The sequence below is a fragment of the Podarcis liolepis genome (genome assembly GCF_965112155.1).
Source record: "Podarcis liolepis genome assembly, chromosome: 5".
NCBI lineage: Eukaryota > Metazoa > Chordata > Lepidosauria > Squamata > Lacertidae > Podarcis > Podarcis liolepis.
In genome coordinates this window covers 51,094,504-51,166,592 of record NC_139556.1, presented here as the reverse complement: position 1 = coordinate 51,166,592, position 72,089 = coordinate 51,094,504, and the positions used below count along the sequence as shown (strand labels likewise).

The following is a 72,089-nucleotide window of genomic DNA, read 5'->3' as shown; positions in this document are numbered from 1 at the left end:
GTTCCAACCCAACAGAACACACTGTTCATAAGCCAGGCCTTTCCCTATTGTGTTCAGCATTTCCATCATCATTGCAATGAGGAGATTTCTGAGAAAGGAACAAAATGATATGCCTATTCAGGAAGCCTTGCTTCGAGTAGCCTTCATTTACCTTCATCCTCCTAGTACTAAAGGGTCATCAATGTGGCCGGTACTTCCTTTCTCCCGAGTGACAGCAGCACACAGTCACTCCTGATTGGTTTTGTAGCATCATGAGACCATTAATAAAATCAATATGTTTTTTGTGTTCCTCTTTTTTCATGCATGAAATGCTTTCTGGCTGCTAACACCTTTCTTCAAAGTAATTTCTTTAACTTCAAAAGCTTATTTTAAAGGATGTGTGGAAATACACCATAGCCTTTTTAAAAAATATACTAAGTCCTACACTGTGCTTGGGGTGAGGGTAGGGTGAGACTAGCCCATGTCTAAACCCCTAGCCAGCTTCCTGTGTCTTTACCTTCCTGCTCTGAGGGATGAACTCTAATTTGTTTGCACTGACCCATCACATGCAGAATCTAAGGTTACTGTAATGCACCTCAACCATATGAGAAGCTTACAAGTTTCTCTTTAAGTCTTCTACAATACAACCTTAAGTACTTTTCAGGGCTTGTGCAACAGCGACAACAAAAAGGAATCATGCTTGGAATATGGTTTATCCTAGCAGAAGCAGAGCAGAGATTGACCCTATGCTGGTGTTCTTCTCTAGGTCCTCCTCTGTGTTTTTTACACCCTTCCCCCTACCCATCCAGCACTTCTTATGCGTGCAAAGAACCACTCCCTTTCCTTACAAGCCATGATTTAGTGCTTGTTTCAATAACAGGATTTCTTTTTCAGTGGATGGGCACCATAAATCAAGCTGTGATCCATCAGCAACAGAGCACTAATTTCCTGGTTGCAAGTGAATGCGTTGCATAATATCCTCTTGTCCCTCTGACCTAGGGCTATCCATCCAGTGCTTGGCCAGCTGGATACTCCGCTGTATAAGCAATAAGATGCTGTGAGATTTTACCTGCTTCATGGAACATTCTTCACCCCCTGCCATTCACAGGCTGCTGTCTATTTCCCCCATTACTTCTGCCTTAACCACCTTTGGCCTGGTCACCTAGCTTTTTCCAGACAGCTCATTCTCTCTAGGAAATCAAGTTCTCTACAGGTGCGGGGAAGTAGAAGTTAGGAACACAATATATTATGAACTCTCAGGTGCACCTTTCATTAGAAGACACCCCCCCCCCCAGATCACCACAATCTTCATCTAGATAGACCACCATCTTGTTTCTGCCAGTGGCCAGTAAGTTGCTATTAAGAAGCCCACAGCAAAGTCACGAAGACAATAGCCACCCCTCATCACGCCCCCTATCCCACATCAAGTAGTATTCTGATAGGCTACATCTCAACTTGGAGGCTTTGTTTAGCTACTAAAGGTATTAGATGCTGAGAGACCAATCCTCCAGGAATCAGTCTGATTCCCTGTCTTAGCCAACGACTTTCATGGCAGTGGAAGAAAATGTCTCTATCTGCACACTCCATGTCACACTCCATATCTGCACACTTCAGATTTTATCATGTACACCTTAGATATGTTTCCCTCCCTTCCATTTTTAGCAGAAGACACGACTTAAGAATGTACAGTTCATATCAAGGGCGCAGGCTCCTGGGGACCGAGGCCCTGTGCCTTCTTATTTCTATTTTTATTTTAAAGGAGCCAGGGCCCCTCAATGTTCAGAGGGGTCCCCAAGCATGTCACACAGCATGTCACAAAGTATTGCACATGGGCCCCCTCAATCCTATGGTGAAGAAGGTGCCTCATATATTACAGGGGGTCATGTATATGTACAGAAGATTCATGGCAAACGTGTCTTGTTTTTACGTAGCAGTGGCATCAATGTACCCTCCCTAGTTTTCTGAGATGATACCATAACACCAAAGGTCTTTAACACTACACAGATACCGCCAGTTGCAATCTGGAGTCCCGTGTGTATGGGTCTTCTTTGCTGTCTGTGGGAGAGCAGCCCCTTGTATGAATACTTGTGGGCGCTTCTGTTTCTGTAGCCGGAAGTTGAGAAGCCCCCGTGATATGAGCTAAACCGCTTCACTGAATTGTGGCCAAGATGTTACCCCACAGTAATGGCGCTCTCTCTCTCTCTCTCACACACACACACACATACACACAAACAAACACACCCCGCCAGTTTAAAACAGCAAGGATCAAGATGTGGCTTAAATCAGTTTGTAGCCACAATGTAAATCCTGCATTAGCTATGCATTTCATTTCTCTTCCGTTCCATATTAGTGGCGTTCACACATTGCACAAATAACATGAAAAAGGCTCTAAGGTAGATTTATGTCTCACTTGCGAAAAACCTCCTAGCTTTGAACTAATGAAAAGCATCTACAGCCGCTGTGAATTTCTTCAATAAAAGCAAGGGAGCAATTAACAAGGCTGGATAGGAACTGTGTTTAAAAATCAAATGTAAATGTAAGAAGTTAAAAATGCGCACACGCAGGATTTGTGGCTCTTTAGTAATACTTGCTTACCCCTTACACAGTGCTTTGCATTTTCAAAGGATTGAACAAAAATTAGCTAGCTAATTAGGGCAAAGATGATAAGCTTCCTTTTCAAAATGTACCATGCTGTTCAAAACACACTGCATTGATGCTCAACATTTAAAAATGAAACTGTGTCTCTTTGTTCTAAAATTTCACAAGGTAAGAGGGACACTTCTGACTACACACAGACTTGAAGGTTTCACTGCTCATTTTGCCTCTGGGAGGCTTTCCTGTCTGAAATGGTGTATTCCAAGAGGATGATAAATAGTTCCTCTCACTTCCAAAAGGGCAACTACAACATTATATAGAAGGGCTCTATAATATTTTATATGGGTGCACATAAAATGCATCTATGATACATATAAATACTAAAAAGGCAGCTGTCCTATCTAAATCTTGGACATTGCTGAGCATTTTGATTTGAATGTGATTTTTGTATTGTGAGACTCTTTTGCAAGTCACCTTGGGAGCCTTGATATTGGCCTAATTTATTTATTTTTATCAGCAACTTTGTATTGATGTCACATTTTTTCTATGTGTATTTTTGGAATATTTTTGTTTAAGTTGCCAGTTGTTGCTTCAGTTTTCTGTACACCACCTAGAGATATTTTTTATATATTATGTGGTATAGAAATTAAATTGCCATCACCATCCTCAGCTATAAAATAGGATATGAGTATAATGAATAAAGCTGGATATAAGTTTGATAAATAAAATTCTAATTACTTTTTTCAACTCTAGAAGGAGTGAAAAATAGTGCTTAAGAAAATGCTAATCTAGTGTTTCTTTACTCTCTTGTCAATAGCTGATGGTTCTTTCATGCTTTTATAAGTCTCCATCCAGTGATTGCAAAACCACCATTTTTATTTGCATGTTCAGACCCAGAGACCTCCCTCCTAAATAAAGACACATTTGCCTCAAATTTTAGTTTTGGTTTTTGGCAGAATTTAGGCCACAACTTTATTGATTACAGAAAAGTGAGTGGTTGCATAGGCTATGGTTAGACTAGCTCCCTACACCTTTGCAGGTAGCACTGACCCAGAGCTCTACCATAGGTCAGCCAACGGTGAACACCTGAGGAAGGTGAAAAGCCTGGGAGCAGACTCTATTCACTCCCCAGATGCTCCCCTGGACTCAGGCACGGGCACAACCCCCTTTTTTGGGGTTGGCCAAACCAAGTTGAGTCCCCGGATTCCTTTAACAGAATACGCTTCACATAGGGATGGAGAGACCATTCTCCCATCCCTATTACCTAAACCAGTGCTTATCCGCAACCTTACAAGTTGTGATGAATTGCTACGCGGCAGGCGAAACCCAAATGGCAACAGCCAGTCAGCCAATTGGGAAAATTCCTGCCGTGCCCCTTTCCCAACAACAGACGACACACGACAGCATAGCAAGGTCAATCGCAAAAGGCCCTAAAATTAGGGAGAGGTGGGTGGGTGTTCCGATGCACAAGCCGAAAGAGGAAGCTCTGGGTCATGTGCATGGGTTTATATAGGTCCCTGAATCCGTTTAGACTACAACCCCATTGGCCAGATTGAAACCCAGCATCAAGGGACCTGCCAATCGAGTGTTGTGGCTATCCTGTGGACCCACCCACAACCAAGAGGTCAGTCTCCAGATCTCACCACAACACGTGCCCTCTTTTAGGGAGGACACAATATATCAGTTTCAATATTATATCAGCAGGGCTCTTCCAAAATGGAGATAGCAGATATGGGGATTGCATCTCCTGAAGATTGCACTCCCTGTTAAAAGCTATCCTGGTAAATTATCCAAAACCATTGCATACCCCCATGTAAGCATCTGTCAAAATAAGCAATGCCCCCTCCCATAACTCATAGTCCAAATGTCTGATAATCTCCATATTTTGGATTAGTCCCAGTCTATTTGGGATGGGAGAGCTTGGAACATTTTTATATGCATACTGTTTCACTAACCCAACCTGAGCGCCAAGGATATGCTTGTAAAAAATATGCATATGTGTATTCATAAATGCACATGTGTTGCAAAAAACATTTTCAGTGTTTTTACTTAAATAAAAAGGAGGAAGCAAGACTTCATCTAAACCTTGTGTGATGTTCCAGGGTGAAATATTCATTGTGTTTGCTAGATAGCCTCTGGGCATCCAAACCACTGGAGGATGCCTTCAGGGAAAGGAGGAGTTAATTAAATTATCTTATATTTAGCATTAATCTTTTTTTCCAGGCTTGTCAGGTAGCAAGACAACAAGCCTAGGCTTGACTCTGAGCATCGGCTCTGAGCTGGCGTTATCCGATGGGTAGCTCTAATGTATTATTAATTGAGTTGACATCTCTGTTGAGATCAGTTGCAAATGCAGCGCCAATGTTATTTCAACAGTAGACAGTTGGTGCAATAAAAATAAAGAGGGAGGCAGTTCACTTATTCCAACCGCATTGATTATAAATGTATTGGAACTGTTTATGAGATGTGTATCACATGACTCATTAAGGAAGATGCGCTTGGATATATCCCCATGCAATTAGGACCTTCCCAGGCCATTTGTAAAGAAATCCTCTTTTCTATGGGTACTTCAGCTATTGCTGATTGAATACCAATAGCTCAGGAGTGTCATATGTTGTTGAATTGCAGCTCCCATCAGTTCCAGCCAGCATGGCCCGTGGTCATGGATGATGTGAAGTGGTCATGGATGAGGCCTCCATACATAGGAGGCCTCAGGTTTCCTCCCCCCTGCAATAGCTCTATAAACTGTCCAAAAGGAATGTACAGGCTTCAAGTGACTAAAGAAATAAGAACAACAACAACAAATAGTCCCTTGAGTGGTGGGACACTGCTTTGGAAGGACTACATTGCTAAGCTAATGTTCTAATGTTCTCCACTTTTCGAGTCTAGTGCTGCCACATTTGAGCAGTGCGCAAGGTAATAGCTGGTAACTGAGGAATGAAAACAAAGATCAGGAAAAGAAAAGAGGTCAGCTTCATTGTTGAACCATTGTTTACAACTACTGGATCATGGGTGCAATTGGGAGAAAAGAGTCAGGTGAGCAATATAGTATCCAAGTTAATAGCAGCACTGAGTTTTGTTTTTCCATTCCCTTCCTATATATTTATTTAGACCACTTTTCTACCCCATTCCAAGAGGTTCTTATTGAAAACAAACACAATAAAGCCATTGTTTAACCCTCTGCCCTTTAAAGGAAAATAAGGCAAGTAGCTGAGATCATACAATTTTTGATTTGATTTGTCTGATTTCTACCCAACCCACACCCTCAATTTGGGAGTATCCTCAAGGGAACTTTTATAAAATAATAAAATACAATTACATTGAAGCTATTTCTATGCACTCTGACATTTAGCATTGTTCTGTGGGCATTTCTCCTCCATAAACACTCCCCCCCAAATTTGTGTTAGAATTTATATGAAATATGATAAAACTGACCTTTCTTGTTTGATTAGGGAAGGAAGGGAGCGCCACTCTAAAATCAAAAATTTTACTTAAACTGGATTCACTTCAAATGGAAGTTTTATAACTCGAATGTTGCTGTGGAAGGTTTGATGATATTAAATGAAGCAGCAGTATTCATATGTCAAGACTCATAATTGATTACTACCAGTATGCTATTGAAACTATGTATTAATTAAATATAATTAACTATAAGTTCTTTTTTTTTTTTTTGCTGTGGGGTGTGTGGGGTGTTAGGGACGGAGCAGTATCTTTGGGTGGGAGGCACATTGTTTTCCTCCTGGGGTTGTTTGTCCACATTTGGTCTCCACCCTGTACTCAGCTCTCACCTTTGGCTCATAGAAGCTGCCAGCATGTGACAGCAGTCATACCAGGAACAGCTTCAACTGGCTGGCTAAACCTGGTGGCGGTTCCTCCCAAAGGCGGCCAGCTATACTTAGTCTAGCATATTACGTTGGACTTAATATGCTTGGTCCATGTATGGATTGTTAAGTCCATTTTGTGGACTTAATCCAAAATGGCTTGCGGTGACTGCTAGGTGCTCTATGTGATGGTTTGGTATCTTCATAGAAAGCTGATATATAAACACAGAAATAAATAAGAATAGACAATTCTACTTAGCAGCCACATTGAGCACTTTGAGGAAAGGGCCTTTTGCTCATTTGTAAAGCAACCGTTCTGCATGCAGAAGGTCCCAGGTTCAGTTTTTGGCACCTCCTGCTAGGGCTGGGAAAGACTCCCTGCCTGAAACCTTGGAAAGCCCCTGCCAGTCCAAACTGAGCTGAGTGGACCAATGGTCTGACTCAATATAAGACCTCTTCCTATGTTTCTAGGAGTGAATGAGCCCTTCACATCAAATATATTATCTCAACAGTCCTCATATTTGAGATTGGGGGCTCAGGCTGAGAGAATTGTGGCTTGCTTGAAGCCACCTACAGAATTCAAGGCTGGAGGCCATTTTGCACCCAGGACTTGCCAGTTCCTGCCTCATTTTCTTAGCTGCTCCACTCCTTCTCTTTTTAAATAATGACCTTGTGTCCCCTCATTTTACAGCTCGTGCAAAATCCCCGCCTTTCAGATCAAATCCATCGTAACAACTCCAGTGGCCTCCCACGCCATGTATATCAATAGGATCACACAAAATGTCAAAAGGAATTACCTCAGCTGAGGTATCACACAAGGGAGAACCTGGGAGACGTACTTGGATTTGATACAGCTATTTGCTTTAGGATGACATTGTAGCTGCTTGTTCTGTGCTGAATGCGTGTAAAGAAGCCCGTGACAAGCTTTTGAAGTTTACATCTTCTTTTAAAACTCTGGGGAAGAGAGGGGAGGGTGACACATAACCGATGAAGCACCACAAGCTTAGTCACCAAAATAGGTTTAGACATGGCGTTCTGTGTGTCATCCTGACAAGCAGCTGGTTCTCAGAGGAAACTCAGAGCAGTGTCTCCAAAGAGGCCTTTAACAAATCAAGGCACTGCATTCCTGGCCCCCAAGTATTTCAGAAAGCCCAGCCTCTGCAAGCAGACAACAGCTGGCAGGAGCAGGAATGGCGGTGGGAGGGTGGGATGCCCGTCTGAGTAAATCAAACTGTCAAACTGCAACAACGGATGTTTCAGCAATCAAGCCCGCCTGTAAGCAAATAATTGTGGGCCAACACCTGGTTTTCCTACTGCCTAAGATGCCTGCCACAGGCACTTTAGACACAGAGCCCCATGTTATAAAGCGGAGCAAATATTTATTTTAAAAATATCACTCACACACACCTCAAAATGAATTTTCTTCTCCCCCTCCCACACCTCGTCTCAAGGGTCGGGGAAGCCTGAATGCAGATATTTATTTTGCCAGCATCAAATACTTTGCCACAGGAGAGAATGAGAAAGAGTCAGGTAGTCCCATAAGACCAGAATCCACAAAGCCTCATTTTGGGTAATTAATTGGAGACTGAGAGTATAAAGATGGCTTATAGTCCATCCACAGTATTGGCATGTGGTCTCTCTCTCTCTCTCTCTCTCTCTCTCTCTCTCTCTCTCTCTCTCTCTGTGTGTGTGTGTGTGTGTGAGAGAGAGAGAGAGAGAGAGAGAGAGAGAGAGAGAGAGAGAGAGTGTTACAAGTGCCAGGACCCTGTCATCTGTAGGAAATCTTGTCCCATTTCTATGGAATGAGGAATGCTCAACATTCTAATCTTCTCTAATTGTTGCAAAAGAGTGTTGCATAAGCAGCTGACAAGGGAAAATTTCAAATGAGCATGCTCAGGCTCCTTTGTAAAAGCCCTTTTCTTTTGTGTTTGTAAATTACTCTTTGGGTTTACTGTGTTGACACTGAAGGCCTTTCCAGATTATCTATGTTGTGCAGGAGGGGTAAGATCCAGATTCTGTTTTCAGTAATAAAATTACTGTGGTGGTGGAAGAAGGACCTGCTGAAGAAAACTTCCCGTACATACTATTATTTCACACATTTGGGGATGCATGTGTGAAGGTGGGGTTTGTGTGTCTGTGTGCAGTTAGCGTCTCCCAAATGTGCTGCTGACATGGCTTTCAGGCATTTTTTTATCTCTGCTCAAAAGTGCTTCTTTGCTGCATGGTACCAGCTGATTCAGAATCATATATCAAGCATGATAGCATCATGGTGCCCCACAGCTAGTTGGATTTGATTACATTAGTGATGACAAAGGAAACCACCCTATTGCCCTGACTTTGGATGGGGGAAGCAGTGAGAAAAGGGAATACATCCCTATTGCCCAAGCAATTAAAGCAATGTTCATTGGCACTGTTATTTCATTGCCTACTAAAGCCACAACGATCCTTTAAAATTTGCACTTTTCTTAATTTTAAGAGTTCTCTAGCAAAAAAAATGTGTACACAACTGCATATCTTAGGGGAAAGTGTACATAAACATGTATATTTTGGTGGCGTTGAAAAAAAATTACATTAGTGGGAAATTGCTTGCCAAAATGCCATTAGACAAAATTGCTAAATTACACTGGTGCCAATGAATTTTCGTGCAGACTTTAGAATAATTATAATTACAAACTCAGGCAGAAATGTTGCAAACTGAACTTAAGATTGTCTTTCAGTTTCATATTTTTCTAAACAGGTTGCAAACGATTTTCATAATTGACAGATCTAGCCATCCCTTGCCACAGCCCACACTAAGGAAATGCGTGAAAATCATTTGCAATCTGTCTTTTGTATTATTTAAAACTAATTGATGATAACATATCTTCAACATAGGTAACTTGTGGTCAAGCAATACTAGTTTGACCACTGGGAAAATTTTTAATGACCTTCACGTAATATGAGACAATTGGTACAGAAGTTATCAGATTCCATCTGGATATATTTATATGATCTTTCTTGTTCTTTGTAATGCACAGGTAAAAAACAAATCTGTTTGAGACTCCCCACCCCCTGATATATTCTTCTTGGGACTTAGAAGCAGCATTGCTCTAGTTGGGCAAGTTATCTCTGTGATTCTGTTTTGAATGACGTGCATAATTAGACAGGGAAGATGTACGGTTAATCCATTTAAAGGTGTAAAGAAGTCCATTTAATGAACATTATAGTCCTATTAGACTTAGAAACATCGAACTCTTTTATTGAATAAAAAGTTCAATGAGATTAACTTCTCTTAGTTGGTTTTAAAGAATAATCAAACATGTCCTACTCTGATAGTGTACTACTATTTCTTAGTGCATGAATTCTGCATACCAATGTCTTCAATGCAGGAGCGTAAGAATGAAACTGGGTGACATTATATTTCAGTTAAATAATTACAAATTAAAGAGGATCACTTCTACATTCTATACTTACTATAGTATGATAAGACGCTGAACTCCTTGAACTTGTAATTATATAACCGAAATGTTAATCTCCCGGTTTGGTATTCCATTTGACTGCATTAACTATATTCTAACAATTATCAAGTTTACTCCCTGACACACAGACTCTTCTATGGGGGGACCTATTATTTGATCATATCAGATTCTGACCATAAATACTGTAATGGAATTCTGTTGTCCAATCTTGCACTGCCACATAGTATTTAATGGCGTTTGTCTATTATTCACCATTTGTTAACTGAAGAAGCAGTGTGGGGAAACTGGGTGCAAATTACTGATTTTTTTTTTCAATTTGCAATGCTAAATAAGCTCTCATTATTTCAGCAGCTTTACCCTGTTTGAAAAAGATGGTGGGAAATTATAGCTGTCAATGTTTAAGTTGAGCATTGTCTAAGTCTCTGGGAATTTAATTTTAAATAGATGTGTTTTAGGCAGTTTTCGTCTGAGTAGAAAGTCATTAGCTCCGACCACAAACTCTTAAGCCTATCTTCTTTTTCCAGAACATTATAATATTAGCTCTTGACTTCAGTAAGTTGGAAATACAATGTATGTGTTCTTCTCTTCTTTAAAACATGAGGCTTTTTATGGTTGGCCTCTACAAGTTCCAATAAATTCAAAGTGTGCATAGGATTGGAGCCCCAGTCTCAGGTTAGATGACTTTTCCCAACAATCATTTGGCTATATACAAAGACATGATCCATTCTGCCAAGACACTACCTGCATACTGCAAAAAAAAGGATGTACTGTACCTTAATCTCCAACCCTCCAGCCAGATGGATGGGGATGGGCTTTAACTTGATAAGTAAGAAATAAACAAACCAAGCATTTGACTTGGATTGTGATCATCTACCTCCAAGGGGAAATGTGTTTTGACAGTTTCAGGTAGAGATGCCTTCTTCTCCAGTACTGAAAACCTTCATTCCTGATGATTAAACTCTTTTGCTGTTCAGATGGGGGGGGGCTTTACTACTAATTTCTGTGCTCTGTTCAATATGACTTGCTCAACTTAAACACATCAGACTTTGTCATTTTGTGGTTTGTAAAGCAAGCACTAGAAGATAAAGCATCAGTGGAATCCTGTCTAAGGTACTGCATTACCCAAAGGGATTTAGAACATAACAAGGCTTTGGGCTCATCCACACTTAACTTTGCTCTGTATTTATAGGTCCATGTTGCAGCGCTTCCTACCCTTGGCGTTTTCTCCATGAAAATCTGCTCTTTACTGCTGAATTGGAGCAAACAGCAATCCTCAGAAAGCTTGAATTGCCATTGGTTCTGATCCAGCGTGTGCGCACACTGTATAGCCTTTCAAAATTTAGCTAGAATCTTTGGATAACTAAGTACTGTCATGTGCAGAAGAGTACATTTTCCTTTGCACTTTTTTCATTTGAGGTTGTGAGGACTAAGTTTGGATAATTTGAATGTTTGAGAACTGGGAAAGTTCTGGTCCTCATTTCAAGTATAGGCTAAAGTGTGGTTTTTTTAAAAAGCAAACGGAAAGGACCAGATATTTGTAAATTAAATCAATCCCTTGGAAGGGACAAAAGGCTCCGCTGATAATTCTGAGCATTCATAAATGAATGTACCTAGTGAGTCTACTTAAAAACAACATCCTTCTAATCTCGGCTATCTTGTAAAACACACATTCACACACAACCTGCCATCCTCCTTAAATTTGTAGCAGCACTTGAAGATCAATATATCTTGATTTGGTTTATGGAGCCTGCTTAGATACAGTATCATAAGGGAGCAGATTGGGAAAGGCTGCTTCTTAACCATTAGAGATAAAGCTATGGGGGGAACAGGCTTAAACTCTGTCAGTAGAATATACAGCTGTAAGATTAGGGGGAGATAAATTCTTATTGCTTAAGAGCATACACTGCTCTTGTGCTCCTGGAGGAGGACGGAAAAGTTATTAGATATGAAATTAATTCCGTAGCACCTGGAATTTCACCAGGCTAAGCTAATCACTTTATCTTCACCCCCTAACACATTTATCCACCTACTAATTCTTTACCTAATTAGAGAGAAATTTTGGAGCAATGCTGGTCAGGAAGGTAAGGATTAGGGTTAAGAAAACACTTGTATTTGAAACCCACCGCCTCCCCTGGTCAGTGTGAAAGATCCTTTAAGAAACTCCCACCCTAGCTAATCCATGACCCACAGCAGGGAGGAGTGTTAACAATTTAGTTTAAAACTCGCACTCCCAGACAAATGCATCAAAAACAGCTTTTCTTCTTTGATTTATAGGTATTAGTTGTTTTTCCAAGGCCCATTAAAGACTCTTCATCATGTACTTGCAAGGGGCATTAAGCACAAAAAAGTTGTTCCCAGCTCTATATTATTCAAAGGCAATTTACACTAATTATTGGAATCCATGGTGTTACCCATATTAGCAGAATGAGCCATCCCAGCAGGCTAAGAGTACTTTTAAAATGCTAATTTATTAGGGAGGTACAAAAAAATGGGCTTGGAAGAAAGTGTGATTTCCCCCCCTCCCCCAGTTGAATCCCAAATGTTTGTCACACTGAAATAAAACATGCTTGTTTGAAGAGAGAGTTACATTTATTGATGACAGAGTGTGCCACCTATAAAAAGAGTTAGCAGAAATATAGCAATGTGACCTTCCTATATTAGAAAAAACACTTGTAAAACATGTTTGCAGTAAAATATATACTCTGGATCACTGACTTATAAGTCTGTAGGCAGAGAAACAATAATGGCTCTCTATCCCTCGATTTGCCAAATAGATATATATCTATAAAAATGTGAAGCGGAAGCAGTATTGGAGCTATTCTCCAATAGGGAACAAGGTAGAGAACTGCTTCATGGGTCGAGATTGCAATTTTCCCTGCATGGGCAAGTAACACTACTTGACACAGGAGTTTTTACATATGTTATGGTATAACTTGTTAATAGAAATCAGTGTGTATCAACCTTTCCTACACGGGGGGTTATTCTGTCTTTTTTGCTGACTCTATTCTTTCCAGAAACAACATTGCTCTCAAATGCAAATTGGATTGTTAAAATTGAATGTTAAGAATTTAAATTAAGAAATAGTTTTTTTAGTCTAAATAATGTTTTAGTCACTAAAAAAATCTTTAATAACACAGATGTGAAGTTTTGTAGCTTTGCAAATAACCAGATTAGAACAAAACAAAAAAAAAGTTTTGTATAGATTTTAAAGGTAGGTTGATAATTAGTACCTGTGATCATCAGAATATGTAGATAAATCTTATTCATTCTTGACAATCAACTAAGACTTCTGAGGAGGGTGAGTCAGCAATGTTTGAGTCCCATTTTCGAAACATAACTACTGTATATTGTAAGCAATATGAACAAACAACAATTTTCTGATGCAAGATAATTCAAAATAAGCAACAATAAAAGTGAAACTCATATTTTACTTGATTGTTATGGTTAAGATCAGCCTCTTGCTCTCCTTATGCCTGGTAGCATCTGAGAAATCTCAACAGATGGTGTCATTGCAAACAGCAGTCAATGAAGTAGATCGGGAATATTCTCATTGACATGACATCATGCCACACACTGAGATATGCTAGACCTGAATTACGTCACACCGTGAGGAAAGGGCACAGGTGCTGTAGCAAACTGAATCAAATTTATAAAAGGATATGGGGTAAAATGGTGCCCATTTAGCTAAGAACTAAAAGCCAGAGCCTATGATCCTAAGCAAGGCATTTTTTTCAGCTGGAACTCACCAGGACCCAGTTCTGGCATCTCAGGTGTTTGCCATCGCCATTACAGTCAAACCTCGGTTCCCAAACACCTCTGTTATCATACATTTCGGCTCCTGAACACCAAAAACCCAGAAGTAAATGCTCCAGTTTTTGAGCGTTTTTTGGAACCTGAACATCCAACGCAGCTTCCACTTGAGTGCAAGAAGCTCTTGCAACCAATCGGAAACCACGCCTCGGTTGTCAAACGTTTCAGAAGTCAAACGGTCTTCCGGAATGGATTGCGTTCGACAACTGGAGTTTGACTGTATAAGAGAACAAGGCAGGTGTTCACGGTGATTTCCGGCACCTCTTTTTCTAGAAAAATAGCATGATTCTAGGAGGAATAGTCCTGCATGTTCAACAACCAAGTTTAAACCAATAAATCTCTTTTTGGTTTAGTCCAGGCCCTCTTGCATATTTCAGGTCATCTGACTTTCAGCCCTCATTTTCATTATGTTCATGGTACTCGTGTGTGTGTGTGTGTGTGTGTGTGTGTGTGTGTGTGTCTAGTTCATCTCTGGTAAATCTGGAAGTTTTCCCCATCTCCCAACATCAGATGTCTGAGTGTGGCTTTTAGATTAAAAAAAGTATTGCGGTGACAGTATTTTAGCCGATGAAGCCAGTGGTGCAGCCCAAGACATTTAGCAGCCTATGATGAACACCAGTGATGGAAAAGCATTCTCTGCAGCTCCAAGATTTTCCAAGAACCCTTCCAGACATCCTTTTTACTTTGCAATCATTATGATTTGTGCTATCAGTGTAGGCGCACACAACCCCACTTTCAATACCGTTTGCACCTGCAAACTTTGGGGCCAGTTACACTGTTTCATTTCCATTCAGTGTATATCCCATAACTTTCTGCTGAAATCTAGTAACTTTTTTTTTATCCTGCAAATGTTCTAGTTTATTTATTTGTCTCAGTTTCATTATGCTACAGTCCATCTGGACAGCCCTGGGGGAAGCATTGTGGAACAAACTAAGGTGGAATCAATCTGCCACTAATGCAATATCGTTGTGTCAGGTACATGCTGCAGGATGCACACAAAAAACAACAACAGACTGAAGGGGCCATAAGACCAAGAAGAAAAAATCTATAAAGGATGCAATTTTTACTGGGTGTTAGAGGTTAGGAGTTAGTACAGAAAATGCCCAATGGTCTATGAAGAGACATCATTTTTTACCACATGTTTCCATGCTAAACCTTAGCATTGCAATAGTTTGTAATAACAAGTTAAAATTAAGGCTGCAAACCTATGTATCTGGAAGCCCCATTTTACTTCTGAGTAAACATGCATAGGCTTGGGCTATAATGCAGACTTATAGCAATTTCTCTCTTTCTGCGTCTGTCTCAGAACCTTCAGTAGAAGAAGGGTGGGGGATATAGAAATACACACACACACACACACACACACACACATATCCATCCATCCATCCATCCTTCCTGACCTCTAGGGATGATGAAACAAATTACTCATGTATTGTGCAAATCAGTTTCTGAATCTATTCATCATTTATTTTTATAAAAACATGAAGGGGGAAAAAGAATGAGTGCTGCTGGATTTATCAATGAAAGCTTACGGACCACTATGTGCTACAGCAACACCAAGCCAATCTTTGTATTTGAGCAGAGAGATGGGGGGACGGGGACTTCAGAATATTGTTTTGCTGCCATTGGGATCACACAGCAGCTGTGCATTATGTATGCGATGCTATTGGCACCAGGCTGCTCTCGTTCTAATTAATACAAGTCAGGCTTAATCAGTGGGAGGAGGAAGAAACAGCAAAACACACACACACACACACACACACAATCCCAACCCACCCAATCCTGAATGAGAAAAATCCAGATCTTCTCACAATTGCCTATTGCAATGCACAGTGCCAGCTCATCTGCATAATATTAGAGGTACCAAATATGCAAACAGATGTTTCTCTCATTAAATGGTATATGCAAATAATATGGGTAGGAGTGGTAATGTTGTTTTAGGGTTGAGAGGTCACCGGGGGTAATTAAAGGTTAATCCAGTTTTCAGTTCACAGAATGTAAGACATGAGTGGCTGTGAAGAGAAATTGTCACTTAACCTTCAATTCATTACCAACAGGCACATGGATCTTCGACTGAAATAACATAAACATATATGCATTTATCCATTATCCACTGTCTAGGCAGGGTGCATCTCGCCGGCGATAGCTCAAAATGATTTGTTGTTATGAATCTAGTTAAGTAGGTGCTGGAATGCATTAATTAGGCAAACTGGAATTTGATCAGAAATTCTCAGACCCCAATCTAATGTTGTAATCTCATTAAACATATTTCAATTGCTTTGAGATCTTGTCAAACGTTAATAGAAAACCGTCTGAAGTGGTTGCAGAACCATCCCCTTCCCTAAGATAATTAAAATTCTACCATTTCAGGTGCCGGGCTGTGGCAACCGCCTGAAAGTTGGAGGCAAACGGGAGCCAGCAGGCTGCCAATCAGCACTTCTCCTCTGAGTGCCCTGCCAGGCAGATTGAAAGCAGTAAACATTTTAGCACTTAGAACGAGGTTCAGCTCGCCAGATGAAGTTTTTCCCACTTCTTCCTCCTAGGAGAAAATAAAGTGATAAGTGTTTTGCACGGCAGTCGGCTCCACTTCTGCCTCAGTGCGGGCAGCGAGGGGGAAAAGGTGGGATCAAGAGCACTGTAAACACCATCAGATACAGGTGGGAAGAGTTTCTGCAACACACAGGGGGAAAGGCTGATGACTTTCCTGGAAAACGTATCTATATGTTCCTGTCAGACACCTCCTTAGCACTGTTTGGTCTGCCTGCGAGAGGTCAGAGTCATTTTCTTTGAATCTCAGGTAAGAAGCCAAAAACAGATCCATTCGCCAACACACCGTGCACAACATCTATTTATTCTGTGGCCTATGTGCCAAAATCTAAGCCAGCCTTCACCAAACTGCTGCTCTCCACAAGTTTTAGGCTACAACCCATGACAGCCCCAGCTAGAGTCTTGCTGGAGTTGTCTTCCCAAACATCTGGAGGGCATGAAGTTGGAGAAGGCTAAGCCAAGCTCTAAGAAGCACATGAGATAAATATGAAATGGTTAACATGCCTTAGGCGGGGAAGCGATGATGATTATGCTTTGTCCCCCATGGTTGGAGGCAAGAATGCTTCTGTATACCAGTTGATGGAAGCTGCAGGAGAGGGCTTTTGTTCTCTCGTCCTGCTTGCCGGTTTCCCACAGGTATTTGGTTGGCCACTGTGAAAACAGAATGGTGCGCTACATGGGCCATTGGCTTGATCCAGTAAGCTCTTCTCACATTTTTATGAAGGAATGGACTGCAAATGGTTGTTGTTGTTTAGTCGTGTCCGACTCTTCGTGACCCCATGGACCAGAGCACGCCAGGCACTGCAAATGGTAGGGGTATCTTAATTATTCTTTCCAGTAGCACCTTAAAGACCAACTAAGTTAGTTCTTGGTATGAGCTTTTGTGTGCATGCACACTTCTTCAGATACTTGGTATCTGAAGAAGTGTGCATGCACACGAAAGCTCATACCAAGAACTAACTTAGTTGGTCTTTAAGGTGCTACTGGAAGGAATTTTTTTATTTTGACTATGGCAGACCAACACGGCTACCTATCTGTAACTTAATTATTCTTGTTTTTACTATTTGGCCAAAATCTCAACCAAATCACACCCCTGTATCATGATACCTCTAGTCCTGTTTTCTTTGTTGTATGGTGAAGAATGTACCTTGCAGTCAGTGGAACATTGTTATCTTACCATCTGGGGAGGGGCTTCTATCTTTTTTTATATATATGTATACATGTATATATCTATATATCAACATGGGACATCACCCCGATGAGTGCAGGTTGCATCGGCCATTCCTGGTATGTTCTGGAACATCTTGTAGGGAAAATGGCTGGCGAGAAGACACACAAAGTGTATCGCAGTGGCTAGTTCTTTTAGCTTTTGAGTCTTATTTACAACTTGATTTTTTCAGGTATGGGGATAGGTCTCGCTCCTAAGGGAACAATTGTGAGCTAATATATATAATTCAGGTGCAATTTTTTAAAAAGTCATCTTTAATCTTCAGGCTACCTTGAAGATCTTTGGCTTTCAAATTAACAGTGTTCATGCTACCACATCTAAGGAGAGTGGAACAGGTATAAAAATAATAAGACCTGGAGTTTTGCACATCTAATTGCTGCAATTTATTAGGGAAACAAAACAGAGAAGAGATCTTCCCTGGCTTCAGCCATATCCGAGGGGATTAATTTGTCACTCTTCAAAAACAACTCATTGGAGGAATACCCTCTTTGATTCTTTATTCTCACATTAATTAGGAGTAATAAGAACACTAGATACACTTGGTGCTTAAAAATTAGGAGCAATAAATCTGCCATACATCTCAAGAGGGGGAAAAACAACAAAGATATGAGAGAGAGAGAGAGAGAGAGAGAGAGAGAGAGAGAGAGAGAGATGAACCTGGTAATCTCAAATGTACATGGTTGTTTTAAAAAGTTATAGCATTTATAAAGAGACAGGATGGTTTCAAAATGAATCTCGTGTCCTTAAATTAATATTATTGCCTTAAAACGTTCTAGCGTCAGGAACAAAGAAAGTTGGAGATGGAGCAACTGAGGTTTTAATAGAATGGAAGAGGCAGAAATCTCATATTCCTGGGGCACACATACAAACATTATGGTACTCACTGTGGAGTGCCACCTTGCAGGAACAGTTTTCATTGGCATTCACATGGAAAGTATAACCTATGACTGCAGAGATACACTGAATCATTGTGTATGAGCCCAAGGAAGCCAATAGGAGCATCAGGGCCTTGAATTATTATTGTGGTGTCTTAGGGGGCAAGGTCCACAGTGCAGTGGAAGGGCATCTCTTTGGCATTCAGAAAGGTACCAGGTTCACTCTCCAGCATCTCCAGGTAGGGCTCAGAGAGACCCGTCTGAAATCCTGAAGAGCTACTGCAATACTGAACAAAATGAATTAGTTGTCTGACTCAGTTGCTGTTTTGAAGGGGAGGGTAAACACAATCAGTTCACTTCGTTTGTATGACATCCATTCGCTCCATTCCCACAGGTCACTGGGTCACAATGATTGTGGGGCTCGTTGTTGATTCAAAGCACTGAGTTATGCAACTCAACGGATGGGATGAATCTAACAAGGCAATCCATGGTCAAGATCCTCCATACCTGCCCATTTACCATGCTGGCTGAAGCTGATGAAATTTGGAGTCCAGCAACAAGTGAAGGGCCAGAGGCTCCTCATGTACACTGACTGGAAGCAGCTTTGCAGGCTTTCCGGCTTTCCCAGGCATATGTGGAGATGCTGGCCCCTGAACTTCATGCAGACCAGGTATGTACTCTATCCTTTCTTGATTGCCAGTATAAAACTATCAGCAAACATTGGCCAATAGCAGGAATGTCCATCATCTCCTCATAGCTCAGGTGTCATGGCCACTGGTAAGCTCCAGTTTGGAGGGTCCATTTTGGGGGAATATACTCTGTTCCCACTACTTCCATTGCTTTTGCCGATTGTAGAACGAAGGTGTGACTTGTCCATTTCCCTGCTCCAAAGCACAGTTGTGCATCTTCTACACTACATCAACATCTGAACAAAATCTTATAAGATGTATTTGGAAACTTGTTGGATATTCTGAATGTGGAAAAATAGTAAACGGTTCACAAGAACAGTATTATGCTGACTTAATGGCAACGGCATGAAAGTGGGCATATAGTATTTATTATGTTTTGGACCCCTGCTCCCTCCCATCAGCATGCTACTACACCCGCTAACAGGCACAGACGAGGCATCGGGGTAGCAAGGCTGAGGCTCTTTACTCTCTGTGCAACTGGGACAGCTGGTGAGACTTGCTGATCAACAGCGCCACACAGACAGTGGTGGAAAAGGAGATTGCAGCTTGACAGTCAAGCTGAGTCAGCTGACTTGGAGAGCCAATAATGGCACTGGCTGGCTTTTCATAACATTGTTCCAGGTATAGCTCTGTGGTCAAAGCAGCTCCTCCTGGTGCCTTGCATACTTCCAGAACCAGATCCTTGATGTCTCTTGAATTCCACTACCTACCTCTGACCCCTTTGTATCCCTTTGAACTGACCCCCCGCCTGCCCCACCCCAACTGACTGCTTGCAGCTCTGAAGCCACCAGGCAATTCTTCAGCGTTTGTGTTAGAAGAAGTTCTTCCCCTCCTTGGGTTATTAATACCTTCCTACTTCTCAGTTCTTGGGAATCCCAGTATAACCTAGAGGATTCTAGAGGACAGAACCAAGAAACGTAGTTTGCAGAGCCAGCATCATGCCCATCTTGTGACACTGGTTGGGGAAAGCACTTCCCCACACAGAAGACATTGGCATGGTGAGAGCTCCCCCTTGTGTTTGAAAACATAAATTCTTGTCACACTGGAAGCATATTGTTTCATTCCTGCATTAAGCATAGTGTTACCCAGCCTCTCGTGGCAAGTCTTTGGGTCACACTTCTTGGTGGGGAAACAGGCTTCCTTAAAGAAATGAAAGCAGCCACACATTTCTGTGGTAAAAGCATACGCATGGCAAACACAAGGTTCCAGGTTGAATCCCTGGCATCTCCAGGCAGGCAGTGGAAACCCAGGGAAGCCACTGCCAGCCACATTACTGGGCTAGAGAGACCAACAGTTTTACCTGGGCTGTATTCAGATGTGGTAGTTTTACTGGTTATAATGCTAGAGCTTCTGTCTTGATTCCTAACATTCCTTTTACACCGCAGTGCCCTGTTGCACTATGGAATGGTGGCTCTTACTGATATACTGGCATGTTGTGCTAATTTTTAAACGGCAGGAAAGAACTGTATGCTGTTATACTACCTTGAATTTTGTCAACACAGAACTCCCGTGATTTCCCAGGTTAAGAGGGTTACAAATTGTTGTTGTTGGAAATGGAACCAACCGTCATGTGAATGCAGCACTGGTATAAGGCAGGGTCCTCTCGTTCTATGATAATATATCGCTTGGGTTCACTCAACCTAGAGTTTGTACAGTGAGGAGACCAGAATGCAGCACAGCAGCCTAATCCTCTCTCCCACATCTTGTAGAAATTTTGTTCCTCTATAGGTGACATTAATAGGGTCTGATGTGCGAGAGACCTTGATACTGGATTGGATCATTTTATTTTATCCATTGCATATCCTCAAACGATACCTATTACATATTTTTTCAGGCTTGTTCATTGCTTGATGCATACTCATTGCTTAATTACTGTAATAGGATTTGATGGTTTGTTTGTGTGAATCAGCAGAAGCACAATCTCCCTTCCCCCCAATCACTTTAAACCACCTCAAATGTTCAGTGAGGTCAGTTTAAATATTCAGTTTCTAGTAAGTTAGCATATAGTAAGCAATAGCAGAGAATCGAATTGATGTATGAATCAACCTTTGCAATATGCACAACCAGTGTTTTTTTCCTGGGGATACGCGGGGGTACACATGCCCCTAATATTTTGTGAATCTAAGTTTGGCCTCATTGAGGGGCAGTATTTCAATATGAGTAGGAAAATGAGAGAACCCCTAAACATTTTTAAAGGAAAAAAAACACTGTGCACAACATATTGGAATATGCTCTTTTACTTAATCCTGTAGCTCACTGTGCCACTCCAGCCAGCATTATTTGGGAATTCAGTTTCATAGTTTTGCTAATGTGTTCCAAATTTATGAACATAAGGCGTTTTAAGCAATATAGATTCAGATTTATGACACCTCAGTATGAAACTGCATACATACTGCCTTTTTGCTCCTCGTAGAAAAGGAGAGACAGGGCTTAGCTTCTTCCTAATATTTTAAGTTTGTAGTATCACAGTTAGAGGATGGCAGTTAATGAGGCCAAAAGAACCATCTTTGTCATTACATGTGGGAAGGTTAAACCACATATTTTCTGGAGTTAAAAAGCAACAACAATCCATTAAACTGTAGAACCCTAGAACAAGGCTAAACTCAGACTAGTGGTTTTGGTAGTCTTTCCTTCACAAAAGTGGGCTGCAAAACAGACAGACGGAACAATTAGCACCTCCAAATTATTGGGAATCCTAATAAGGCTGGGATGCTGTTAACACGGAATGTGGGAGCATGGGATGCCAAGGCCTCTTTCCACGTTTCATCAGGCCCTGAAGAAACCACTCTCTTCATGAGGACGTCTCCTTTATGGACTGCTTGCTTTTAAGTTAATTACAAGGTATAGTTCTACCCTGCTGGCTCTTCTGAAGCAGAAAATTTGTCGCCCTTTTACTTCACTGTTATGAAAGGAAAGCAGGCGGAGAATGACACCATGTTGCATGTTACTTTCAAAGGCAGATGGAAGGGTGAAGCATGCGGCAAAATAAACTTAACTTGCCAATCTGGTAAGTGGCTGAAGTGAAGATCCTCCTTTAGAGGGGAGCTCAGCACTGATGGAAGTGGAGAGACCTCTTTGCCCCTCTGTTGATAAACAGCTCTCTATTTGCATACAGTTGCTCCCTCCTTTTACTTCCCCCTTTCCCAGAATTTTTTTTTAAAGAAATACTGTTTCATTTCTTCCTGTTATGAGAAGGGGAGGCAGTGGCTGAGAATCTAAAAAGAGATTTAGTCCTAATTAAATCTATGCTGCCTAGAGAGATATGTCAAAATCCATGCCACTGGGTTTCAAAGGGGGATGGAGTTGATCTGATTAACAAACCACTTAACATGTAAACATAGGGCTTTAAGTTCCACAATCAGTAGTTGATACTTCAGAATTGCAGGAAAAGACCTTCTTTTGTTTTTGTCTTCTGATACAAGGGGCAGAAAATTCAAAAAGAGAGAGAAATAGAAGTGCATGTGGAAAAACAACAACCCCAATGTATGTGCATGTTTAAAAGGCAGGGGGGAAACCCCACAACGTAATAATTTTTGTCTTCCCCGCAGAAAGGCCCCTTGTATAAATAATACCAAAATGTCCTATTCAAAAACTACTTAGAAGTTGCTTCGGAATACATTGATGTTCTAACTCTTTCCCTCTTCTCCTAATAAAGGACTGCATCCAATTTGTATGTTATTCTGATGAAATGGTTTAAGCAAGAGAAAATGAGGAGTTTGAAAAATAAAGGAACGTTCCAGAGAAGAAATGAAGTGCTATCACTGAAATCTTTATTTATGTGAAAAGAAAGGGCTAAAACATTACCTCAGAATTCAAGATTACAACATCAGTGGGACATAATGTAAATCCATTCTAGTGGCTAAACATCAGAAGCCATAATCCTTTTTCAAAGACCTTTTGTTATTTTAATGTCTGACAAATTATGCTTTTTTAAAAAAATAAAAAGGAGAGAGAGAGAAAGTAGAAAAACACTTACATTTAAGAGGTTTCTTTTACTTCAGCAAAAGTAGTTTCCCTGTTTAAAAAGTTTTAATTTTCCACAACCAATAGTATATCTACCAGGCTGGCTAAGTATTAACACAAGAGCAGCATAGTTATGTAGTTTCAATAGGTTTCAGTACAAAGTTAACCACCAAAGATTTTTTTGCATCAAGTTGTTATGGCAACTCCACTTCTAAAAAGCACTTAAAATTTAGCAAAGCCTTTTGTTTTGCAAATGATAATTTGGTAACTGGTCCTTCATATTTAAATTGCTATTATTAAAATGTATTTACAAGCTTACGATTTCAATATTTACATCTGAGGAAACCAGACATAATGTGAAAAACGACCACAATTGTGCAGTATGAAATGGCAGGTTCCTCCCACACACTGCGAAGTAAGTTCATCTTGACTGCTCTCTCATTAAACGTGGAGCAACTCTGGTATGTGCTATTGCGGTTGAAGAGGTCTGCTCAAGCTATCTTTATGGCAAGCAAAATGGAATGAGTGGGATCCATTCACATTTCTAGTCAGCGTTTGCCAGTAATCTATCAGGAAAGTAATACTTTCGCAGACTTCACAACTAGCTGGAGATATTAAGTGCTTCCAACTTCACCAAGAATTACAAAGTCCAGCGGCAACACTAAAAGGTCTTCAACTTCCTTTTGAGAGAGTGCCAGGAATTTACAAGGTCTTTGTAACATCTGTTTATTTGCAAATATTTAAGTAGAGCATAATAGAAGTCCAAAAACCATATAGTATGCTATATGGATCTGCATCAGAAACACAGACAGAAACAGCATGGAAACCTACAGACACAAACTCACACACCAGCTACTTCCAGGCTAGCTAATTCCAAACAGCAAGATGGCGGAAGTAGGGAGTTGAAACCCCTTTCCATTTCTTCCAACACACCTGGTTCCTTCTTTGGAGGTGGCCCTTCCTCCTCCTCTTCTCCCCACAGCTTGCAGAGAGGTCTATTCACACCTGTTTTTACAGGGCAGAAGTGCCAACTACTGCACAGCATTTTGGAATGATCCGATCATTATGTAATACTCTTATTCTGTGCCTCTGCTTATCTGCTCTGTATCTGGTAGCAGTCAACATAACTTCCATATCACACAGTATTTTGGGCAGGTCCTCATCCAGAGACTGTTGCGTCTGTGGGCTTCCAAACCAGCTGACACCAACTTAGCGTAGCAGACAGCAGCTTAAAAGCAGTGAGTAATAATACACACCATGGGCAACAATAGCTCTACGGCTCCATCTTCCCTTTTTATTACTGTCCGCTTCCAACCTAAGAGCCTCTCCAGACACTCTGCCTTATTGTGCAATCATGATGATTTGTGTTTCTGAGGCTATCGGGATGATCACATGTGATCTCACTTTCAGTACTGCTTCATTTCCAGTCAGTGCATAATCTTTAACTCCCTTCTGAAATCCCTTAACTATTTATACCACAAATGTTCTGGTTTACTTTTCTTCTTCTACTTTTGTTATGCTATAGCACCTCTGGACAGTAATAGCACCAGGGGAGCATTGCAGAACAAACTAAAGCAGAACCAAATTGCCCTTTGTTGTTGTTGTTGTTTAGTCGTTTAGTCGTGTCCGACTCTTTGTGACCCCATGGACCAGAGCACGCCAGGCACTTCTGTCTTCCACTGCCTCCCCCAGTTTGGTCAGACTCATGCTGGTAGCTTCGAGAACACTGTCCAACCATCTCATCCTCTGTTGTCCCCTTCTCCTTGTGCCCTCCATCTTTCCCTGCCCCTAGTGCACTATTATTGTGTAAAAACTCACTACAAAATACACCTACAATAAAACAACAGTCTGGAAAGACCCTAAACTATCTTATTTTTTTTTCTAAATGGCCTTGGATAATTTTTGGACAAGTAATCTGTATTGTTGTTGCTGGCATCAGTCTCAGCAAGGCCAAGAGAGGAGTCTTGTCGTCTGGGCCAACTAGGACCTCCATACACACTGCGTAGGCTTGTACCCCAGGGAGCAATCTATATAGATTCTCTTAACTTACATACTCAGAAGACTTTTTTGTTGTTGTTTTTTACAATATACTAGTTAAGGATATCAATGGATTCATTGGACTCCTTATGTTGTTGGACAGCAGCTCTCTGACCGTTGGCCATTCTAGCTGGGGCTAGTAGAGTCCAGCAACAATATTCCTCATCTCTGATCTGTGGGTATCAAAGCATTTTCAATATGTGGATATCCTTCCCAATAGGCTTCGTTTTTGGAGTGTTATTGTCAATATTCTAGGGGATGAAGATAATATCCCTTGTATCCAACTTCAACATGCCGACATGGTGAAATAAAGTCAGCTCAGCCAATAAGAGCGGTTCTCTTTCTCTCATGTAATTTATTGCCTAACGCTCAGCAGCCAGAGATTTAGAAGACACTCCAGAACTGTCTACATGTTTCCCCTTGTGGCAGATAATAGATAACCGTTAATAGACTTGCTTCTAAAGTTTATTTAAAGGGAGAACTTAACTGTATTATTTTTTTTCATGGAGGTGTGAACATTGCTAAGCTCCTTAAGTCTCTGTGTATAAGTATTATCAGATAGGTTCCTTAGGATGCTAATATGCATTAATATGAAACTAAGAAACTAGCTCGTGCTGGTATTATGTAGATAGGGCTATTCTGTAAATAATGGCCTCTTCAGATATTGCAAGACTTCTGGGATTTTGGAATGTGGTGTTCCTTCCAGCTATAACTAACACTAACACAAAGTACATCCTGGGTATTGTCTTAGCTACTTTTTCATAAAATCACCAACAGATCCATCTCAAACTTTGCTCAGATAATTGCTGAAGAAGGACTGAAACAAATACAATTTCGTATAAGTGTTTCTGAGCTCAATCAATAATTCCCATGGTTTTAACGTAAAATACATAACTTTTGCATCTCAATAATAAGAGTCTTGTCACAACTTAAATTATTATTTGATATGTTTGTTTCTTTGTTTGTTTGAGTGGTTGTACATTTGTATTTTTTAAAATTTTATTTATGATTTTCAGGTTTATACACTTCACTAATTTTACAATCCTTCTAGCATTTCAAAACTTGACTTCCTTCCCCCTCTTTCTGCGGTTCCTTAACTTTATTTTTAATATCGTCTGCATACCCAAATTCACATAATTTGCTCATTTATTCATCTACTTTAAATATATACTCTTATGAAACTGCAGGTCATTATGCTTTGCATAAAAGACATTAAAACACACTTGCTAAACATTCTCATTCAAGAATGAGATAAAAGTAGAGCAAAACAAGGCCTAAAAACAGTAAAACCATTTCAACAAATTCTACAAGAACAATGAATCCATTTCTGCAGATGTGCACTTAATACCTCATAAATGGCTTGGACAATCACAGCTGGTAATTCATTCCAGAGGGCTGGAGCTGCAATACTAAAACCTGGCTTCTAGCACAAGCTAGGCACATTTCAAAAGCATGTGGCACTCTCAGCAATGCCCTATCTGAGCAGTGTAGTTTCTGGGCCAAGGTAGAACCTTAGATAACCTGCTCCCAAGTTTCCTGTGTACAGTGGTACCTCGGGTTACATCCGCTTCAGGTAACATATGCTTCAGGTTACAGGTTACAGACTCCACTAACCCACTTCAGGTTAAAAACTTTGCTTCAGGATGAGAACAGAAATTATGCTCTGGCAGCGTGGCAGCAGCAGGAGGCCCCATTAGCTAAAGTGGTGCTTCAGGTTAAGAACAGTTTCAGGTTAAGAACAGACCTCCGGAACGAATTAAGTACTTAACCCGAGGTACCACTGTACAATACTTGGAAAAGCAGGAAAGTTCCACAGTATCTTACTGAACTTTGGCTGGAAGCTGCTGTGCCACCCCAGTAAGTGAGGCTTTGAGGCATCCCTGGGGTTAGGTAGAGTTCTCTGGGAAGAGAGATGGATTGTTAAATTGTAGTTTATTGTTATTATGATTTTTATACCACCCTTTACCATAAGATCTCGGAGCAGTTCACAACATAAACTCACAATATAAAAAACACAAAATACAGGGGGAACAGGGGTCTCCTAACAACACTTAGTGCCCTTAACAAACTACCGTTCCCAGGATTTTAGGGGAGTGTGAGCGGAGGAAACTCTGACTGTTTAAAGTGATATGATGCTGCTTTAAATGTATAGAGCATATGGCGCCCGAAAGTGTTGTATTACTGAACTATAGAATCAGAACAGACATCTGGGAATATATTTATATTAACACTTTTTTAATCCCTTTATTCTACTGGTTTTATTTATTTTTGGTGACACAGTGGATGTTACTGTTGTTAATACAATCCTCTTCCTTTCCAGATGAATGCCTGTAAGTCCCTCCTTGATCTGACTATCATCAACTGCCTATGAAGCGTGGTCCTTGAGTGACATTTCTGTGCTCTTGCACTCTTCAATCAGAGATAAATGAACCAAACACAATATGCTGCTTGTTATCTAAAAGGATTCAGGTAAAAGTATCATGCTACAATCACTTGGAGGGAGAAAAAAAACCTGTTTCTTCATACTAAAAACACTTTACCCAGATTTTTGGATTGCCCACAGAGGAAGTGCAGAGTCTCGGGGGAGGAGGGGGAAAATCTGCAGTCACAGAAATGTTTGAACATTCATACAGGATTAATTACTTTGTTGTGTTTTACTTTAATTCTAAGCGATTGTACTTCTCATGGAAGTGAAGGATGAAAGGCTCTGATACGAAGCCAGTCTTAGCATAAATGGGTGTCAAGCCAGCATCCACCCATTGAGGAATTTCAAAATCAGAGAATCAGGGACAGCCCAAGACATTTTGCTGCCTGAGGCAAAGGACAAGATGGCTTCCCACCTCCACATTCCATTCACAGAAGCCAACCGGACTGGCTCAATCTTGCTTCAGCACTGCCAACAGGATAGCATTCTCCATCATCCCTGAGGGCACTTTTATATCTACCCCTTTGGAATAATCTCCACATTAAAATCACATTAAAGGAGGGGTGGTTACCATGTGGCCTGCTAGATGTGACTGAACCATCATCTCTGGCCATTGGCCATGCAAATGGGGACTTCTTGGGGTCATCATTCAACAACATCTGGAGGGTCACCAGTTTGCCGCCCCTGCTTTGAGAGTGTGGCAGATCGCATTGTAGCTGTCTTTAGGCATGATGAAACTTAGCATGAAAGTGATTCATTGAAATGCTAAGACGGAGGACAGTGTACCTCCAGAACCACTTGCTTCCACACGACTCTACCCAGATTTCGATGTCATCTTCAGAGGACTTTACCAGCTTGGGCTTTTTCATCAGTTTTGACATCTGCCATCAGTGCTTATGCTATGTTGTTTTGCGTTTTAATGTGACAATTCTTTAAATATGGTTGGTTTTATTGTTAGCTGCTCTGGAAAACATTTTAGGGGTTTATGACCTGTAATAAATAAAAGAATAAAATAAATAAAATAAAATAAAGGAAGAATGTTGGCATTAACTTTTGGAACACAACCCCTGAAATCAGCAGTGAAGGATTCAACCCAGCCCTTGCTGTTATTTCCATCAACAATCCGTTTGCCAATATCAAGTTCTTTTGCAAAATTGCACTGGAGGACAGGGTAACATTTCAAACTGCAAGTGCAGCTTCATAATTATTCTGCTCCTAATTTACATACATTTGCCTCTATTCAATGGCTTTAGCATGTCTTCTTATTAATTGGCCTCAGTGCCAAAAGGTAACTTTAGCCCCCAATGTAAATAATGAGTTGCATATCTGGTGTTTCCAACAAAGGCTCCAGTCCGAGTTTTATAAATACCTAAAGAGTGGCGTGTTTAATGGCTTCTTGCTTACTGTATAAAGCAGAACAGCAATCCATCAAATGACAAATCTACATGTTAAACAGTGTGAGGTCATTGGTCTCATTAACTGTTGACCATTTGAAGTCACTGCACAGCAATTCATCAAGGACAGATCAAAATATATAGGAAGTTGGCTGAAAGGGCAGAATTATGAGGAATGCGAATAGCAGTGCAGATAAGTACAGACCTAGTGGTTTATCACAAAGTGAAATAACATCACACAGATGCCCTCCATGCTGTCACGCAGGGAACAAAACACCATTGCCATCAGGATTCCAATAATTAATGCCAGAAAACAAGGAGCAGGGCTTTTAAGGAAAGAAATTTAGAGAAAGGTAGAATGACTATCCCACAAAACCCACAATATATTGGTAACACCCATAGTTCTTCCAATTAAAACCTCTTCTTTCCCTAATGTTTACCAGTCCCATTAGAAAAATGAAATAAAGAGAACAACACAAAGCCTTTTCTTTATCACTATCATGGAAGGTAAATGACAAATACTAAAGAGTTCAGGCAAATTCTCCTGATAATCAAGCAGAAGAACACAAGCAGATTGATTTCATTTGATTGCCACTGCTCCCCGTTACTGCCACAACATAAAATTCTACTACAATCCTACTTTTTACTGCTAGTGCAGGAATACAACCAGCAAATCTTTTTAAAGCCATGGCTGTTGTCCCCATAACATTGGCCGGCACCACCCCTCATAGCCGAGGGATTGCCTTATTCCCTATATTCCTGCACAGTGACTACAGTCATATGCAAAAGCTTCCTTGTAAACTGCATGCACTAGAAGTTTGTTCTATGGCTCTGTGGACTAGGACCTTTATTATGGTAGCATCAGAGCTGTGGAACACAATACCCATAGAAATTAGACAGTGGTCATAAGCCTTCTTTTAAACAGTTTTTTTAAAAAAAAAATCTGCAGCCTTTCCCAAAGAGATGAGTCTACTCACTGGAAGAATTTTATGGGAACTACATTGTATGGGTTTCACTGCATTCAAATTTAATCTTGTACACAACTATGGTCATGTTAAATGTTTAACAGTCTATAAACATTTCTGAAAATGAACGAAGGTGAATTGCATGCAATTCTTAGATACCTTAGTATAGCCTCGCTCAACCTTGGGCCCCAGATGTTGTTGGATTCCCATCAAGCCTAGCTAGCAGGAGCAGCAGTCAAGGATGATAGCAGTTGTAGACCAACAACATCTAGGGTTGAGAAAGGCTTCCCTAGTGGGTAAAGTAGATTGCATAGCGCAGCAGCACACATCTGAAGAGGATCAATCACAGGAATCCTTCCCCGATTGTTTTCTTGCTCACTTGGTCAATGATCATGAGGAAACCCATGCAACTGGATTGGTACACATGATTTTGGCATTCAGATTCATACCACTGCGTTGGGGGAGCACAGCACAGCAAGACAGCACCAGAACCACTAGTGATATGTGTTAATGGTCCTCATGTGATAATGATATAGGCAAGTGAGTAGCAAATGTCAATTGATGGCAGACAATGCTTTCACCATCATTTCTTTTTAGGCATCCAAGAAAGGGAATAGTTTGTGACTTGGAGAACAAGATGTTAACAATACATCTGGGTACAGTTTCAGTGATTCGCTTGACAGACCTTGCGACGAGGAGGAATTCTTTCCTGCAACTTGTCTTGCAGTAAGTATTTGTGATTTGCATGCATAGTATAGAAATGAAGAAATACGTTTGATGACTGATATTTAAAAACATTCACTGCAAGCCTCCCTTTAAAGTGCTCTATGCTGTCAAAATATTGATTGATTATAGTTGAAGTCAAGGCTTCAGAAATTACTTCCTATAATCAGCATAAAGTGTTGGGAAAGCATTGCGGAGGAGAGAAAATTGACAATTTAGAATGCTGTTGTGCCTGTTTAACCACAAACGCTACAGAAATAATTGTCAAGAATGTTGGAGGCCTATGAATCACACCAGTCATTTGGGATTTTTCCCCCCTGTGAAAGGTTCAGTTACCCATTAAGGAGGAGATAGAGATCAAGTCAAGTCATGTCAGCTTGTATTGTATGGTCAAAGCCATTTCGGTATTACCCATTCAGACCACCATAACCACCACACTCAATCAAGGGCATTTATCAGTAATAAAAATAGTGTGGCCTATACCAGTTCATTGGCAAAGAGCCATAGCTCAGTGGCAGAGCACAGGCTGTGCATGCAAGATGTTCCATGCTCAATCCACATCATATCCAGGTAGGGCCAGGAATATCCCTTGGCTGAAACCCAAGGGATTTCTGACTGGAAAACCACTGCCAGTCTGCGTAGACAATACTGAACTGAATTGATTGATTGATTGATTGATTGGTTGGTTGGTTGGTCTGAACCTGAGGCAGGTTCCTCTGTTGTTATTATTTATTAAATTTCTACACTGTACATCCTTCATCCGAGGATCACAAAAAGAACACAAAAACACATACCACAGTAACAAATAAGACCACCCCACATTTGCTGGGATGGCTAACCAAAGGGACCCAAAAACAATGACAACTGCAAGGCAGCTGTAACACAGTGAAGTAATATGGTGTGTCTTCAACAAATCCTATGCTGCATAGGATGATTGGAGCATTACTTGGTGCAATGCTTGTCCCCACTTGTCTCCATAGATAGGAAGGAAAATGGAACAAGAGCTCTAAAAATAAGCAGAATACAACAAACTGCAGTGCAGAGCTAACTAAAACCAGCCACCTGAAAAGACACATTAGCACAGAAGAGCTGAAAACAGTGAGAATCTCTAAAAAGATGGGGGGAAGTGGCAGGTGAGCCTCTCTGGGGAGGGCTTTCTGCAATAGGGCCAGAACTGTGGGAAAAGGCCCTATCTCTGGTTGCCCTATCTCTTTCCTTCTTCCACAAGGCAGTGGAGATTTAGGATCAGAGTTTTCCTTCTCCTAGATGGAGGTTGATGGGCCCCACCTGCCCCTCACTTGCCTCTACAACACATGCAGAAACCACCTTCTTGACTTTTGGGCTCACTGTTGATCTCATCTGCTCAATCCATCACAGCCTGCCTTCTCATGCAGGGGAAGTCCCTAACTCACTGAGGGTTTGAGATCCATTGGCTACCCTCAACTAGTTTAGCCAGCCAGTCAAAGCCATTTTCCAGGGTGTGGCCATGCTGACAGGTTCTAGGAGCCACAGGTGAGAGCTGAATGCAGGGGGGGGGGGAACCAAGGGTGGGCAAACTACCCAAGAAGGAGCACGACGTGTCTCCCACCAGAGGCACAACCCCATATATACTGACCTGGTATGATGAGAACAGCCAGTCCCAGTTTGTAATCTTGCTGCCTTATTTTGGACCAGCTAAAGCTTCTAGGCCATTTTCAAAGTCCCACATATAACCCATAGTAGTAATCTAAATGGGAGGGGACCAAAGAATGAATAGCCTGTCCACATAGCCTCACAGTTGGTATACCCTATTAAGCTGATAAAAGGCACCCTGTGCCACTGAGACCAGCTGTGTCACCAGCAACAATGGTGGATCTTGCACCCTCCAACTGTGAAGCTGAGCCTTTAGAAAGAATATAATGGACCTAGCTACAACAACTCAACTGGGCAAACAAACCACCCACTAACAACTCATCCAAGTTATCCGCCTCTCCCCATAGGAACTGACCTGGATGGACCCTGTGACCAAAATCAGAAGCTCTTCTTCATGTGCCTCCTCTGCAAGAGGTCTGGAAGGCAGGAACATTAGAGCAGGCCTTTTCTGCAATGGCTCCCCGCTTGTGTAATGATCTTTCTAGGGAAGCTCTCCTGGCACCTTTCTTACATATCTTCATGCGCCAAGCAAAACCATTCCTCTTCTCCTAGGCCAGTGGTTCTCAACCTGTGGGTCCCCAGATATTGTTGGACTAACAACTCCCATCATCCTTGACCATTGGTCATGCTAGCTAGGAATGATGGGAGTTGTAGTGCAACAACATCTGGGGACCCACAGGTTGAGAAACACTGTCCTAGGCCTATGGCTAATCATCAGCATCGTCATCATCAAGGCTGAGTCTCAAGTTGTTGATTTCATCCAGTCCATTACCATTCTCTGGCACTGATTTAGAACATCCACCACCTACCCAGGTGGAAAAGAGAGAGTTGGGCATCATGCTTTGGTGACATTTCAGGCAGTATCTCTGGATGAACACTCCCATGTAAATGTTGCACAGCACAAGGGAGAAAATAGATCCCCAAGATGACCCTGCAGCGTAACTGCCAAGGGGCAAAAGAGTAATTGTGGAGTGCCACCTTCTGGAATGCAGGATCATGCAGCTGTAGTTCCACTCTAATGATCTACCTCCAACACCCAACTGAGACCATCTTTCCAGAAAAAGACCATGGTTTGTTGGATCAAAAGGTCCCAGAGAATTGGCAGGGTTGCACTCCCTCTTTCAGGGCAACAAAGATAGCCTAAAGCCCGGTTGAAATGGATCTAGAAAATAGGTTTCATCCAAGAGGGCAACCACTCTCTTGAACACCATGCCCAGGAAGGGCATGTTTGCAATGGGGCTACAGTTGTTCAGGTCTTCAGGAGTGGTCTAATTGCTGCCTGTTTTAAAGAGTCTGAGACCATTTCATCACTTGATGCTAGATCCTCTTGTAGTATGTCTAGTTTTAAACAGGACCTTTACTCATAGACGGTCTTGTTCCAAGACGAACTCCCCTGAAAAGAAACAGCTGCTTAACTGTTTGTGAATCTGAGCCAACCAAGAATTATTATTCAGAAGGTCATGATAGTTCCTTTAAGTGTAATTTGGAAAGTCTAGAATTGTCTATGAATTGTGACTGCAGCCAATAATTCAACACCGGAAACTTTATTCTAGTTGACATAGAACATGTACCAGCTTTCAAATGAAGCCCAGTTGCAGAAGCATTGGCTGCCCCTAGGTGATCTCTGAAATGTAGTTTGAACTGTTCCAATGGCCAACAAATTACATCTGCCCCTAATCTGAATACCACATGATAACACGGTAGTGTTATGTGTTTTTAAAACTTTTACTATAGCATAGGTCAAACTTCTCTCTATTTCTAGAAACACAAATAGTTGCTTTAGGCCTGATATCAGTCTTAAGCCAAACATATTTTCCTATGCTTTTCTATTTCTTTTGGGAGAAAAAAAGAAAGACAACATAGGTAGGCAAGTAGGACAATTACAGTGGTACCTCGGGTTACAGACACTTCAGATTACAGACGCTTTAGGTTACAGACTCTGCTAACCCAGAAATAGTACCTCGGGTTAAGAACTTTGCTTCAGGATGAGAACAGAAATCTCGTGGCGGTGGCACGGCGGCAGCGGGAGGCCCCATTAGCTAAAGTGGTGTCTCAGGTTAAGAACAGTTTCAGGTTAAAAACGGACCTCCGGAACGAATTAAGTACTTAACCCAAGGTACCACTGTATAGCACAGTGAGTTATGTCACATTATGCCACACATTGCTTTTATTACAAACTCAGGAGCATTATTTCATCAGCACCTTGCGTCCAGTAATTCAAAGGCATTAAAAAGCCAGGCACTAGAGCAGGCTTCTTCAACCTCGGCCCTTCCAGATATTTTGAGACTACAATTCCCATCATCCCTGACCACTGGTCCTGCTAGCTAGGGATCATGGGAGTTGTAGGCTAAAAACATCTGGAGGGCCAAGGTTGAGGAAGCCTGCACTAGAGCTTATAAAGCAGAATAAAATGTGCAGATCAGCACTGACATCTACAACTGAGGCTAAATTCAGAGCAGAGAAATGGGTATACAGAAAAACTGTGGAGACTCCAGCAAGGTATGATCAACGGTGAGCAGTACAAGGTAGGCACATGAGTGGGAGCTCTTCCTCAATGAATACTGATTGGTGGAGACTCAACTCTTACCAGAGCGAGGACAACTTCTTTTCCTTTAGTTTTTTGGTGATGCATTTGACCACAATCAATATACTGGTTTCAGCATATTGTTTTGACCTTTCCACAACTCTTGCCACTGGTACTTCAGCTTGGGACTTAAAAATGGGGTAAAGTCACTTGATGGGACTTTTGCATGTTTAAAAGCCAGCCACTTTGCAATAGGGAGCCAAAGTTGGATGGAATGGGGGAGAGAAAGTATTTTGGCTCTGCACTGCGTTATTGCCATTGACCATCCAGTGCCTATCATTTATGTCTTCAGTGTGGAATTCACTTTTCTATGCAGCTTGACGGCCTTTTGAAGTACAATGTGGCACCTTATTTCATTTGGCTAGCAGCTAACCATGGCAAGCTATGCTTTGTTACTGTAGTTTCTTCTTAGTCCGATAAAAAGAAGGAATCCCTTTCTCAAATATCATTTTCTGCAAGTTAAATGGCAAAGACATTCAGATAATCTCACACTTGCACCTGTTTCAGATTCCAGAGGGAACTATCCCCGTTTTATCCTATATCATCCATAGTCCTTAACTGTACATGCTGTCAACAGCACATATCCTCCCAAGTCTAAGAAATTACCGGTATTCTTTTTCTTTACTTCCCTATTCAGATCTATGCCATCTTTACTATCATCTTTATTACCATCTGTGCCTGATCTCTGTAAAGGCATATTTCTTTCGAAATCTTATCCTCTGTAGCCCATGATAGCTAGAGGTGCTTTAGCATGGGGGCTAGATGCAATCTGTAGTCCTGTAAGTAAACTGATCTCTCATGTCAAATGCAGGATCCATCATATAAACACACGACGTGAGCACAGCATGGCTGCTTCTGCTCCAGGCTCAGTTCCATAAGACCTTAGTAGCTCTTGCCAAGTTTTTAAGAGGGGAGGAAAGGCTGTTGATGCGTGTTAAGGTCTGCCTCTTGACTTTAAGGGATAATTCTAACCTTGCCCACTGCTGCTACTACTAGGTCGACCCACCTATACCCACAATTGCCTCATATGGTCTAGTACTTGACTTCCCTTTTCAGTATCTTTCTCATGCTCCTTAGTCTTATACGCATAAGTCCTTCTCTACATGCGTACAGGTATGCAATCTTTGTAGGACTGCACCTTGGAGAACCAGAAGACAAAAAGGATGGCTTGGAAATATTAAAAAAGCAAGCCCTCATTCGTTGGCAATATTATTAACAGTGGCTGTGGTATGCCTAAGTATGTGCTGTCTTATTAACATTTATTTGTGCATTATCAACAGTTAAGAGGCCCACTTTGTTTGATAGCAAAGTTTGTTGAGACTTTAAGAGTCTCGACAATACTCGCTTCCTCTCTTCGCTAAACAAAAACCCCTCCGAAACCAGTCCCTGAGTACAGAATAAAGACTTTGCTGATTTATAGGGCTTTGTGGTACAAACCTGTTGGGCCAGTGATTTACAGGCTTTGCTGCACATTTAACTGTCAATATAACTAATTACAGTTGACTTTAGCTTACTGCACTGAAAACGCTCATTTTGTGAAATATAGTGTTCCATGTGAAAGAGGGAAAATCAAACATCCTCAGGGCTACCAAACAAGAAAGAACTACTCCATATTAGGACGGAAAACTTTGGACTTGTCATAAACCTTCAAATTATTATTTCTTGGCACCATGTTTTAGCTCAAAGTACTCAAATATTATAAATCACCATTAAGTTAATATTTCAATCTCGCTTAATAGTAAATGAAATTTACCAGTTTAACTCTCATACAGGTGACTGACATTTGAGAAACATGGTGGGGGTGAGAGTTATTGCTAATTTGCTTGCGGTTTTTGTTTTGAGGGACTATTATCATTGCCTGGTCTCATTATTATGTAAAAACAAGGCTTTCCAAACACGGTGTTTTATTGTAAATAAAGATGGTTTTTGATGTTAATAAATAACTGAAAAAATTAAGACTGATTTTTTTTCTTAGACTGTATTTTAATAGTTACATGGCAAACAAGAGATTTAAATCTTTAGAATATTTGAAAGGAAATAAATTGGATATGTTTCCAGGGCAAAAGAGAGTATATTCGAGACATACCAGAGATACTTAAAGAGTATGGAATGCAAGCCTAAATTACTCAACGGTGATTCCCCCAGCTGCACAACTAATGGAAATAAAACCCAATGAAAAACATAATTTATGTATCTTCAATATTAACAAACACTTCCCCTCAGATTTAAATGTCACCCCCACCCCTTCCAAGACACAATTAACTACATGTATCCCATGTTGCTTTTAGTTTCCCATCTTTTCTTGGCTTCAAACCTGGAAAAAAAACAAAAAAAGGAAACGTATGTCAGTATCTACCAAAGTACACTTTAGGGAGTTTTCAATCAAATTTCATTTAGCAGCAATGGCTATATTGGAACTAGATTTTTAATACTCTAGCAATCACAAAAGGAAAAGTATAAACATTTGAATAATGTATCAGCTGTAGTAAAGACTCTACATTAAGCAGATGCACTACTCAAGGAAAAAGCCAAGGTCAAATTAAGCAAACAAGGATTAGTAGAAGCCAATCTGAAGGCAGAAAACATTTTACTCAGAATCTCTATTAGTCTCAAATATAGAAGGCCAATGACCCACCCCCATGCAAGCTTCTTTTTCTTCCGGGCTTCTTGACAAGCTTCTGCATCTTGCTTTGTTTTCACAAAATTTCGACAAGCAACAGCTTTGGAAATTTTCACACCAAGCTAAGGAGAGAAGAACATAAGCAAGTGAGTTCACAGGAGAAATTAAAGAGAGACAAAAAGAACGCCCCTTTCAAGCAGCTTTGTCTGAGACGTTTTTAGCATTTGTACCTGACTCAACTGTCCTGCATCTACTATGGAACATTTCTGGGTACATTATATTCAGCAACAGGTGGAAAGAAGGTGAAGCCTGTTCTGATTTTCAGTGAAAGAAAAGTTCATTATTCGCCTAGCAGCCAACCGCCATGATGTAAATCATGGGAAATCAAATTAGTTTTGGCACAGTTTGAAAATGAGGTGGGATAATCATGTAAAAACAACAACATAATAGCTGTTCTATTAGAGTCAAAGTTGCTGTGAAGTTTCCAGGCTTTGCATAGGCATAGGAAAAAGGATCCCCTCAATTTTCTTGGGTTTTTGGATGATTCCCCCCACCATTTCAGATATTTGATTTCCACAAAACACTTATACTTTGCTTTTCCACCTTTAGAGGCCACAAAGTAGCTACAACCAAATTATATTTTTGATCAGTCACAATAACAAGAAGACATCATCAACAAAAAGATATAAAAAAGAAAATCAACTGAAAAAATACTATTTGATGATGATGATTGATTTATACCCCATCCATCTGGCTGGGTTTCCCCAGCTGCTCTGAATATCAGAAATATTAAATTCAAATAAAGTTTATCTCAGTATTCCAATTCTCTCAGTAAATGTGTTCCGTGTGACAAGGACAATAGATAACAAATCCATGGCAGGTTAGCTTTTTCTTGTAGTTTAAAGCTGTGAGTTAAACCTACACTAAACAAATCCAAGGACCACTCATTCAGGGTTATCGGAGAACCAGTCTCTGATGGAATACATATAGTGGCTGGGATCCAACTGATCCACATAGAGAGGTTATATATGTGTTGAGGGACACATATAGAACCAAGTTACTAACCAAACTCAGAGGTAACCTATATAGTTGCCAGTGATGTACCACAAGAATGTAAGAGTGCTGTTTCCCAGAGTGAGAAGCCCATAAACATGGCATGAAAGCAACAGCTAGCCCTCTCCAGCACTGCTGTTGTGCCCCTGCAACTGGTATTTCTATGGCATGCTTCTTCTGAACTTGAAAATGCCATTTGACAGAGGACAGAGGACAGCAGAGCCAAAGGAAAGAAACAGAGGTGAGTGTGGGAGAGAAGGGGGGTGGGGTGGGGTATAGACATATGAATATATGTGTATTTATTAATTCCATATATACACATACTAGCGGGGAGTGCCTGGGAACTTTTAGAAATTAAAAAATATTGTGATTTTAAAATAAATAGTGTAATTTGTGAGTCTGGATTCGTCACATCAGTTGATTTTTTCCACCATCTTGATTCAAAATGGTGCCCAGCTTTCAAATATAAACAAAGATTGCTGCCCCCACCCTGGGAACACTCATGCAGAGTTTGGTGAGATTATCTTGAAAGGTAGACAAAACCTATGCCAAAAATCGGGTGAAGTCACTGACACTATTATAGCAACATCACTGAAAAAAGTAGGACAATTGAAAGATAAATAAAACAGGGCTGAATGAAGAAATTAATGGGTATAGAGAAGTAACTTGCCCAAGGAATAATCTATGTTTTAACTAGAATGCAGATAATTAGCATCACAGCTCAGGATTTGTATTCATACAGCAACCTAAGTACCGGGCATCTAGGAATATGCATTAAGATTGGATTACTACAATGCACTCTATGTGGGGCTTGTGCTTGATCCGAAAGCTGCGGATAGTGTATAATGCTGCAGCACTCTTGCTGACATGACTGAGACCCTGCCAGCATATAACATATAATTATATTTTTGGAAACCGCTTAGGTTTTCTTACAATCAAGCCGTTTAAATAAATAAATAAAGCACCACAAAGCCTAAAAAGTTACTGTTTTTTAAGAAGAGGAGTATTTTTTTAACCGCCCCGATACACCCTTTTATATCCCAGAACACCCATTTATTAATTTCTGCCATTTTAAACAACTATAAAGTTCACGCAAGTACTTAGGAGGCCTGCAAGCTTCTAACCCTGATCTGGGCACTGTAACCACAGATGTGGCTTACCCACTATTAGCTAGCTTGCACTTGTTTGCCTGGCTAATAAGGCCAGCTAAATTCTCTGGATTGCTGCCTCTTTCTTTGGATATCTTTGGAGTAAAGCAACACTTACAGACTTGGCAAAGCATGGTTCTAGAATGGGCTAAAGCAGCCTGTACTATTGCAAAGAACGGGAGAGAGAACCATTTTGCAGTCTTAATGTTACTGTGCAAGGACTGCATTGATGCAACTTCTAAAGGACAAATCTGCAGTAAATAAATCAGACACAGCCATGTCTGATTCAAGTGTAAGTATATTGCCCTCCCATCCACACCCTCACATACAGCCTCACTTCCTTTCCTAACAGAAGCCCCTGAAATCTTGGTCAATGGGTTTTATATTTATTTATTTTTTTAAAAAAATGTTTCAGGCCATCAGATAATACAGCAAAATACAATGTTGTAAGAAGCAATAAAACATGAATAAAAAGACATACAACAATTTCTTGTGTAGTCAAAGTATCAGCATTTTCCATATAGAACATCCAATATTTTGCTGCATTTTAATTAAGGTGTCTAAACATTATCACAAAGAACTGCAAATTGGTCAGAGCACGCAGTAAGGAAAATTAAGCTCTAAAGGCTTTTTATCACCACATTTCAGGAACCAAGGGTGTAAAATGTTCTAATTTGGGATATATTAAAAGCCATAAAAGGTCTTTCAAAAAGATTAATGGTACTTTGCTTGGATTTAAGATAAGGGCTTTAGCTGGTTGGAAAAGCAGGGCCCTGGCTAGACCCTTGAGGCATTCATCTTTACAGCCACTTGGAAGATTTGTAAAAGCGTCTGCATAACCTCAAGCAAACGCACTGCGACATTATTATTTTTTTTAAAAAAATCCTTTCAATTTTATAGGTTTAAAGTGTGTAAATCATATTGGGAAGTAATGCAGATATTATGGCTCATCCTTGTAATGTAGTACACATTTTTCAGAGACAAACTTTTAAAATCAAGTTAGTTTTCTAGGGGGCAAACTCATTCTAATTTAAGTTCATAGATAATCATTTTAAAAATCTTGCTCTCGCAGCTTAATACAGCATAACGGCAAACTTGCTATCCATTATTTTTCATTTAAAAAAAAAACCTGTATAGCCATGAAGAATACCTGGATCCTCATCCTTTGCCAAACCATATGAAGGCACATATTTTTTTAAAAAATACCAATTTTCATACTTAAAACTTTTTCTGTGGAATAACAGGTTTCTATGAAAAATATTTATGCTATTCGCTTTTGTTCTTTAATTAAATGAAAACAGATGTTTTCTGAAGTAAAGCGGAACCATTACTGAAGTACTTAAAGTGCTAAGGTCTTTAATTTTTATATCAGTTTGGTCTACAATTCCTGATTGTCTTTACTCAAGCTCAACATTAATGTCAAGCAAGTTACCTAGGAGACGAAAGAGATCAAAGAGACAAAACCCCCTCAAATGTCTGATTAATCAAGCCTGCAAACAGCTTATTTCTTTTAGCCTGCATGCAAGTATGAAAATGAGATTCAGGGAGCCGTACATTGTGCAGATTTGTTCATTCTTATCAGAACAAAGCCAGCGGCAGCTTATTTCATGGATCATTGGCACTGTCATCAGTGCTACACAGAACGGGTGACAGCTCCTCATTTTGAGGCTTGAACAAAATTAGCAAAAAGTCGGCACAAATTAGCCTCTCATCTTTTTAGTAATATGACATTATTCATTTACTTTTTATCCAATTTTTAATTTTTTCCTTGTCAGCTATCCCTTTCTAGTGTTTCTTGCACAGCATCATAAAACCCTTTAAAAAGAAGAAGAAGCAGCAGCAAAGGAACGGCTGAAGTTTGAAACAGTAAATAAAGTTGAAGGAGAGAGAGGAAAATAGACGATCTTAAAAGCTGCAAAATGTGTTTACTGCAACTTCAGGAAACATTACAAAAAATAAATAAATCTTGAGATGCTTGATGAAATGTTTGGAGGGGAACCCTCTATGACCCACCATAGCCCTTGAAATCCGCTGAAGATGCTCTCATGGTTCATGCGCCAAGTTAGAACATTGAGGGCAAGGGAGCAAGCTGTCTGCACAGCAACTGCCTGGCCATGGAATTCATTTCCTCTTGGAAGCATCTCTGAGTACGTCTGGCTTCCTTCCGGAAGCAATGCAGAGCTATTTTGCTTAGGCTGGTCTTTAGTGACCAATGACTGATGCCTCTGTTTTGAGCTGTGTATTGCTTTTAAGATTTTGTATTATTATATTTGATGGTTAGGTTTATACATTATTTCACCTTTTGGGTGCCACCTTGAGCCTCTAGGCTGGTGGAATGAAAGCCCACCAAAAGATAAAGATTTATTTCAAAGACCCCATTATAAAATACATACTCTCTAGGACATTCAAGGCTGGATTCAGAAATGTCATATGTAGGCATGTTCTATAAAAGGCTAAACCCAAAGGGTTTTTAAAAGAACATCTCTATTCTAACAAGTCTTGAAGCATCCTGTGGTCTATCAGAGAAACCAAACAGCCTTTTAATACTATATTACAGTTTCTCATCAAATATGAATCTAGTTATTTCAGGTTCTGCCCGCGGCTATGATTTTCCCCTTTTATGTTGTGGAATGTTATCCATTGCTGATGTATATTAACTATATAAAGCAAACAAGAATATTGAGTGGATTTTCAAGTGAGAATGGTCTTCTGTCAATGATTTGTTCAACTTCTAGTACAAAATACTTTGTAATACCTTTGTTGGGTTTCTATAGAGGAGTATTAAATCATCAAATTACAGTATATGTGGACAACTCTGTCATATAGCATGGACATTAAAAACTGTTCCTATATTTGAGCTTTGTTTTAGATTCAAATATTTATATGCAAGTAACTTCTTCCATTCATAAGAAACAGCATTAAAAATTAACCATAAGCTGTTAGATGTTTTACACAGTCCCCTTGTAAGAAAGGCTGTTTTAAAAAAAAGAACTGTAGTACTGTTTTCAGCAATTTCTTTATCTCTGTTCTTCTAAGTAAGAAAGCTTATTAACAAGCTTTGAACTTAAAATCACATTTACAATAATGTGCCATCAACAGTTTTATAAGCTAATTAGAAAAAAAGATTAATTAATGACTGGCTGCTAATAAAATGGCAATCATGAAGAAAGAAACCAAGGGTGCTAAGCTTCAACTACCACCAATTAAGAGCTAATTACAAACAAATTATATATGTGTTTTGCTGTGGGCTTTAATTTACTAAAATGGTTTTAATTAAAAGAGAAAACATGCTGATTAATTGAACTGCAGAAAAAAATCTACAGTATAAACTGTGCTTTGTCTCTTTAATTAGACTTGTAACATCTGAAATCTTTTTTAAAGGTTTGTTAAAAAGAAGATATACATAATTAAGAGAGCATATGAATATAATCCTAGGTGATAACCCCTGTCATATACTAAAGGTTAAGAGAAAACAACCTCATTGAAGAGAAACTCAGAAACACCTTCACTAGAAAGGCAGAAGAATTAGCCACAAATATATTGTATTTGTCTTTATTTCCCCCAGCACATTAACATTAAAAGGCATTTCTAAATTGTACATGGTTGTTCTACATTTTTTAATATATATTTTTAATTTCTTTGAGCATGTAAAGTATCACCGAACATTTTGTATGTGATTCCGGAAACTGCCAGCTCTATTCGCAATGGCCAACAACACATCCATTCCCTGTACAGTGTATCAACTGTGTCTATGAAAAATAATCTGAAATGAAGTTGATCTGCTACATAAATTATAGAGCCTGTGCAAAGAGCACCAGTCATTCATTTTCAGTGGGTAGGTATAACTCCCAGACTTTGCCCCATGTGTTCATTGAATATAAGGATCTCTGTAGGATCTGACAACTATTAATTCCTTTAAAATGGGGCTTTAAAAGTACAGAAGGAAAACCTTATGAAGACAACACTACCCACATGCTTACTGTGCACAATCATCAAAATTGACCCCCCCCCCTTTTTTTAAATGGGTGCTTATTTAAGTATTAGCAGACTGGATCAGAGAGAGGGCAATAAAAATCAATCGAACACATTTAGAATGATGGAAGAGTAAACATACTAGTTTGGCTATAGTACAGGAATGACTGAACACTTTAAAATAATATTTATCATCACGAATCATCTGAACAAATTTAAAACAAGAACATACAAATTATTGCTTGTGAAATCTTTTACACTAAAGGGCCCAAACTACTAGGTGAACAAATGGAATGATAGCACAGGAAAAGTCAGAAATGGCAGGGCCTTTTGCTCTTTAAGTTACTGCCCTAATTTTAATGCACTATTACAAAACAGAGCAAAGGAACAAGTCACAAGATAACTGAAAAACTTTTGATATTAAGTATTTTGAGGGTGGATCGGGCAGGAGATCTTTCACACATAGTAAACAAGTAACCACTCAAATTTCAATGATAGAAGAATTAAAGTACCACTACTAATAAAAATATTTTTCTTCAACAGTTCAAATACTGAAGGAAAACTAAAGCTATAGCTGAGTTATCAAGCTTGCCATACAAAATTACACAAGTTGTGAATCATGAGTCACTTATGAGCAGAGCAGCAGAGAAGTTCTCCAACCACAGTGGAACCTTGGTTCTCGAACGGCTTAGTTGATGAACAAATGCCGCAAACCCGGAAGTGTTACAGTTTGCAAATGTTTTTTGGATGCCAAACGTTTGACACGGCTTCCGCTTGATTGCAGGAAGCTCCTGCAGCCAATCAGAAGCCGCGCCTTGGTTTTTGAATGGTTTCGGGAGTCGAACAGACTCCCGGAACTGATTAAGTTTGAGAACCAAGGCTCCACTGTATTGGGAATTGAGCTGCTATGTATGCTCCATTTGCATCTTTGAAAAACCTTGGCTGCTGGAGGCCTTCCTAGAGATTCATCTAGGAGAGATAGCACCCGTAGCAGGTATAATAATAATAATAATAATAATAATAATAATAATACACCACCCATCTGCCTGGGTTTCCCCAGCCACTTCCCAACAGCAGAGGCTTCCGGCTGAATGCCTGGGTGAATCCAGGAAGAATGGAAACTGTAGCTCCATGCTTCCTTGCAGCAATGGACACTGCTGGGCAAAGCAGCTCTACCTTCCCTGCCCAGCCCCAGCACTTGGGAAGAGGGGTTATGGGGAGACATTGGGAACGTGATAGAGCAGAGGAGATTTGAGGCCAATCCAAACTTATTTGTTTGAGGTGGGCCCTGCTGACCGAAGCTGGGGGAACTCATCAGTAGCAGATATGTAAGTATACTGCTGTATAAGCTTTTAAAAAATGGTCACAGACTATATTGCTTAAAAGAAAATGTGTTCAAATTATTTAATAGTCAGTCCTGTACAGTACTCAGAAAATATTTAAATACATGAATTGTTAAGCAGCCCAGAGAGTCAGGAGGTTTTCACGGAGATGTAAAAGTGTTCTTTAACAATCTATTTAATTTAAACTAATCAAAGTTACACTGATTAATAACAACTTGTTAAAGCCTTTCTGTAGGTTGCAAAATGGGGTATCTTTTATATGGCCAGTATAATTCAGGAATTCTAAATTTCTTAGCACGTCCAAAGGAATAATTATGTAAATGAATAATTTGTAGTACGATTTTCTGTGACACCCAAGATTAACAAGAAACCTCACATAATTTAGCTATAGCTTAATTATTCTGCATTCTTAACTTTGGCTTGGATCCAAAAGTGAACTGGCACAAGCAGAAGACACTTTCATAGATTTAAGGTGGCCTCTAATTCCCACCAATTCCCCTTCCTGAGCAGTTCCCTACACCTCATCTCATGTCATTCTGGACCCTCAAGAGTAGCTTTTCGGGGTTTGCTTGAGGCTGCAGCACAGATGAAGAGGTTGGGTAAATCATGCTGTGTGAGCACAGTCCAAGCCATTATAAATAAGAACAGCACATGAAATCAAAGCAAAGTTTGAAGCCTACTGGGTTGCATCCAACTAAGTCATACTCCAGATTAGATCCACTGTATTCAATACACCTAAATCCATTTATTTTTATTACTCTGAATATGACTTTCTGGCTACAACCCACAACTTTCACAAAATATTTACAATTAAAATTACATTGCCAGCTCAGTTCTCTGAACCATGTGCATCTTGACCCTCAAGGGAGAATTCCTGCACATTACATTTGAAGAATATTGTTTTATGATTTAAGTAAGGGATTTAAGAAACTGTTTCACAATATATTGATCATGAAGGAAACCTGATAATTTTATGCAGAGAACTATTTCTGACTCTGTCTCACGTAAACTGGTGGAAAGCATTACTAAAGCTAGAATCTTCAAATATATAGAAGAACAAGCCTTAATGCGGAACAATCAGAATGGATTCTCCAAAGAGTTTTGTTTCACCAACCATTTAGAGTTCTTTGAGAGTGTCATCAAACATGAGAACAGGGACAAGCTAGTAGGAATTATATACCATGATTTCTGCACAGCTGTTGATGAAGTCCCTCATTAACTGCTACCACAATTTCATTCTATTGATGTTGGAGACATACATGGAAACATCAATGAATCTGACAGTAATCTTGCCCCTTTGCTTTGTGAACACGACTGAAATTTCTACCAGCACAAACAGGTGCAATCAAGTCTCATACAATATAATCCATGTTATAACTAGGCACTGACAACACTGCAGGTGGCGGTTATTTCACGTGGCAGTTCTGTGCCAGGCCCCCACAGGTGACAGCAGAGCATGTACAAGGATGCCCCACACCGTTCTGCCACCTCTCATCTGGGTCCAAAAGGACTCATGCATCAGCGATTGGGCATAAAATTGACGTGCCTAAAATGGTTGCTGCCTGTGTACCAGATAGTCTAACCAAGTCCACCATGATCCTATAATCTCAGGGAGAAATAGATATTAGCAAGACAATTCAAGATGATACCAGGAGGTCCCGAGAGAAGTTTACAGTTTACAGTTAAGACTCTTCCAAGTGTCTGCAGGCAGATACCCACATCCCTATGGATATCAAACCATTTCTTGACACACTCTATTGCATCAACAGAACACTAAACACCTGAAAAACAATAGAGCAGTACCACAGCATAACTGCCTGCACCCAAATACAACTGCAACAAGTGTCCCATTGCAGAGAGCCAAATAATTGCCCATATCTCAAAAATATATATTGCTCATTCTGCACTGCCTGGCTCTAGATTATGTACATTCTTTACATCCCTTTTTTATTTGAGGCAAACCCATTCTATAAAAATTGGTTCTCTCTGTGAGAGAATGATAGACGACTATGTTTTGGCATTCCCTAGCTTTTAAAAGCATGTTTTCATAGCCTCTTCATAGCCATCTTTTTTATTTTTGGCTCTCCTCCTCCTCCCCAATACTGATGCTGTTCTATCAGTTTCACAGGCTTATAAATGTTATACATCAAAAATTAGTTTCACTTATTAAGGGAGGAAACAGCTTTAAGGACTCTGGGATCTGTGCCTCAAAGCAAAGGCTTTATCAGCAGGTTCCAGTTACTGCTTCTTGAAAAAGAAAATACCACTGATTAAAAACCTATACACCTGATTTCCAAAGAACACTCATCCATTGAACACGTATTCCATCACACTGTTAAGCAGCTGTACCCACAAATACAGGTCAGCCCAAGTTTTCATTTAGTGTGAAAATAAAAATGGGTGATATCTTCTAGTTTTAAGTGACCCTTTGTCAATGGCACCTATAGTATCTGTTTCTATGGTGAACTTAGTGTGAAATAAATATAGTCAAATGCCCTTAATTTCACATATTAAGGACATATTAAGGACAAATATTTCTAAAATTTAGGAACTTTGGTGTATGGTAAGGAAAGAAGAACTAGCTCTTTACACATCAACGCACAAGCTCAGTAAACCCAGTAGTGAAAGGTAAGTTCCTTTTACTGAACAAACTCCAAGAGACAAGCACTAAATGTGAGCCGGCTGTAACTTCTGGGGTGAAGTATTATTAGTCTGATTATACCCAGCTCTATTTCGTTGTAACATCTGAATTAGGAAATACCATGTGAGAGCTAGACCAGTGCCTGGACTCAGTGGTGGGTTGGATGAAAGCTAACTAACTGACTGAATCCTAGCAGGATGGTGGCACTGTGGGCAAACAGTTCCCAAGCCTGGATAACTGGTCAACCACCTGCTTTGGATGGGATCATATTCCCCCTGAAGGAGCAGATACATGCTGTGATGATGTTCCTGGATCCACCTGTTACTATTCACCCAGGTGACCTCAGTGGCTAGGAGTTCCTTGTGCCAGCTTTGGGTGGTAAAGCAGTCATGGTTGTTTATGGACTGGGATAGCATGCCCACTGTTTTTCCATGTGCTGGTAACCTTGAAGTTGACCTGCAAGCTACAGCTAGTACAAATACATATGTGTCTGCTTGGCTGCTCACTGTCCAGAATATCACCATGATAGACAGCTGCTGAAATAGTTGCACTGCCTCTCAATTAGCTACCAGGCTAAATTCAAGGTGCTGGTAATAGTGTACAACATCATATACAGCTTAGGTCCAGGATACACAGGTCACTGTGTTCTGTAGAAGACATCCTGCAGATACCATCTCATAAGGTCTGCTCTGCACGATGTCAGAATTGAGGGTTTCACATGGTGGCACCTACCCTTTCAAATGTCCTCCCATTACTTATCAGGTGCTGTTTCTATTGTCTTTTTAGAATTACCTCCAGTGCAGGTCCTGTTTTTTCCCCCTAGACATCTGGTTAGTCATTGTGGGAACAGAATGCCGATCTGATCCAACATAACTCTTATGTATTCTCATAACTACAGAATTATTTTTTTTAAAATGGAAAGAAAGGCAACCTTCCCTGAGGAAAGGAGCTCATAGCACAAGTTTAATATATAGTGTTGTTGTTTTAAGCTAAGCCCTCAAACTCTTTTTATCTCTCTCACACATTGATGTCCAGAAATAGAATCCCAACTTGAAACATGTTGCTACACATTATTATGGGGAAGCAAGAGCATGTGTTACAGCACTGGCCATGTTTCTTCTTCACAAAGGGGGCAATTGGAGAAATTGCTTAGGTTCCACTCATTTTAAAGCAGCTTAATTGAGCTTAACCTTTTTGTGAATGGTTGCCATAAGCTTTAAAACATACAATTATTTGCTAAGGTGTAAGATATTAATTGCAATAAAAATGCAGCAAACTAGGATCAGTTTTATAAAATGAATAGCATTAAACAGTAAAGCTTTTTCTAGACCACATCACACCAGGTCACCGATGGGCCCTATGTGGTCTCCTCTAAAAATGCTCCTTGCACACAGAAGAAATAGCTTGTCAACAGCTGGACTGATCTTTCTTTTTCTAAACCTATGAGCATTCTTCATCCCATGTAATACCATTATAGAAACCACACATTTGCACCCTGAATCAATACCAAAAGGAAAAAGCTTTGCTTATACCCCACCCATCTGGACGGGCCTCCCCAGCTACTCTGGGCGGCTTCCAACAGGATAATAAAAACACAATAAAATATCAAACATTTAAAACTTCCTTAAACAGGGCCGCCTTCAGATGTCTTCTCAAAGTCAGATAGTTGTTTATTTCCTAGATAGTTGTTTATTTCCTTGATATCTGGTGGGAGGGTGTTCCACAGAACAGGCACCACTACCGAGAAGGCCCTCTGCCTGGTTCCCTGTAAAATTACGTCTCGCTGTGAGGGAACTGCTAGAAGGCCCTCGGAGCTGGATCTCAGTGTCTGGGCTGAACAATGGGGGTGGAGACGCTCTTTCAGGTATACTGGGCCGAGGCCGTTTAGGGCTTTAAAGGTCAGCACCAACACTTTGAATTATGCTCGGAAACGTACTGAGAGCCAATGTAGGTCTTTCAGGACTGGTGCAGCAACTGGCCTTTATGTACAGGTCAGTGGTATTGTCTTCCCTACACTTCCTAATGGCAGCTCCCATGCCATACTTTTTAATCCTTCTCTTTGAGTATTAACAGCAATTTATTCAAAGGCACATGAAATTTTGAACTAGCAGTGTGGAGGCCTGGGTTCAAACCCCCCTACTCAGCCATAGAGTTCACTGGGTGACTCAGGGTCTTTCACCATCTCTCAGGTATGCACAGTTGCTGTGGGTATAAAATGGTTGGTGGAAGGGAGAGAACCATGTATGCTGTCCTGAGCCCCCTGGAGGAGGAGTTTTAAAATGTAATAGCAGCAACAACAGGCGTGAGGACCTGCTGTCACATAAAAATAACTGTTAAGTCCCACAGAGATGGCTACTTTCTGGGTATGTTTCCATGGTTTATTTTACCCCTGAATGACTTCAGGGTCATGTCTGTCCCTTCCCCCATATACCATAGCTGAAAAAAGGGCTGCCTAAAAAGAAGTAAAGGATTAGGAAACAGAAACAATCCCATAACCATATTTTAATCCACATTATAAGACTTGTGTGAAGATATTCGAAAAAGCTCAACCTACCTCTCGAGTAGCTAATCTATCACTTAGTTCCTCGGCTTGTGCAATATCTCCTTCAGCCAAAGATCTGTCTATGCTGATTTCGAGGCCAGACTGGAAGAAATATCAAGACAAAAAGGAAGGTTCCCAGTAGAATATCAACTGGACATTGCAAAAACACGTTCAGGAGAAATGTATCACAATATGTACAAAACCATATTCACTTGCAGAGCTGTAATTTCTGTGTGTAACAAATCGCATACAGGATGTATTTGGAAAGTAGTTTAAAGTACATAGATATTCACAGAATGGTTGTTTGAGAAGAAATCATTGTATTAGTTCCACCTTATGTGTTGGATAAATACAGCACTTAAAAAAAATTACATGGGCTAGTTTACGCCTGTCACAATAAAATTTTATCTCAATATCTGACTTATCTGTTCCATCCCTGGAGCTTCCCTGAATATGTGTATGTGTCAAATATATGAAGAATGCCAATTACCACTGCGTCTTCACAATTCTTAGATCTTATCTTTATCCAAAAAATGAATTCTGGCATGCTGTCACTTCACTATTTTACCATATTACTGAATCCAAGCCTGCAAATTGTCAACTATAAAGGAAGAGAGGACTACATTTTTAATCTCTAAAAACAAGCAATAAGAATGAGCCTTAATAACACAGGCAAATCCTAACTTGTCTTGAGTTAACATTTACAAATGAAGGCCCACTAATGAATGCAATAATAATAATGTAATAGATTTCTGCCCTGAAACTCTAGGTTCATCTTTCTTGAACACTCTATTTGTAATATATCTGAGGGGAGGGGAAGGAAATAGAATGCTGATTACAAGTTGATGTGTCAAGACTTTACTAGAAGAATGTCATCTTCCAATTAAGAAGATATTCACTGCATCTCAGTTTGCTTACATTTATTTTTACATACATTTGCTAGTCACTCCATCTATTTTGTTATCTATTGCTAGCAGAAAACAAATAATTTGTTACTGATCATTAATAAACATTCTAGGGCTTTTGTAAGATGCAACACAAATAATGTAAGGCTAGCAGAAAGTAAAGTGTTATTTATTACCAGGGCAGCTTGACTCAAAGTCTTACACTCCCATTCCAAACACACCAAATGGAACAAAGTTCTTTGGCCATAGATGGGCTGGATCGAGAGGAAGTTAAGTATGCTTTAGTCCCATTGATTTCAATATTATATCCATTTCTCTGGGAGCAAGCTCCGTTTATCTAAATGGGACTTACTTGTGGGGAGACATTTATAAGATAGCACTGTAAAGGACTATTCTGTAAGAAAAAAATATTGGTGTTTGTTTGTTTTTGTATGAAGATGGAGATATTTCTACTTTTCTGTAATTTCAGTCTGAATCTTGGTTGACTCACAAACACTTAAAGCAACACCAACATCTCCTCTACAATACGTCTGAAGCGCATCTATGAAATGCTGCTGACTGCTGACAGTCTTTAGATACAGTAACCACAGCGTCTCACGTAATCTAGGGTTGGGAAACAAAGGTTTCCAGGCCAGAGGGTGCAGTTGTAAGGTAGACATCAACTCCAGCAGCTGGACAAATACCATAATGAAGAACATTTTTTGAAAAGTGTTTTGTGATACAGTGGTACCTTGGTTTGCAACTGCTTTGGATTACAACCGCTTTGGATTACAACCACGTCAAACCCAAAAGTGTGTGTCTTTTTTTTTTTGGATTACAACCAATTTTTTGGGGAGGGGAGGCCCCATTGGCAAAAGCGCGCCTTGGGTTACAACCTGTTTTGGTTTACAACCGGACCTCCGGAACGGATTATGGTTGTAAACAAAGGTACTATTGTATTTGCTTGATGTGAACAATTGCTTGGAAAACACAAGTGGCAAATATAACATTCCAGAGAAAGAGAGAAATGCTCTTCAGAAAGTAACTTTGGAAGAAAGCATATCAAAGGTATGAGTAAGTTATGCCTATTTTTTTATTCAGAAAATAACAAAGTATACATATTAAAGTTAGGAGTTTAGTATAGTAAGTCACCTTTGGAGGGGCTTCCTTGCTTGAAATTGATTTAAACCTATCATTGATTCCAAAATACTTAGTAAGCTCTTCCAACGGGCTTTCTTTTATGGATTGTGGGCTACAAAGGGGAAAAAACATTTTCAGGAGATTATTATTTCATTTGAAAAGAAACACGCATTATTGAAACATGTATTAAAACGTCCTGTTAAAGAACGTATTTAGAATAAAACGCTGCTTCTACACATTTGATATTTTGAAATTTTTACATAGTTAGATTGTAATCAAGATTTGTTACTTTTGTACTTTTGATATACAAGGGCATCTTAACTAAGGAAGTCTAGCCTGATATCACTAAATATAAATATGTACATATATTTTTATTAGATAGGCCATAATCCCTCATATACTGAAGGCACAAAAGTAAATTCACTGTAACTTAACGTTATGTTTATTTCGTTGTACTTGTAAAATAAATTTAAAATCACAGAAAGTTCTTAAATACCTTTCAGTTGTTTCTTCATTTTTCTTTTTTAATTTACCTGAAGAAAGAAAGTACTTTAAGTTATTGTATTTGTTATAAATTCCTGTTCACTCTGACTTTTAGTAAATTTAATACATGAAACAACTGTTGTTATCACACATCTCAGATGCAAGTTTTGTGCACAAGTTCTCCTAGTGAGTAATGAAGTGACACACAATTAACTCACCTGTGTCACCACTATAGCACTCTATTACTTTCTTTATAAGGGCAAACAATCCTTTCTGAGTTCTCGCCATGGTTGGTGCTCTATCTATGGCAAGGCCACTAAGGTTGTTAAACATCAGCTTCCATCTATTGGACTGCAGACATAACTTTCTGAAAGGTATCTTCTCCTTTGGCAGCATCACTCATTGCTGCCACAAAATGAGCAAGTCCTCTCTAGTTTCAAAATCTGATGAGATTTCCATGCACAAAATTGCCACTGGCCAGTGTTGGCTATGTCAGTTGTCTCATCAATTGCTGATGAACAGAAAACAAATTCCAATACAACTATTATCATCTGCCAAATCATTAATTTTCTTACACAGTCTGATGGAATGATATCATATTTCCACATAAGGAGAGCGTCTCTGGAACCAATATTGCAACATTTCTAAACAGGCAATCTTTCACAAATTCTCCCTCTGTTTATTGCTTCAGGCAACCTCTGGCTCTCCCTCTGCCGTTGGCTTGTGGCTGCTCCCATCACAGCTCATATCTGATTGGCTTCCTGTCATTTCATGCTTTGGCTGCTCCAGTCAGAGATCACATCTCTTTGGGAGCAAAGCTACAGGAAGCACCATGGGCAGAGGTTAATAGGCAGAGGTAAGTGTGGTGGAAGTGCACTCAGTAAAGAAGAGGCAGTGCAGCAACTATTCTATGCACTTCTGGTAACACCCACAAAATTCTTTTTACAGCGAACAGTGGTTCTAGCACAGTGGCAAGTAGGAAGAAGGTTCACTAAGGTCAGAAAAAATAGCTGATGCCTCCCCCCCCCCAGGGGGCTGGACACTCACCCCTGTCACAGAGCACAATATAATCTCATTTCTCCCTTTTATACAGAGGTGCACATACATCCATAGCAATGTGCTGGAATGTGTCTGATTTTACAGGGAATTGGAGGTCTAGACACACCTCCAATACGCATATAACAAATAGTTTGGTCTGAGTAGCTGTACGTGCATGCTGTGGAGAGAGGGGAGGAGAACAGGATTGTCTTATATTCCACTGGAATCCCTCTGTATATAGTGCTACAACTGCATCAGACTGGATTGAGACTGTACTATTCTCATTGTACAGTGGTACCTTGGTTGTTGAACGGCTTGGCTCCTGAACAAATCGGCTCCCAAACGCCGCAAACCCGGAAGTAAGTGTTCTGGTTTGTAAACATTTTTTGGAAGCTGGACTCCAGATGCGGTTTCTGTGGCTTCCAATTGACTGTAGGAAGCTCCTGCAACCAATCAGAAGGCACACCTTGGTTTTTGAATGGTTCCAGGAGTTGAACGGACTCCCAGAATGGATTAAGTTCAACAACCAAGGTACCACTGTATCTTAAATAGATATCCAAAGCATACACAACTGAGAATAAGCTCTAGTCAACTGTGGAACTTACATGTATAATTACTGTGGTACAAAATAACTATTTGATGTTATTGTTACTGTGGTACAAAATAACTATTTGATATTATTGTTACTGTGGTACAAAATAACTATTTGATATTATTCTTACTGTGGTACAAAATAACTATTTGATGTTATTCTTACTGATCTACACAACCCCTTCATACTCAGATCCAAATGATTTATGTAGAAGTCAGTTCTACTGGCTTCAGTTAAACATGTCTCAGTGTACCAGCCCTAACCCAAAGACATCTCCCTGGTGGTGGGGGGGGGGGGTACATGGACTAAGTTTCTTCGTTTCCCCAATCAGCACATCAATTCTGCCATCATGCTGCTGCCTAGTTCCTCCAACAGAGCGCTTTTTAATGCATAGAGGTATGATTTCAAAGGGGCAAGATGTGAGCATAAACCAGTTTTCCCACAGAGAATAATTACGATGGAGACAACTAAGCTTAGTAGGATGGTTTGGGCACAGAGGTTTGGAGAGCTGAATCACATAGTAATCTACAAAAACCTAAGTGCTAGTTCAAATGCCACCCTGAAAAGGCATTAATAATTAAAATGCTGAATTGCCTAAGAATAAAAATACACATGAGAACCACTGGGGTTTAATTAGGAGTAGTGTACAAGACCCAAACTTGAAATTAAATCCCTGCTCAGTCAACTGGGAGTCTGTGGGCAAGTCACTCTCTCTCGCTTTGGTTCTCCAATAAAACTAGAATGACCTATGTAATGCGGTCGCAGAAAGAATAAATGACAAACACTGTACAGCAGCACTACATAAATGGGCCAAGATTCAAAGAGCTATTTCTGACATGCCCAAAGGCCTTTGGCATTTTCTTTGAAGTATAGTCCCTCCTGCCTTACTACAAACTGCTTTTAAAATTGCTCTCAGATTTAATAATCTGCTTGTGGCATGTGCGCTGCTGTTCTGGAAAGATGTCTTTTGGATACCTGGAACTAGTTGTGTTTTCTGGATCCTGATCATAACAAATAATGTTATTTATGTTTTATACCTCTGAATCACAACCAAATTATAGAAAAATCCTCAAGTTCAATATTCCACAACGTATGCTTTGTCACTACCACCACCTAATCCGTGCTTTAACCATTTTTTTGGACTCAATTAAGCACAATGTTTTCAGCTATTAAACAACAACATTTCCCAAGACTTCTGTTAATTAAGCAGAACACCTTTTCTGGAACGCTTTCTCTTTCCCCTCCTGTCACTCTGACTGGCTTGGATTTTCATTTCAAAGTTTTTCTTTTGCAGGCTCTGAAATTTCTGTTGAAAGAGAAAAACACATACTGAGAAACACTATGTTCTTTTGTTTGCTTTTACAGTGAAGTCACTGAATGTACAAAATCAACTTATTTCAGAAATCTACTGTATAAAACACTCCCAATAGAAGCAAGCTGCCTTCAAGGATACGTTTAAAAATAAAGTACGAGTACTCAAGGATGGTCAGGTTATAATTGCTAGAAGATATAGCAAAAGAGAAGGCAGAGTGTGCATTTTAGGAAACTTTGATAAAGATCAACAGACAGTAGCCAAACCTGCTTATTAAATCAAGCCTCAAGTTTGATTCCATGATCTCCAGACACAAAACCAGAACTTGATAAACAATGGTAACACCAGCACACATCCTGAGAAATAATCACACCTCCCTCCATTCCTATTTAAGTGAGCAACCTTTGGACAATGATATTAAAACAAAACCCAGAAGTTTCTTCTCCATAGGTGAACAGTTTAAGATGGAGACTGTGTTCCATTTAACAGAATTTTACTTCTTGTTTCAACCTGTTCTTTCAAAAATGATTACCTACGTAAACATCAGCTACAAGAGCTACTGCACCAAACACAGTATCAGTCATGTGCAGAGTTGTAATCATACCTACTTTCCACATATCTAATGAAACTCCAGAAGGACATGTTTGGAATTCCTGTCCTTCATCTGCCACTGCTGTAAAAGGATTGCCTTCAGTGATACTTTCAGGTTCCTGAATCTCAGAGCTGGAAGACAGAACGCCTTTCAAATCCTCTTGTTCTCTTTTCTCTTTTAAGATGGACTCAGGCCCAGGCCCACCCCATGTTCCTTCATCTTCAGAACTTGTGTCAACATCACTTTCATTCACACCAGGAGGTAACAGTCCACTCCACATCTCTAAGTACATAATGAAAGATAACATACACATTATCACTGTGGAAAAATCTTTAGCAAAGTTATTTAAAATGTCTTTAGGGCTTTTGCTGTCTCTTCAGCAGCAATGAAAACAGAGTCAGAACTTCTTGTGCATCTTACTTCTTAACTATTCATTCATCAATGTCAAAGAAAGTGAATTCAGATTTTCTAAGATCCAAGGAAACAGAATGTGAAAACAAATCCTTTAGACATAAAAAGAGAATTAGAAAAATACAATATTACAAAAAATAATCATTTTTTTTATTTGAAGTTTTAAGTGGCTTACACAGGCTTATTAGAATTAATGTCCAACATCTTACTGTTTATCAAACAGGCAGTTTATGCAACTACACTGAGCAGTGGTTTTATATGTATATTATGATGATGTGTTTTGGCAGGGTCTGGCAGCCATAATCCAAAACTGTGATACGGGGGGGGGGGGCAGTGGAACATGTGTAAGGGCAAAAGAAAAGACCCATAAGTCAAATATACTTATAGTAATGACCTGAGACTGCCCACTGGTGCAGCACTGGGGACCCCAGGATTAGATCAGATGCTTTAAACCTTCTTCATTTGGGTATGTTTTTCGAGATTGGGTGAAAAAAACAGTATTCCAAATGTGGCCACAAACAGATTTGCAAATAAGCCAGGTTTGGCAGGGTATGCTGCTAACTGTATCCTGTCCTGCCCAGGGACACTACTCTCTGTCTGCCACTCAATGCTCCCTTTTGCCAGTTGGGAACAGGATTATAAAGCCACCCTGATCTTCTTCCTCCTGCTTTTCTATGGATCTGATACCAGGAGAAGGATGAGAGCTGTTTCCTTCTGAGCAGCCACCCACCCCAGCCTTAAAAACAGAGCACAAAGCTGTGCATAGTACAAATGGCCCTCATTTTTTCCATTAGATGTCTGGGGGCTGCCCATTCTCAGGTGGCTTTCATAAGTCAGGGCACTGTCTACACAGCAGCCTTCCCTGGGCTTCTTGGTGGCTTCTCCCTTCGGCTCTATCAAGATGCCAACTCTGTGAAGAATGGCAGGTTGTAGGCCACTCTACTTGGCATCAGATGAAGGTCATCAACAGCAGATATGATAAACCAGTTATTTTCATTCCATTTCCTAATAATCCCCAGCACAGATTTTGCATTTTCAACTTCTGCTGCGTGTAATTTTTTCTTGATTTTCTCATTTTATCTTTTTGTAAATGACTTTGAGGGTGCTAACAATCAAGCAGTATATAAATTTTATGAAATAAGCACCATGTTTATGTTTTTATTTCCTGTAATATGATGAAGAAAAGGCACTCTGCTGCAGATTCTCAGTCTCTGGTGTCACACACTTATATTCAGGAGTATTCTAATTTGTATCTGTAAAATGTTGGAAGTATACGTGGATATCTGTGCTGTTTGAAGTTCATTTTACTCTCTACTATGTCTTAATATGTTGGATTCTGTGCAATCATATACTGTACACCGTTCCTTAGGAGTAAGGCCTACTGAAGCCAGCGAGGTTCACCTCTCAATAAAAACGCACAGGGCCTGGTTTTCTTGCTGAAGGAGCTGTACTTAAACTAACAGACCAATCATGACCATTTCCTAACTCAGAATTCAATGGGACTTACTCCCAGGTAAATGAGGTTAGGACTGTAGCTAAGTTACTATCCTCTGTACGATTATTTTCCCTGATCCATGTCAAGCTGTATCTCTCTGAACTTCAGAGTTCCCCAGCTATAAGACAGGATTTTAAGCTTAAGAATGCAGCTGTAACAACTAGCTGTTCTTTAAAACTTGCAAAATAAAATAAAATAAAAACATTTCCTGCCATAGATTCAGCATCTAATCTTGGCCTAATCCGGGGTGGAGGAACCTCTTAACATTCCAGCTGTAGCTTGGCTGCAGCTTTCATCATCCTTTAGCCTTGGCCATGCTAGTCCCAACATTCTCCTTCGTGTGCCTCTTCCTCAAGAGGTCCGGAGGGTGGCAACATGAAAATGGGCCTTCTCTGCAGTGGCTTCCGATCTGTGGTATGCTCTCCCCAGGGAAGTTTGTCTGGCACCTTCATTATAAACCTTTAGGCGCCAGGCAAAACTATTCCTTTTTAACCAGGCCTTTGGTTGATCTGATTGACATCCTATGCCCTTTTAAAATTGGGGGGGGGGTGCTATTGGGTTGTTGTTTTTAGTTTTATGAGGTACTTTGTGGTTTTATATCTTGATTTTATTCTATGAACTGCCCTGAGATCCCCAGGTATAGGGCGGTATATAAATTCAATAAATAAATACTAAACATCTGGAGGACCAGATTCCTCATCTCCTATCTAACAGGCACAGCTCAGGGTTGCATCTTCTATGCAGCACTTCTCTCTGCAGTGCTGTGAAATACGTTATTCTAGGAGCCCGGTTAAGACTGTGGCGACCGATTCACGAGAGTTTCCATGCCCTTTGTACAGGGCTGGAAGTAAAACCACAAAGCTACCTTCGAGAAGGGCAGGTGCCGTTATGGGGCTCCTCCTGCCTGGCGCGATCTTCGGTGCTCGCGATTTGCACTGCCTTGTCATTAAAGTGCAACTGAAAGCGGGCAGAAAAGGGACTGGCATGGGAGAAAAAAGCACCCGTTTTATTGGCAGCATACTACTCGTGAGCAAGGCAAGCTTCACAATCGCCCACCTCCCTTACCTGGGAGCACACCCTACTGAACTCTATGGGACTTCTACAAAGCGCGTAAACCTGCGACTGGAGAGAGGAAGAGCTCACAGCCTCCCTCGGCCAACCTGAGGAGGAAAGCTCCCCCGGCCTCCCTTCAAAAACTCTGCCCCAATAACGTCGTACAGGCCGGAGAAGAACCGCCGCCGGCGCCTCACTCTTCTCGCCTCACTTACCCCCCGCACTTGTTTACATCGCGGCCATCTTGAAACTCCCTCGCACAACCCGCCCTCGAAAGAACTGGCTCCGCCCCTCAGCCAATCCGCGCTCCTCGGCTCGGCGGTCCCCATAGCAACCATCCGCCGAAGCGGGGAGGGGTGGGGTTTGTCGATCCAAAGGCTGCAGTCCTAATAGCTTTCTCCCCAAACTTCCGGGTTTCGTTTCTATAGCCTTTCAGGCGTGAGGTGAAAGTGACAGAGGAGCTGGTGTAAACCATTCAAGATAAAGAAAGCAGCTTCTTTTCGATACATTTCACCCCCGAAATTCAAAAATGAGGACCGGTGTTGTTGTTTTTAAGAGTGAAATTCAGGAGGTGCGATGATGATGAAGCAGAGAAGAAAAGAAATAAAAAATCAACTGGTGAAGACAGCCGAGAGAGGTTTAAGAACTTTTACAGGCTGCCTTTTGCATTGGTGATGTTCAAAACATCGTTGCCATCACCACCAGGAGCGGCCAGTTAGCTAATGGGTCCAAATAATTGGTTTCCTTCAAGAGTCCCTAAAGTTGGGCCACCACTACCCTCTCAAGCACTTTCTTCCAAAAGAGAGTAAATAGGAGGCAATTGTCAAATGCTTCTGCATGCAGGGTGATCTTTTCAGAAACAGTTGCACAACCTCTGCTTTAAAGGTAGCAGGCATTTAATGACACATTCGCCACACTCTGGACCCACCAACACATACACAGAAACATACAATTGTTTGTTCAAATTGGCCACAACAGTAGTCCACGTATCTTAAATGCTTGCCGTCTGATCTATTTATTGAAGTCAGTAGAGCTAACATCCTTTCTCATTTAAAATTCTGGTCTTGGTATTCATTCAAACAATCATTTATATGAGTGAAAGAGTCATGTGCCATGAATTCTCCCAAACATAAAAACAAAGCACCGTAATTAAAGCACAGGCTGTGGAGTTATTAATGCTACTACTGGAAATTTTAATGCCACAAACTATAAAAAGGCAGGGTGTTGTGCAAATCATACATCTGTGCCAGTGTTTACTTTAATCCACCCACCTGCGCCGTAGCAGAGTGTGTGATACACAAAATAACATTAGCAAACCAGACCACATTTTTTAACAAGGGGAAAAAATGAGAGTTGATCATGCCTATGGTGGTCCTGTTGCTACTGGGCAACATGCTTATTTAGCACTCACTACGGTCCATATAGGAAAATGAAAACTCTGATCCAAACCTCCACTGCCTTGTGGCATCTTCAGAAGATGAAAAAGCTAAGGAGTAAACCCTACACAAATCTGGAGTAGAGTCCCTAAGATGGCTGGATGGTACACCTCCTTCTGGCAGCTACAGCCAAGCTACTGCCAAACGTATTGCTCTGCTTTCCTTTGGACCACATCAGTGAGGCTGAGAGGGGGATCTTATTGTCTGGGCAGCCCAGGACCTCCACACACACTGCCCAGGTTTGTGCTCCAGAGAGGTTACTTCGGTGCTGATAACACAGTGGTTTGTCTTTACCCCTAGAGGTGTACTCCATTGTCTCTCAAGACAGACTGATGCCGCCGCCACCACCAACATATCATGTCTATTTGGCCTGCTTGGCAAAAAAACAAAAACAAAGGGAAAACTGGGTGGGGGAACAACTAAGGAAATGGTTCTACAAAATAAAAGGCAGCCATGCAGACAGTGGTGTTAAACTGGAACTAGAACTGCTTCATTTGCAGCTGTGTCATATTGTCATATGTGTCATATTGGTGCTTTATGGACGGGTTGTTGCCCAATGACACAATACATATTCATGCAAAGAGTTCTAGGTTCAACCTCTTGCATCTCCACTTAGGAAAGATACCTGTTGGGAACCACTGCCAGTCAATATAGACAATGCTGATGTAGATGGACTAGTGGCATAAGATAGTTTCCTAACATCTTCTGAGAAATCGAAACATCCAGGCTTTGTCCCATCCCTGTCATTTTTATCTGATGAAATCTCCAGCAGATAATAAAAATAATAATTATTGGCTAGTAAGTGTATCAGAGCAGAGGAATGCTACCAGACTGACAGGGAGAGATTCAAAGGTGGACGAAGCAGGTGGATGAAGCAGGGCCCCCCCCACCCCCACTTCTCCCCACTCCCTGCACTTCTGCAGAGAGCACCTTCCTCCGTCACATGCAACTAAGGGCAGGTCTCCCTCCCCCCTTCCCCCCACCTTCTCACCTCTCACCCCCTGCCTGTGCTCAAGAAGTTTATGCCTGCTCACTTGCTTCTCCTCCCTACCTCACCTGCCAACCACTCGCCTCTCCTACTGTTCAGACTGCCTGCCTGCCCGCCTGCCTGCCTTTCCCCACATGCCTTGGCTTAGAAACACTTGAAAATGGTACCAAACCTAGGAGGCAATCTGGGAAAAGAGGGTGGTGCCCAGCTGGGGGGAGGTGGCTGCCCAAGGAAGGGAGGAGAGAGGGAGGTGCCAACTTGTAGAAAATATTGAGGGGTCCAGCCCCCTTCAATATTTTATTGGAGGGGGCAAAGGGACCAAGGCGCCATATAATTGGTGCCTATGGTCCAGATAGGGGGGCAGCTGGGCCATCAGTCAAAAGTGATGGAAGGCACTCCACACCACTGAGGCCATCTGAGCCTCAAGTGACAGCAAAGGATTCTGGAGTACCCCAAGCTACGTACCTCAACAGGCCACCTCCCATCCATCCAGTCTAGGGAACCACCCACTAACAATGCCTGGAGGTAGCCTTAATAGTCTGGAGGTAACCTTCATTGTTCTTGTAAAACTTCTGATTCTTTCTGTCTCATTCACAGTAGTTATCCATCCCTCAAGCCGGGTAAGCAGAGTGCTTCTGAAGCATGGCTGCTCAATCTCCTTTCTCCACCATTATATGTTCCTCTGAAATCATATGAGAATTTTGACCATTCCTACCCATCCATCTTTCCCCTCTGTTTCTTGTTCCACAAAGAAATGTTGATAATCTGAGCAAAAACAGTTCTGATATCATAAGGATCGCAGTTGAGTTCATTTTACTTGTTATATTATTACAAACTTGACAAAGTCAGGTAATTTGGTCAGATATATTCTGGATTTCTTTAAAACTTCACACTAAACAATTTCTCTCTTGTCAGCGGGTTGACTGGAACAGTGCTTGGTGACTTCACAGTTAGATAGAAATAAATGTTATTTGGAATTTACATATGCACTTATTTGCACAAAAGGCGACAAATTATATAATCCTGATGTTAAAATGTATATTTAAGATAAATTAACTAAATAATCACTCATCACTAGATGCTCTTGACAGTAGGTGGCAAGGAATGAATCCAAAGTTCCTTTCACTCAAAAATCTGGGGGGGGGGAATATTAATTTTCTTCATTTTAGATAGTGTTTTGGAAATAAGTTGAAATAATCAAGGACAGAGTTCTTGTTTAAACATAGTTTGAAGAACTTATTGTATTAGTAGATTACAGTCATTGTGTTAGTATAGTATCTACCCTGTATTCATTTTTGTGAACATAATGGGAAATTGTCTAGCGTGATGGTGTGCGTGTTTAAAAAAAAACCCCTGCTGAAAACGAATACTAATGATTTTAGAAAGAGATGCAAAGACAATAAAATGACCTTTAAAATGTTACTGCCCTTTTACTATGTCACTTACTTTTTAGACATTTGTATTAATCCTGTGAAACAATAACTTTCAAATCAACATTTAATAGATAGATAAAGAGACTTTATGCTTTTGGGGAAAGTGAAGTTTCTGCAGTGTAATGGGATTCTAAAATCATTTAGGTCATAGGGAGTACTGTTAAGTGCAAAAATTGCACAACACAAAACACAGTATAATTATAGCCATATGCCAAGACTGGTTACGCTGGTAATAAGATCCATTCCTTGGTTTGTCAGTGCTATTCCACAAATTGCGGTGCAGACCTTGAGGAAGATCAGACAATGACCAAGTAAGTAGCCACCATTTTCATCACTGTACTGTCAGAGATCTTCATATTTCATTCCCTATGTTGCTAGCAATGAAAGCTTTTCCATTCATTTAGCAACTTTTCTCTCCCTCTGCCAACCCCCCCCCCCCATATTGGCAGCAGGAACAGATCACAGCCAAAATGCCAGCACAGTAGTGGGATATCAGCAAAGGCTTGCAACTAGTACAGATGCAGCAGCCCAGATGTTTTGGGGGACCACAGGATTTAAGCATATAATGTGGAGGCTGTCTATTAGTGTAAATGGGGTAGTGCCCCCACCAGCCTCAGCCTCATACCTCATACCATGTGATGAAATTGGGGTGGGTATTTCAGCAAACAATTCTTTCATGCTGTTTTCATGGGTGAATTATGGACGAACAAACTTCCGGGTTGGTGCCTCCGGCAATGGCGGAGTTCCTCTGATCGGGAGGAACTTTCCCCGTGGGACTTAGGGTCTGTACCGCCGTGGCGAAGGCGGAGACCCGTAAAAATCACAGGCGGGAGAAGCCTGTGAACATGGGATTCGGCGGGCACCTTTTGCGCCTCCCCTACTCGCGGGGAAACCCAGTTTCGGGGATCCGGAGCGACGTGGGGTGAGTGGCACGGTGCTTCGAATCGTCTGTTTCTTCCACGGAGCAAAGCCGCATAGCTGTTGCCAGAGAGCATTGACTTTTTCCTGTGGACAATTTGACTCCAAAGTAATTACCCGTGAGTACAGCTGAGACGGGAGAATCGGATTTTAAAAGTTTAATTTGGCATCGAAACGGGGAGGTTCAAAACAGGAAGTCCGCCTTCCCTATTTGTAAACAGACTGAGGCAAGGAGGCTGTAGGCTGAAGTCCTGGAAAGCCTTTTGTAAAAGCCTAAATTTCCATCGTTAAAGAGCACAAAACCCCCCTTGGAGGCAGGAGAAGAGGGGGGGATGTTGTGGACCGAGTATGCCTGCAGGAGAGAGTGAAGGGAGTTGGAAATAAAGCCACTCTGACCCTGGAAACGGGCTGCCAGTAGGACTGACGTTTTGGAATGTTCATTGACAGCACTTAGAACGTTCCTTGACAGCTAGCAAAGGAAGAGAAATACATTGTTTCTATTGTCTCTGGCCACTTCTAAAAAGGAGAAAAAAGTATCTGAAATCTGAAATTAACTTTGGATTGTATGAGTTGTATTTAAAGGGGACATTGTTTCCCTCTAGTGGAAATCTCTGAAATTGGTTACTTTATAAGAGCTGGGCTAGGGGGACTTCCAGCTGCAAGATAAGAACTGTGAGACTCTGAGATCGACCTTGAATTTCTCAAGTGTTATGGTAAATGGAAAGGAAAAAATAGGTGAAATGTCGACAGAAGAGGCCTTAGTGGTCGCTTTAGTGAAAATAAACGATTCGTTGGAACAGCTTCACGGGAAAATAGACAATCTGGGACAAAAGGTGAACACCAACACAGAAACCATTCAGAGATTGATACAGGAATTTACGTCGACATGGCAAACTGCGGATGAAGTCAGGGAGAAAACCCTTGCTGCTGAATGTAAAACAATACAACTAAAGTGTGAAAGAGCCCCATCCATTCAAAGGCAATTCGATGTGACATCTGTTATGATGAAACTTAAAGGAAAACAGAAGAACTTGAGGACCAGAGTCCTACCTGAATTGGGAAAGGAAAGCCTGACAGAGCTTCAGGAGGAGACTGGACTAACATCGGTTGAGAAAGAGAGGCTTTTGGGGGCCAGTACGACCGCCAAAAATGTGAATTTATTTAAGAGTAACTGTGAAGGACGTTGGATTGAAGAGAAGGGGGATTGGGAAATATGGACAAATCTGAAGTTGCTATTGTTGGGCCGAGTTGTTGTGGTGGGGATGAGGGTTGCTGTGATGCTGGGGATGTTGCTTTCGTTTCAAACAGTGCAAGTTTTGGAAGGGATGGATTGTATCAGGAAGTGGCAGAGGGATGTTTTTGGAGTTGTTTGGCAAGGCAGGAAGCCTCGAGTAAAACTTAAGATATTGACGGATGCTAAAGAAGGAGGTGGACCTGCCCTGCCAGACCCCTAAACCTTGTTGTGAATCATCTGCTCTTAGTTGGCTGAGAGAATGGTTGTCGCCTGGAAGTACAGAAGTGTTGGATAATGGCAGATGAAGTTGATGGACTAGATAGAATTGGCGGAAAAGACTGGCAAGATCCGAGACCAGGGAGAAGAGTTGGTGGAAGAAGACTGGGAAAAGTTTAAAGATTATTTATAGAAATATTGTAAAATTAATGAATGTTAGAAGAACGTTGGAATGAAGTTATATGGCTTCAGTAGAAATGTTATAAGGAATTAAGTATAAATAGATTAATAGAGTATTAAAGGAAAATAAGGTCAAAATGTGTTAAGATAATTATAGGATAGAAAACAGGGGAAGATGGATAGGAATTGGAATTAAGTATAAATAGATTAATTGAGTTTTAAAGGGAAAAATATGGCTAGAATGTGTTAAGACAATTATAGGATAGAAAACAGAGGAAGATGGAAAGGAATTGCTGAAACAATTAATAGAAGTGGAATACAAAAAGGGAGGTGTGAGGAGGTCGAGGAAATAAGGGAAAGAAAGATAAGATGTTGAAATTGAAATTTTTAATGGTTTTTGGTTTGTTCTGTTTTGTCTTGTTTGTTTCTTTTATTATGTTTGTTTTTTTCTTTTTTATTATGTATTATATTGTATTGTATGTTGTTGTTTTTTTGGCTTTTTTGTAGTGTTGTGCTTAATTTGTTGGAAACTTAATAAATATTATTATTTTAAAAAAAGAATTATGGACGAACAAGAGGGGGTTAAATTTTTGTTTTGCTTTTCCTACCAAAAAGGCATTGGTAGAGCCCTTCTTACTATGGCATTTAAATACCCAGAACTCTTTTTCAATTTCTGCATTATACCTATATAACAGTCATTGAACCCTTCCCACTTTGTTTAGCTCTCTTTGTCTTGATTTGGAATAGGAGTAGCTAATGCAAGTTACCCCACCCCAACCCCAAACTAGAAAATAACTTTTTTCCTGAGCTCAATCTGAAATTTATCATGCTCTCAATCATATTCACAAAATAGACTGTGCACTTTTAGGGTAATAAAGTGCATTTCTCATTTTGAAATCTGCTATTTCCATTCAGTTTCACCTTCACTAAAGCCCCCTAACCAATGTTCCTGGGGTCTAAGGCTATCTAAGAAAATAACTTGTCAAATCAAATCCAAACACTTCACAATACAACCCTGACCAGCCAGGATGTGGATCAGGTATTAAAGAAGGGACTGAGTTCTTTGATTTGATCTGGCAACCTCAGCTCTTGGGTCTTTTTAAAAAAATATGCAACATGGCTGTGCCATTGATAAAGTAAACTTTGCAAAACAATTAAGATAAAAGTGGTCCATCTGAACAGTTAGGTAGGTGAGCTGATGTCTTTCAAACAGACCCCAAAGGAGAAGCCAACATTGGAATGTGCAGAATAGGACAAAAAAAGCCGGCTGTTAAAAACTGATTCCGACTATTCTGCTTCCAAGCGTGTCAGTGGGCAGCATCTTCATGTTGTTGCTTCTGCCATGCTTTTAGGATGTTATACTCATTAATGCAAAAACGGCTGTCCTTTCATCGCAGGTCAAGTAGTAAAGGCAGGGGAAGGGGAATCCAAGGTCAAGGGGAGGAGTCGAAATCTCCATTTGGATTTCCACAAGTTGGCAAGTGTGTCTCCCGAGCTCAGAGCAACGTTTTCCCATGCTATGAAGCCAGAGGTCACGTGATTTTGGAATGTGTATCCAAAGATAATGCTACCTTCAGAAGACTCTACTTACAGGTAAGTAACTCTCCTTTAAAGGAGGTATCTTTGTGTGGCAGACTGTTTATGGGAGCAATTTGAATTGAACTTTAAATGAAAAAGGCATATCTCTGTAAGTGGTAATAATTTTAGTCATCTCGCTGTGGCTAGGGGTTGTGGAATTCATTAGCACAGATTAACATATAAAGTGGGTGAGATATCTAATAGCAAACGTAGAGGTTTAGGGACCTTAATTCATCACTGAATGAACAGCGTGTACAGTATTAGGGACTATGAAATTTTTAATTTACACAAAGTGTCCAAGAATATAGGGAATAAATTTAAACCCAAAACAGATAATGGAGCTGTGCCCTGCCTCGCTGGCAAGTTGAATTGTTTTTACACTGAGTGAAGAAAGCTAATTATCCCAAGCACAAGGAGACTGCTAAAAATAATAAGATTATAAAGAATAATTTGCTGATATAATTACAACAAAATTGGGTACACACAATCGTCAGATACATGTATTGCTTGACCTGGGCGAGAAAGTGAAATAAATCCTTCCTCTATAGCCTTCGTAAATTTGTTTTTATCATCTCAAAGTGGTGTTTGCATAGGCAACACAATTTGCATGTGTAATGTGGCTGTACAAATTGACAACAAGTAAATTATTCAAGGAAATAGGCTGGTCGCGGGTCTGAACTATCTCCACAAAGCCTATTCATTTTGAAGAATCACTGAGACGTGAAGCTCATACATCAACCATTTTCTGACAATCCTCAGACTTATTGTCTCCTAAAATGTCATTATGGCTATTATTTATGAAGCTAATTCATTTATTAATATATATTTAACTCTGACTTGTCATGCACCTTAGCAGGCTTTCTGTGCACTGCATATTTTTGAATAGATGAAAGAGTTTTGCATGCTTTAATGATTACTCTAAGCTGCTATAGATTTATAGAATGCAGCTTTATTATCTACTTGCATTAATACCTTTTCATAACTTTTCCCCCTTAAGGCCATCAAATATAAATGGCAAATGACATATCCAAAAGATTGTGTAAAAAGAGATTTTCTTGGAGTTTGCTAGATGTTAGAACAAAATGGGCTAGACGACTGTTTAAAGCTGAGCTCATTTTTATGAGTATATAACAATTATATTAGATCTCCCCCCACTGCAACATATTTCCCCTAAAAGAAAACTCAGACAAACAGAGGTATTTGCATTATTTTAAATTCCTTTCATCTAGAAAAAAAATCTGTAGCTTATCCCAACAGGAACAGCACCATGTAGAGGTGAATGTGAGGCTGAGCACACACCTTTCCTTCACAAAAGTACCGTACATTGGCCATGGCTGAGGATGGGCAAATATGCAAATTTCAGTTTTTCAGCGTTTCTACTTTTTTTCAATCTTAGGTTCAGTTCTCCACATTTCCACATCAGTTTGCAAATATGTATTTCTGAAGTCTTCATGAAAGCACACAGGTATCTCAGTGTGAATTTCTCCTTAAATGCACATTTGTATGCAATTTTGCCTAATATACACATTTCTAGAAAGCAATTGGTCCTTAATGTAATGCATTTTTGTATGTTGATGTCACTAATATGTGACTTTCTCTGCACAAATTTCACTGGTACATGCATTTTTGTACACACATTACTTGGCTGGAGCACTGCACTGCAAAATTTGGAGAAGTGCGAATTTTGAAAGATGGTTGTGTTTCAAGTCTTGCATGGCTTCTGAAAGTGCAAATTAGGTAAGTTTGAATGAAAAACAAATCTCATATCCCAACCTTCTCTTTAGATACCTAACTCTAAATTGTTTAAGGAGCTTGGCAATACTAAATGTAAATAAACACACACACACACACACACACACACATATATTTGCAGTGATAGTTGGTTAACGTATTTAAACTCTGATTTTTGTCACCATATTCAACTATGGTGTCCACCATTCAGTTTCATAGGCTAACTCTCTCCTCTGAAGTGAATGGGGAAGGCCTTGTGAGCGAGTTATTTCCATGGACTCTGTCAGCACTAGATTGCTCACTAATGACCCACCATACAGTTAACATTTATTTTGACTTGATGGATTAATTTGCTAGTTGCATGAATAAATTGTCCAATATGAGGACAATGTTGTCATGTTCAGAATCAAAACTATCATTTCTCAAATCCTCACACAATATTATCTACACTCTCTTTTTTGTTATTTTTCTGTCCCATATGCTGGCAAGAAACCTTGGATATGAATCTATTTATTGTATTTATTTGATTTCTTAACCTTCACTGTTACCCTTCACTGTTACGGTCTTGGGGCAGGTTGCAACAATATAAAAATGCAATACTAAAATCAGTTAAAATAATTTAAAATCAGAAGAAGAATCTGTCAAAGGTCATACTGAAAATGTTTGCCTTCAGCACAAGACAAAAACTATACAGTGAAGATGCCAGATGTGGGGAAGGAATTCCATGGTTTATGGACTGCCACAGAAAATGCTCTCTCCTGAGTCATCCCTCCCCAAACATCTGAGGGTGGTTGAACTAGCAAGAAGGTCCCCTCTGCTGATCTTAACACCCAAAAGAGTCAGTAGGAGTGGAGGCGGTCTTCCATATTTTTGGTGCCTAATACAGTGGTACCTCGGGTTAAGTACTTAATTCGTTCCAGAGGTCCGTACTTAACCTGAAACTGTTCTTAATCTGAAGCACCACTTTAGCTAATGGGGCCTCCCGCTGCTGTCGTGCTGCCGGAGCACAATTTCTGTTCTCATCCTGAAGCAAAGTTCTTAACCTGAAGCTCTATTTCTGGGTTAGTGGAGTCTGTAACCTGAAGTGTATGTAACCTGAAGCGTATGTAACCCGATGTACCACTGTACTTCAAACACTGCTTTGAACTAATATAGCCCTCATTTATCCATTACCTATCTGTACTTCCATGACAAAGACCATGGTGGCAAACCCTAAGTTTCTAGATACTCATCTAGGCTTTGACCAGACAAAAAACTTGCTAAGTTTCAGCAAGATCGCTGCATCATGTATTATTATTATTATTATTATTATTAATTGAATTTATATACCACCCTATACCTGGAGGTACCTTCAGACCATGTCTTGGGCCCACTAAAACATCCTTGTTGATCCAAACCTCTCTGCTTAGAAATTTATTCATTTCATTTCTATACTACCCTGCATCCAAGGACCACAGGGCAGTCCAAATGTACAAACACAAAAATACATAACATAGTAACATACGTAAACAATAACTCCCCATATGCAGTGTGAGGGACCCTAGCTTTCTCCTTGATTGGCTAGTTTGTGTTGCACATAGATTGTTGTTTTTAATGAGGAACATTCAGACATGGAAGGTCTCAATTGCATTCTGGCAGGGTACAGGGGCAGAAGATCTGGCAGAAGAACCCTGCCAGATCTAATTTTCACAGCGGCAAACCAGATACCCTTGGAAAGTTCAAAAGCAGCACATGAGGGTAGTAGTCCACTCTTGCTTCTGTGGACTAGCATTTGATATCCATAGGCATGCTTCCTCTGATCCTAGACGTAGTGTATCATCACCCTGACAAGCAGCCATCAAAAGCCTTCTCCTCCATAAATTCATTGATTCCTCTTTTGAAGCTCCTAAGGGTTTGTCCACACTGGGCTATACTGTTTGACTTTGAGGATGTTTGAGTTCAAGATCTCTAGGCATCGTTCACATGATGTTACCTTCAAGCAGAACCCATCCTTCATTTTGGTAGCATGGATTCAGGTTTCTTCGGTCTTGGGAAAATCTGAGAAGCAAAGCAAAATGCAAAGCCAATCAGCTTCTGTCTGGTTGTTGGGCTTGCTGCTACTGTTTGCATCCCCGTCAGTTAAGGTGGCACCAGAAGGATCTGTGTGATCTCCTTCCTTGGAGGTTTTCAAGCAGAGGTTGGATGGCCATCTGTCGTGGATGCTTTAGCTGAGATTCCTGCATAGCAGGGGGTTGGACTAGATGACTCTTGGGTCCTTTTCAACTCTACGTTTCTATGATTCTATGATCTGTGGAAGGGTGTGTGTGTGTGTGCGTGCATGCGTGCGTGCGCGTGCGCAGAGTGGAAGGAAAAGGAGAATATTTTTCTGTTTTCCCACTTGCACTGAAGACTGGAGAAGGAACACACCTAAGAATTTTATGAGTGTGGCCGACATGGCTTTGTTTTTGATGGAGGATGGATTGTGGGGGCCACCTTAAACCTTAAACTTTACCAGCATGTTGGACCTCCAGATAACTACATGAAAGTGTTGGGCAACATTTGCTTGACTAGACTGGATAATCTCCCCTCAAACAAATTGGGATGAATGCTCAGTAAACAGTTCATCAAGAAGTGAGGTGGGAATGTAGTGGGATTGACTTAACTTGAGCAGCTGAACTTTAAAATGTCTGCCTCAATAATTCCTTATAGTAGCATAAGGAGAGCATATGTGGCGTTCAGTTGCAGATTGGACTGAATGCAGTCATAAAAGAAACATGTTTTTAACATGCAAGACTATTTAAAATCACTCCAGTTCTTCAGCAAGGGGGAAAGCTCCTTTTCTTTTCATAAGAATACATTTGGATTATTTCACTCCTCCCCTTTGAATATGTGCATTCCAAGGGAGATAGTGATTATCAAGAATTGGTGAACATAATTAAACCTTGGTCTATATCATCTAAAGGAAAAAGAAGGAATGTAACTCCTTGATCCTTTGAAAGAAACTATGCATTAATAATTACTTAGTAAAAGAGAAAGTATTGCACATTTCTTATGATGCTGTACAAATGCTTTCTAAGTGTCAGAGGAGCTCATTATGAATGAGACTTTCCAGGTAATCACACACTTGGCCATAAATGTTCAAAGGCCAACACCGTGAACTCTTCCTGGTATTTTTATAGTGTATTGGAAGCACAAAAGATAGCTGTATGCTTTGCGGATTGATTAATTGTGCTTTAAATGTTAAACACAAATGGGAAAGGAACAAAAACATAGGCTGTTGCAGAACATGAGATTGTTGGGTGTCATCCTGTTATGCTTTTGCATTCATGAAAGTGCTTTTGATTCAGCAGAG

At 40.4% G+C, this 72,089-nt stretch overlaps 1 protein-coding gene and 1 long non-coding RNA gene across 4 annotated transcripts; one reads left to right on the top strand and one right to left on the bottom strand.

Moving 5' to 3' along the window:
- Positions 1-33,666: 33,666 nt before the first annotated feature.
- On the bottom strand, positions 33,667-59,409 carry FAM204A (family with sequence similarity 204 member A). Of its 3 annotated transcripts, XR_014526637.1 has the most exons (9): positions 59,260-59,409; positions 56,102-56,367; positions 55,397-55,487; positions 52,565-52,601; positions 52,081-52,180; positions 50,057-50,146; positions 37,361-37,467; positions 34,529-37,039; positions 33,667-34,392 (listed from the first exon to the last, which is right to left on the bottom strand). XR_014526637.1 is itself a non-coding variant. In XM_083505017.1 (8 exons), the coding sequence occupies exons 2-8, from the start codon at positions 56,363-56,365 to the stop codon at positions 36,988-36,990; spliced, it is 741 nt and encodes a 246-aa protein (XP_083361143.1). In that variant the 5' UTR covers positions 56,366-56,367; positions 59,260-59,409; the 3' UTR covers positions 33,667-36,987. The 3 variants fall into 3 exon arrangements, 2 of the variants coding, with proteins under 2 accessions (XP_083361143.1, XP_083361142.1); XM_083505017.1 differs by having other exon boundaries at positions 33,667-37,039; XM_083505016.1 differs by lacking the exon at positions 59,260-59,409 and adding an exon at positions 58,857-58,948 and having other exon boundaries at positions 33,667-37,039.
- Positions 59,410-59,572: 163 nt separating this feature from the next.
- LOC310707720 lies at positions 59,573-66,974 on the top strand. Its single transcript, XR_014526690.1, has 3 exons — positions 59,573-59,929; positions 63,160-63,212; positions 66,847-66,974. It is a non-coding gene; the product is annotated as an uncharacterized lncRNA (long non-coding RNA).
- The last annotated feature ends 5,115 nt before the right edge of the window (positions 66,975-72,089 follow it).

Excerpts from the sequence above, each read along its gene's own strand:
- FAM204A (XM_083505016.1), bottom strand. The coding sequence starts at position 58,938 with ATGACAAGGCAGTGCAAATCGCGAGCACCGAAGATCGCGCCAGGCAGG. Across the intron at positions 56,368-58,856 it reads GGCACCTGCCCTTCTCGAAG|AGATGTGGAGTGGACTGTTA; the intron begins GTAGCTTTGTGG and ends TTATGTACTTAG. Across the intron at positions 50,147-52,080 it reads GCAAGGAAGCCCCTCCAAAG|TCTGGCCTCGAAATCAGCAT; the intron begins GTGACTTACTAT and ends TATTTCTTCCAG.